At 49.5% G+C, this 70248-nt stretch overlaps 1 protein-coding gene across 3 annotated transcripts; it reads left to right on the top strand.

Moving 5' to 3' along the window:
- Positions 1–23662: 23662 nt before the first annotated feature.
- On the top strand, positions 23663–60929 carry RPS6KA1 (ribosomal protein S6 kinase A1). Of its 3 annotated transcripts, XM_041767836.1 has the most exons (22): positions 23663–23878; positions 30106–30150; positions 38672–38788; positions 39043–39124; positions 39332–39412; positions 39588–39667; positions 40744–40850; positions 41937–41974; positions 42321–42463; positions 42853–42923; positions 43241–43329; positions 44336–44400; positions 44658–44760; positions 46201–46331; positions 47621–47746; positions 47969–48058; positions 48429–48587; positions 57496–57657; positions 57898–57974; positions 58239–58356; positions 59249–59386; positions 59960–60929. In XM_041767836.1, the coding sequence occupies exons 1-22, from the start codon at positions 23816–23818 to the stop codon at positions 60080–60082; spliced, it is 2208 nt and encodes a 735-aa protein (XP_041623770.1). In that variant the 5' UTR covers positions 23663–23815; the 3' UTR covers positions 60083–60929. The 3 variants fall into 3 exon arrangements, with proteins under 3 accessions (XP_041623770.1, XP_041623771.1, XP_041623769.1); XM_041767837.1 differs by lacking the exons at positions 23663–23878; positions 30106–30150 and adding an exon at positions 35905–36027; XM_041767835.1 differs by lacking the exons at positions 23663–23878; positions 30106–30150 and adding an exon at positions 37629–37879.
- Positions 60930–70248: the final 9319 nt, after the last annotated feature.

The raw sequence follows: 70248 nt of genomic DNA, 5'->3' as shown, positions 1-70248 counted from the left end.
CTGAGGGGAAACACTTGCTCCAAGGCTCCCTGCCAGGCTTGCAGGGGAGGGGGGGGGGGCTTTGCTAGGCCTCACTCAACTTCCACTTCTTCCTCTGCCCAACTCTGCTTCCACCCACTTCCTTTGATCCCTAATAAACATCTCTAACTCCCCATCCGCCTCTAGAGTTACCAACCTGAGACACCTGATGTATGGGAACAGTTTGGGAAGACATTTGGATAGCTGGTGGAGAGTGGGATTACATACAAACTAAGCAAGTGACGAAACAGGACAATTATTAACTCTGGGGAAAACAAACAGCTGTATGAGATAGGAAAAGTAGGGGCACGGGGTGGCTCGGCCAGAGGGCCATCTAACTTGTGGTTTCGCCTCAGGTCATGATCTCTGAGTTGTGGACTCCAATTCCCTCCCTGTGTTCCCCCACCCTGGCCCCCACCTCTGGGTCTGGGCTCCAGGCTCAGTGGGAAATCTGCTTGTTTCCCTCTCTCTCCCTCTCCCTCTGCCTCCCCCTACCTGCACCCTCTCTCTCAAATGAATGAATGAATGAATGAAAAATAATCATAACTTACATATAATAGTGTGCACAGTAACTACTGAACCAACCAAAATTGTGTTAGCAGTTTGGAGAGACAGGATTATGTGTATGTGGGGCAGGTGATAGGGAAAGAGTTAAAACTTTATCTTCCTCAGTAGAAAATCAAGAGATAGTGCTTAAAACTGAAACATCAAGAAATGGCAAAACAAGCATGCTACTTAGAGATGATGGAGATAAATGTAAAATACAGTCAGCTGAAAATTGAAAATAGGTGCTTCTGGAAAAGTGGAAATGGGGGGAGTGGGTGATGGACTGCCTCCCGTTTTTTGGTGTTTTTTTTTTTTTTAAGATTTATTTATTTATGATAGACATAGAGAGAAAGAGAGGCAGAGATACAGGAGGAGGGAGAAGCAGGCTCCATGCCGGGAGCCTGACGCGGGACTCGATCCCAGGACTCCAGGATTGCGCCCTGGGCCAAAGGCAGGCGCCAAACCGCTGAGCCACCCAGGGATCCCCTGCCTCCCATTTTTGTAGAAAGCCTTGTAATATTTGTTATTTCTTTAAACCATGTATATGTATAGCTTTCATTTAAAAAAAAGAATCTTGGGACGCCTGGGTGGCTCAGCAGTTGAGCGTCTGCCTTCGGTTCAGGGCGTGATCCTGGAATCCTGGGATCAAGTCCCACATGGGGCTCCCTGCATGGAGCCTGCTTCTCCCTCTGCCTGTGTCTCTGCCTCTCTCTCTCTCTTTCTCTCTCTGTGTGTGTGTGTCTCTCTCTGTGTCTCTCATGAATAAATAAATAAAATATTAAAAAAAAAAAAAAGAATCTTAGGGGCACCTGGCTGGCTCAGTCCATGGAGCGTGCCACTCTTGTCTCAGCATGGTGAGTTTGAACCCTACATTGGGTATAGAGATCACTTAAATAAACTTTAAAAATGGATTAAAAAAATAAAAAATAAAAAAGAATATAAGCTTCCTGATGGCAAGGACCCATGAGAATCTTGTTACTATAAAATCTCGAGCTCAAAAAGTATTTGTTGTTTGAATAATTAGAAGTCATCCCCCTACTTGAGACTCAAAATGACTCCCCATAGGGCACAGCACTGAGAACACAGTGGTCCTGGGGTGGCTGGGGGGGTCCTGGGTGGCTCAGTCGGTGGGGCATCTGACTTCAGCTCAGGTCAGTATCTCGGGGTTCTGGGATCAAGCCCTGTGTCCAGCTCCATGCTCAGTGGGGAGACTGCTTCTCCTTCTCCCCCCATCCCCTCCCCACCTCATGCTATCACTCTGTCTCAGATAAATAAACAAAATCTTAAAAAAAGAAAAAAAAAGATCACAGTGCTTGTGATGCCTCCAGGAACTACAGGCGGGATCTGGCATCTGCACACTCCTCTCCCTGACTCTTCCTCATGGATCTTTCAGATGCTCACATGCACATGTCCCTCCAGCCTCAGGAACTTTGCACATGCTATTCCTCCTACCTGAAAAGCTCTTCACCACCATCACCTAGTTCTTTCCCCACAAACTGGCTCCCACAAATTGGTTAGATTTCACTCCAAATGTCACTTCCTCCAGGAGCTCCTCCCCATCTCCTGTATCCCTGTCTTCATCAGCCTAAGGGGGCCACGGTGGGGCTATCCCAGGATCTGAAAGGACCTTATAGACCATATTAAGGCATTCACCCTTATTTTTTTTTTAGATTTATTTTATTTGAAAGAGAGAAAGAGAGAGCACACATGGGGCAGAGGTGGGGCAGAGAGGGAGGGAGAAAAAATCTCAAGCATACTCTGCACTCAGCATGGAGCCTGGTGTGGGGCTCAAGCTCATGACCCTGAGAACATGACCTGAGCAGAAATCAAGAGTTGATGCTCAACTTAAGGAGCCACCCAGGCACCCCCAAGCATTTACTCTATGCAGAAAAGAATGAGATGCTAGCCAAGAAAGATAAGATCAGATATGCTGTTAGGTCTGAGACTCAGAAAGAATTATGAAAAGCAGCAAGCCCCTTACTTGGGACATGCTGTCCCTTGCTCAACAAAAAATGGCTTCATTCTACTTTCCCCGGGCTCCTCCGGTAATTTCCTGTGGTAGTTCTCCAGAGTTCGGTATGATTACCATTGGGGTTCTAGGGATGACTTTAATGATATGTGGTCAAATTTTTTTTCAGGGACACTTGGGTGGCTCAGACACTCACTTGAGTGTCTGCCTCAGGCTCAGGTCATAATCCCAGGGTCCTAGGATCAAGTCCCGAATTGGGCTCCCCATAGGGAGTCTGCTTCTCCGTCTGCCTGTCTCTCGTGAATAAATAAATAAAATCTTAAAAAAAAATAAAAGTAAAGTCTGGACTTTGTGTGATAATACTAATAGACCAATGTGGGTTCATTAATTTTAACAAATGCATCACTGTGGTGTGGGATGTTGATAGCAGGTATGAATGTGGGGGGTAGTTATGGGGACACTCTGCACCTTTTGCTCAATTTTATGTGAACTAAAATCGTTCTTTAAAAAAGAAAATTAAAAAGCCAAGGCTCAGAAATTCAATCATTAGCTAGCTGTGTGACTTTGGACGAATTACTTGACCTCCCTGAACCTCAAATTCCTCATTTGTTAAATAGGAACATCTGTTGAATAGCCTACCCTTAGAGGGCTGTGGTGCGAATTTAATATGATCTTGCATATAAAAGTACTCTGTGAGTGCATAGCATAGAGTAAACCCTCCTTAAATGTTGCCTGCTATTTTCATGAGCCTGGGAGCCACAGATTTGAAAAGGTTTCTCTTAATTATTCATTAAAAAAAAGATTTTTATTTATTCCTGAGAGATACAGAGAGAGACACAGGCAGAGGGAGAAGCAGGCTCCCTGCGGGGAGCCTAATGCAGGACTCCATCCCAGAACCCAGGATCACCACCTCAGCCAAAGGCAGATTCTCAACCACTGGACCACCCAGCTGCCCCTTAATTATTCATTTTTGTGTCTTTCACACAGCAGGCACTTAGGACAAGCTGGTTGGGTGGCGGTGGCATCTCTGCCTTTGGGAAGGATCGCTCTCATCCACAGGAGCTGGATGCAGGGTGTTCACATCCAAGTCCCACGCAGTCCTGAGCAGGATGCAGTGGCTGAAAGGAGCGCCTGGGCAACCTCAACTCCCTTCCCAGAACCCGGGTCGGGAGGGGCGAGATCTAGAAAGCGGGTCTCCCCGACCGCGGCCGGCCCCTGCGTCGCCAAGGTCTGTTTCCCCAGCTCTGAGTCCCCGGGTGCCAGGCAGGCGCTGCTCCCTGCGGCCACACGGTGGCGGCACAGAGCCGAGCTCCCCATACCTGGGAGGCGCTGGAGAGGCAGCGCCCCATCAGTTGGGCCTCCTGGGCCCCGCTCCCCACCTCTGCCAGCACAGGAGAGCCACTGGGCCCGAGTACACCTCAGTAACTCCCGCTGGGCTCTGGATTCCAGATCGTGGGTCGGACACTCCCAGCTCACTCGCTCCGCCCGGACCGGCGCACCGTGGGCCGCCCATCCCGCGCAGCGCACCTTGCGGGCACCGGGCCAACCCAGGCTCAGGCTCGGGCCGCGAGCCGGCGGGGCCCAACTGCGCGGGCTGGAGGAACGAGGAGGCCGTGGGCTCGACCTCGCGGCCCTCACTGCCTGACCCCGGACCTCTCCATCCTCTGCTTCCGCCTCCGGGCCTGCTGCTTCTCGGAGCTTCTCAGAACGCCCTCGCTGCCCAGCCTCCGGACGAGGGGCCCGGGCACTGACAAGGAGCGGCACAGCCGGCAGGCCCCGGGGAACCGGCGGGAGCACGCGCGGGCACGTGCGGGGGCGGGGCCTCGGCGGGGCGGGGCCTCGGCGGGGGCGGGGCGCGGGCTCAGGTTCCCGCGGGCCGCAGAGTCCGCGAGGCGCGCGCAGGGTGCCGGGAGCGGGAACTGTGCGGAAATGAGGCGCCGGGTCGAGGGGAAGGCGCCGGACCGGGGCGCGGGGCCGGGGTCTCCGGGGGGGATTTGAGGGAGCTCCGGGCCGAGGAAACCTGGGCGCTGGACGGGTCGGCCCCGGCGCTGACTGGGCCTGGGGGGTCCGGGGCGACGAGGGCCGGAGCGGGGCGTGGAGGAGGCAGGAACCGCCCACGTTCCGGGCCGGGTTCTTGGAACCCGCCAGGACATCCTGGGACTTCAATCTAGGGGCTCGATCTGGAGGCGACGGTTTCGCCGAGACCGCTGACCGGGGGCCCCCGGCGTGTCGCCGCACTCGCTTCCCCTGCATTCCGGGAACTGCTCAGGCTGGCCCCCGAGTGTGTGAGGGCTCGGCGGCTCCCTCCCTCCACACGAACCCGCGGACGCCCGCGGTCCCTCCCGAGCCCTCCCTCTCCTCCTGCGGGAGGACGGGGCCTCGGGCCGCGGGAAGCTCGGCAGGCGCCGGGGCCTTCGCGCTCCCCTCGGCGGAGGTTTCGTGCGATCCCCGTCGGCAGGCAGGCGGCAGCTACCCCTCCAGCTCCTTTCCGTTGCAGCCTTCGCGAAGGAGGACTTCGAGGGCTGAAGACACGGTGCGGCTGTCCACAGGACTGTGGTGCGGGGTCCTGGAGTCCTCGGCTTCCGGCCATGCTTGGGCCTGAGAAACACGCCGGGAAACCCTGCCCATTTGCCCCCCCCCGAAATGTTTTATATAAAAGTAATTCATGCGTCTTATTAAAAAATTAAACCTTACAAAAATATAGATTTAAGAAAATAAAAAGCCCTCATCTCCACTGCTGGGATGTTGGGTATCCTTACACCTTTTCTGTTTATTTACATCCTTAACGTATAAAAATATACATAAAGGGCTCATGCTGCCCATACAGTTTTGCAACTTGCTCTTCTATGGACATTTTTTTTCCCATGTCATTATACGGACATTTTTAATGAGTTCATAGTATTTCAGAATATGGGTATCCCATAATTCAGTTAGCCCTCTAATGATAAACATTCAGTTTATGCCTATTTTTAGAATAATCTTTGTGTGTTTTCAAATTACAAATATTTGCTCCTTGTAAAAACTTTTATTTAAAAACATTTTTAGGGCAGCCGGGGTGGCTCAGCAGTTTAGTGTTCGGGCTCCTTACATGGAGCCTGCTTTGCCCTCTGCCTGTGTCTCTGCCTCCCTCTCTCTGTGTCTCTGAATAAATAAATAAAATCTTAAAAAAAAAAAAACAAATTATTTCTTTATTTGAGGGGGTGTGTCCATTTGCGCAAGCAGGGGGAGGGGCAGAGGGAGAGAGAGAATCCCTACTGACTCCCTGCTGAGTGGGGAAGCAGGAGGCAGGTCTTAATCTCAGGACCCTGAGATCATAACCTGAGCTGAAATCAAGAGTTGACCTGCTAAACCCACCGAGCCTCCCAGGCAACCTTAAATGTAAAAATTTTTAAATAAAATATTGGTAAAGGCCAAAAATAGTAATAAAGACAAAATGAGGTTCACCGTATTCCTACCGGGTAGCAAACTCCTTAATTTGTAAGTTACACTTTACAGAAAAGTTACTATATGCCAGATATATGCTAAGTTATTCATGGAACAGCAATCTAAGGGTTGGAGAAATATCTCCTGTGAGGTTTGCCCAAGATCACACAACTAGAAAGTTCCAAGCCAGGACCTGAGCCCAACTTTACCTGATTCCAAGGCTCTGCTGGTCTCTTACTAGTAACATTTGGGTGTATTTCCTTCCAATATTTTTTTCTATGCAACAGGACAAAAATACTCACATGTAATTATTTATGGCTTTTCCTCTCTCCCAGACTTAGTTCTAAGGAGTCTTTGTAAGGAGGGCAGGGAGGAACAGATCTCAGTAGAGGAGTGGAGCGACCTGGAGAAATTTCCTCCTAGTCACACTCTGGAAAAGCTGCAACTAAGAGATGGGAGGGCATTGAGCTGGCAAAATTTGGGTGGCCAGGAATTTGGGGGAAAAAAGGAGAGGTTTGGGGGGCTACTCTGATAGCATGGAACTTTGAGGAAGAGAGATGTTGGAGATTTTGAGATGTACTGTGTAATCCCTTTGAAGTGTCCTCCTTTGGTAAAGACTTTTGTTTTCTGGGGTGCCTGGGTGGCTCAATCAGTTAAGCAGATGACTCAGTTTCAGCTCAGGTCATGATCTCAGGGTCTTGGGATCAAGCCCCACTTCAGGCTCCCCACTCAGCAGGGAGTCTGCTTGAGATTCCCTCACTCTCTGCCACCCCCTCCCCCCTGCCACCCCCTCCCCCCAATCTTGCAGATACTTGCTCTCTCTCTCTCTCTCAAATAAATAAGTAAAATCTTAAAAAAAAAAAAAAAGACTTGTTTTCTGACAGTGCTTTTTGGAGTTTGATCAATTTCTTTTGGATGAGGAGGGAACAAAAAAGCCCAGCTTTATTTTGGTTCACATACAGTTTGTATGATATATGTATATATTTTATTTACATGAACAGGATAGCTTTCCTGCCCTTGCCCTTCATTTGGGATGTCCTGCCTCTCCCCTGTCTTTCTCTATTTCCCTCATCCTCTAAGGCCCACTTCTTTGCAAATCCCTCACTATAGACCAGGTAAGGACAAGTGACTGGCGCCCTTACTGGTGACTTGGTAGTTCATCTTTTTAAAATATTTTATTGGTTTATCTGAGGGAGAGCATGAGTGGGGCCAGGCAGAGTGGAGGGACAAGCAGACTCCCTGCTGAGCAGGGAGCCCAACATGGGGCTCCATCCTAGGACCCCAAGATCATAACCAGAGCTAAGTGAGCTGCTTAACCAACTAAGCCACCCAGATACCCCGACCTGGTAATTCATATTAAGTGACAATTTTGCCACCAGCGGAATCTCTTTGATTAAAAGAAACGGTGTGATCCAGCAATTGTACTACTTGTTATTTACCCAAAGGATAAAAAATACAGATTCAAGGCGTACATGCATCCCAGTGTTTACAGCAGCATTATCAACAATAGTCAAACTATGGGAGAGCCCAAATGTCCACCGGCTGATGAATGGATAAAGGAGAGGTGGTATACACACACATATACATGCACAAACACACATACACACAATGGATTATGACTCAACCATCAAAAAGAATGAAATCTTGCCATTTGCAATAACATGGATGGAGTATATTATCTTAAGTGAAATAAATCAGTCAGAGATAGACAAGTACCATATGATCTTATTCATTTGTGGAATTTAAGAAGGAAAACAGATGAACATATGGGAAGGGGGGAAAAAGAGAGAGGGAAACAAACCATAACAGACTCTTAATGATAGAGAACAAATTGAGGGTTGATGAAGGGATGTGGGTGGGGCATAGGCTAGATGTGTGATGGATATTAAGGAGGGCACTTGTGATGAGCACTGGGTATTGAATATAAGTGATGAATCACTGAATTCTACTCTAGAAACCATAGTGCACTATATATTAACTAACAAAATTTAAATTAAAAAAATAAGAAACTGTGTGGGTTTGGTGGTTTTCTATATCTCCTGGTGTCAAGCAAAGTACCGTACACCAGTTATCAATCCCAAGAGAGTAGAGTACTGTGCACCTGTTACAAATCCCAGGGGAGAACTCTAAACCTTTCTAACCCATCTCGTCTTGGTATTTGAGCCGCCAAAGAAAACACATGCAGTCAAGCATTGAATGGAACAATGCTTTGCTCACATAGAGAGAAGAGTGAGATCACCTTCAGTCTTGGGCACTGGTCTCCCATGGCCAGCGGATCTCTCGCAGTTGTGGATACAGGGCAATTTGCCTACATGTTCACTCTTCTTGTTCTGTGGTGGAAGGACCTCATCGCCTTCCAGAGAACTGCTAGAGCAATGGAGTTGGCCAGATGCTATATGATGCACACACTCTAAGAAGAAACAAAAGAATACTCACTGCACTTAAGACAAGGAAAGATAATACCACACAAGGTGATATACCCAGCACAAGCTGTATGGGCTCTTTGTCTCTTCGTTAGGAAGTGTTCCAGGCCTAGAGTGCATTCTTATGCAGCTGAGTGGGGATCAAAAGACTACAAGCATGATATTGCCTTTCTCAACACTTGGCTAGCATGACTCTTATTTCCCTCTTTGCTTTTGCTGCTAAGAAGCTCAGAACTTTTCTATTTCTTCATCTATATTTTCTCTTTGCCCCAATTTTCTTAACTATTTATTTTTAGTCTTTAAAAAAAACCCAAAAACCTCTTTATTAGGGCACCTAGGTGGCTTAGTTGGTTAAGCATCTGCCTTGGGCTCAGGTCATGATCTCAGGGTTCTGGGATTAAGTTCCACCTGGAGTTCCCTGCTCAATGGGGAGTCTGCTTCTCCCTCTGCCTTGCCCCCACCCCCTGCTTGTGCTCTTTGTCTATCAAATAAATAAATAAAATCTTTTAAAAATATTTTATTTATTTATTTATTTATTTATTTATTTATTTATTTATTCATGAGAGACACAGAGAGAGAGGCAGAGACATAGGCAGAGGGAGAATCAGGCTTCATGTAGGGAAGCCTGATCTGGGACTCAATCCTGGGACGTCAGGATCACGCCCTGAGCCAAAAGCAGACGCTGAACCACTGAGCCACCCAGGCATCCCAATAAATAAAATCTTAAAAAAACAAAACAAAACAAAACAAAAAAACCTTTCTAATACAGAATAATTCAAACATGCATAAAAGTAGAGAGAATATAATAAATTATCCCCTGTCTTCAATAATTATCACTGTTTTGCCAGCCTTGTTTTAATTACCTCTCCACTTTTCCCTCTCTCTGGAGTATTGTAAAGCAAATCCCAGACATCATATCATTTCGCCCAAATTATTTCAGCATATATCTTTAACAGATAGGGCTTTTTCAAACATAACTATCATACCTAACAAAACTAATATAGATTCCCCCAAATCACTTAATGCCTATTTCCTGTTCAAATTTCTTTAATAGTTGGGCAGCCTGGGTGGCTTAGTGGTTTAGCCCCCCCTTCTGATCCTGGAGGCCCCGGATCGAATTCCACGTTGGGCTCCCTGCATAGAGCCTGCTCCTCCTTCTGCCTGTCTCTGCCTCTCTCTCTCTCTCTCTCTCTCTCTCTCTCTCTCTGTGTGTCTCTCATGAACAAGTAAATAAAATCTTTAAAAAAAAGATTTCTTTAATAGTTGATTTGTTCCAATCAGGATTCAAATAAGGTTCACACATTTCATTTTTCTCTTAAGTAATTTTTATTTTTTAAAATATTTTATTTATCTATTCATGAGAGACACACACAGAGAGAGGCAGAGACATAGGCAGAGGGAGAAGCAGGCTCCATGCAGGGAGCCTGATGTGGGACTCGATCCCCAGGACCCCAGGATCACCCCCTGGGCCAAAGGCAGGCGCTAAACCACGGAGCCACCCAGGGATCCCCCTCCTTTTTATTTTCCATGCTATTTATTTGTAAAAGGAATCAGAGCATTTGTCCTGTAAAGTCTCCCAAGTCACAGAAGTTTTCGCTGATTGCTTCCTTAATAGTGTAGTTTAACTTGTTCTTCTGTCACTTGTATTTCAGTAAACTGAAAGTTAGATCTAGCAGCTTGATTAGATTAGGTTTAATGATTTTGGCAAGAATAACTTACTGGCAATGGTGCTGTGTACTTATTAGGTCACATCTGGAGGCATATAATATTTAGTTGAAACATTTTTATTGATTGAACTGTCAGTCAGGCACTTGGCCTGCTGCCTTGATTATAAAATTCCCCGTCATGGGATGCCTGGGTGGCTCAGCGGTTGAGAGCCTGCCTTTGGCCCAGGGCATGATCCTGGAGTCCCGGGATCAAGTCCCACATCAGGCTCTTTGCGTGGAGCCTGCTTCTCCCTCTGTCTGTGTCTCTGCCTCTCTCTCTCTCTTTCTCTCTGTCATGAATAAAAAAATAAAATATTAAAAAAATAAAATAAAATTCCCCATCAACATTTTATCTATTAGTTTTAGCGTCTACATATGATCCATCATTTCATTAGATGTTACAAAAAGGTAATTTTCCTTTTAAAAAATATTTTATTTAGGGACATCTGGGTGGCTCAGCGGTTGAGCATCTGCCTTCAGCTCAGGGTGTGATTCCGGAGTCCCAGGATCAAGTCCCACATCAGGCTTCCTGAATGGAGCCTGCTTCTCCCTCTGCCTATGTCTCTGCCTCTCTCTGTGACTCTCATGAATAAATAAAATCTTTAAAATAAATAAATAAAATATTTTATTTACTTAAAAAGATTTATTCACCTTTGAGAAATAGGGAGGGACAAGAGGGAGAGGGAGAATCTTAAGCAGACTCCCCACTGAGCGGGATGCTGGGTGAATCTCATTCTTGGAGGTCATGACCTGAGCCCAAACAAAGAATCAGATGCCCAACCAACTATACCAGCCAGACACTGTAAGTATATTTATTTTTTAATTAATTAATTAATTAATTTTTAAAAGATTTTATTTATTTATTCATGACAGACACGGAGAGCCAGAGGGAGAAGCAGGCTCCATGCAGGGAGCCTGATGTGGGACTGGATCCCGAGTCTCCAGGATCACACCCCGGGCTGAAGGTGGCACTAAACCACTAAGCCACCAGGGCTGCCCTATTTATTTTTTTAATAGATTTTATTTATTTATTCTTGAGAGACACAGAGAGAGGCAGAGACATAGGAAGAGGGAAAAGCAGGCTCCCTGCGAGGAGCTCAATGTGAGACTTGATCCCACCCTGGGATCATGACCTGAGCCAAAGGTAGATGCTCAACCAATGAGCTACCCAGGGCGCCATTTAAATAATCTCTATACCTAAAGTGGGGCTCAAATTCATGACCCGGAGATCAAGAGTCACTCTGTGGACTGAGCCAGCCAGGTGCCCCAAAAGGTTATTTCTAACTCTGTCGTTCTTTTTTTGCATTCAATAGTTGAAATTCTTCCATAATTTTTGTCATTCATTATTTAATGTTTCTGAAATACAATGCATATAAGAAAGACAGGATAAATGCTCAATTTCTCTTATGTATGTTTATAATTTGCCTGAACTCCTTTGTGGAACAAGATGTAAAGAAAAGGCAGGCAGAACAGTGTGTGGAAAGAGCACAGGCCATGGACTCAGCATCCTGACTCCATCATTTATTACCTGTATGACCTGGGGCAATCCCTCTGAGTTTCAGTTTCCTTACTTGCAAATTGGGGATACTAATCTCCAACTTCCCCAAATCTTCAGTAGAATAATTTCCAGGTTGAGATCATGCAAGTCCTTATACCCAAAATATAATGTATTCATTCTGGAAAATTTAGAGGATGCAGATAAACACAAAGAAGGGACTACGAGCCTTGTGAAAAGCATCTACCACATGCCTGGCATACAGCAGGTATTTTTATTAAATATTTTATTTAAAAAACATTTTTTAAGTAAACTCTATGCCCAAGGTGAGGCTTGAATCCACAACCCCAAGATCAAGAGTTGTATGCTCGACCTATTGAACCAGGCACCCCCATATAGCAGGGTTTATTTTTTTAAGATTTGTTTATTTATTTATTATTTTTTAAAGATTTTATTTATTTATTGGAGAGAGAGTGAGAGCTGGGAGGGGGTGGGTAGAGAGGAAAGGAGAGGCATAAGCAGACTCTGGCTGAGCACAGAGCCTAACAAGGGGGCCCAATCCCAGGACCCTGAGATCATGACCTGAACCAAAGTCAAACACTTAACTGACTGAGCCACCCAGGTGCCCCAAGATTTATTTATTTTTTAGAGAGCATGAGAGAGAATGAGCATGAATCAGGAGGAGCAGGGGGAGAGGGAGAGGGAGAGAAACTCAAGCAGATTCCCTGCTGAGCACAGAGCCTGACACAAGCTCCATCTCACGACCCTCAGATCACCTGAATGGAAACCAAGAGTCAGACACAAATGACTGAGCCATCAAGGTGCCCCTAGCAGGTAGTTCTGATAATTCAGTTTTGCTTCTCTGTGTCAATATCTTCCTAGAATAGAGTAAATTCTTTTTTTTTTTTTTTAAGATTTTATTTATTCATGAGAGACAGAGAGAGAGAGGCAGAGACACAGGCAGAAAGAGAAACAAGCCCCATGCAGGGAGCCCTACATGGGACTCGATCCCAGTTCTCCAGGATCAAGCCATGGGCTGAAGGCAGCACTAAACTGCTGAGCCATTGGGCTGCCCAGAGAGTAAATTAAATCGGGGGTGCCTACAGCCTTAGCCCAAGAAAATCTCAGCAAGAGCAAGGGAGGGGGTTGCAGGGAGGGAGAAGGGACCAGATTCCTCTGGTCTTAGGTCAAGAGCTAGTGAACTAAAGCTAAGCAGATCTACCACAAATTTGCAGTAAGATCCTGGGAACATCATTCGACCTCCCCGTATATAGTTTGTCACCTGTAAGATAGAAGTTGTTGACCTTAAGAGTTGCTGGGAGTTGTTTGTGTGGATGTGGGCATGCCCATCTCAGTGCCAGCCATGGGGAGGTGCTCAGGGAATGAGTGTTAGCTGGATCTGAGTCTAGGAGTTCCCTTTCCGGGCTTCCCTTATAAGTAAAGTCACTCACAATGGCTCTGTGGGGTCTGGCTTGGAGCCCAGCTTTGTCATAAAAGTGCTATGTGAGTTGGGTAAGCCACCTCATTTTTGGAGCCTAGATTCCTCCACTTGTGAAATGGCCAGCTTAGAGGTCCAAATCCAGATGCCCCCAGGAGCAGGCAGGTAACAAGACAGTGAAGTAGGTGAAGAGTTGATACAATAGGGGGTGGTAGGGGCTGTGGCTACCTAATGAGCCTTCCTAATTTAAGAAGGGCTGCCACTCATCCTGCTCATGGTTACAAATCAGGAATGTGAGCCCAGGTTACCAGACTTTTAAAGAAGCTGGTGGGGTTCCTGTTGGCTAAGTTGGTTAGGTGTCTGACTCTTGAGCTCAGGGTTGTACGCTGGGTGTGAAGTCAAAGAAAGAGAGAGAGAGAAGGAGAGGAAGGAAGGAAGGAAGGAAGGAAGGAAGGAAGGAAGGAAGAAAAAGGAAAGAAAAGAAAAGTAAGCAAGCTGGAAAGCTGTATTTTTAATTTAAATTAAAGCAATGGCAAGTTATCGGAGTTATTTAGCAACCTGTGTGGACCAAACAAATATAAAGCGAGGTTAAGAGAATGGACTCTAAAGTAAGAGACATTTGTGTGCCAACTTTACCACTTAATAACTGTGTGTCCTTGAACAAATAATTTAGCCTGTCTGTGCCTCACTTTTCTTATCTGTAAAATGAGGATAATTATTGCACTTGCTTCACATGCTGTGAGGGTTAGATAAGCAAAGATGGGACTAGGGTGAGGTTAAAGAGCCATAAACTTGGGTGTAAGATTTAAGGGGTAACCAAAAAACACGGCAATAAAGATAACCAATGTTTTCATGTAATATTTTAAAAAGTAGGGCTGCCTGGGTGGCTCAGTTGGTTAAGCATCTGACTTCGGCTCAGGTCATGATCTCAGAGTCCCGGGATGGAGCCCCAAGTTGGGCTCCACTCTCAGAAGGCAGCTTGCTTCTCCCTCTCCCTCTGCCACTCCCCCTGTTTATGCTTTCTTTCAAATAAATAAAATCTTAAAAAAATAAAAATAAAAAAATTTAAAAATAAAGTCAAAAGTAGGGGGGCCTGGGTGGCTCCGTTAGTTAGGTTCCAACTCTTGGTTTTGGCTCAGGTCATGATCTCATGGGTCATAGGATAGAGCCCCAGGTCAGGCTCTGCACTTAGTGGGAGTCTACGTGGGGATTCTCTCCCTCTACCTATTCTCTCTCTCCCTTTCAAATAAATAAATCCTCTAAAAAAAGTCAAAAGTAATTCAAGAAATATTATGATGAACAAAATATTGATATTTTAAATAAAGACAGGATCTGAACTTGTACCTGCATGACTGGGCCTCACTCACTTTACCCTAATACCAGCCCTATGGGAGCCTGTCTTCATTTTTATTTTTTTTAATTTTTAATTTAAAAAAATTTTTAAATGTATTTTATTTTTTTCTGTCTTCATTTTTAAAGTGAGATGACACACAAGGAAACACTTCCAGGCCCAGTGTTTCAAGGGTAAGAGAGAGAGAGCTTTGGACTTTGTTCACTGCCATGCTCCCAGCACCCATAATAGTGCTCACCCAGGGTAGGGTATTAATAAATATTTGTTGAATGTCAGAGACAGAGAGAGAAATAAAACATGTCTAACCTCAGAACAAGGCCTGGCACCAAGGAGGTGCTCAATAAAATAATAATGATGATGATAATTGAGAAGATAATGCCATTGGGTTTTAATCTGTCTTCAGGTCAATGGTGAACCTAGTGTATTTTATACTCAGAATGGATCATCTTTTTAACCACAACATGACAGAATTATCTTCAATAATAATTGTGAAATAAAACTAATAATGGCCAGAAAAGAAACACAGGAAAAATGTCCTTGTATTGACTTCATATACACACTCAGACCAACCAAAATTAAAAAAAAAAAAAAAAATTACAACACAAAAGGGAAAAAAAGTAACGGACCAATATATTTTAGTTACTATTTATTTATTTATTTATTTATTTATTTATTTTACAAAAAGGAACACGTACACACATACACAAGAAAAAGTGTCTCCAAAAGAGGCAGCAGGGCAGGGTTCAGAGAATGATTTGCACAAAGAATGAGAGAATTGCTAGAACTCAAGTTCTGTTCCTTCATTTTTTTTTTACAATCACTGTACTATCGTTGTTGATTTCAAATCTGCTTAAATGCGGGGATATGGGGACCTGAACGCCCCAAAGTGAGCTCCAATAATCCTGACCTGCTGTGAACTCTCAGATTGAAGGCATATGTTGGGGATCAATTGTGTAGTTGGGAGTTCCCCAAATTAGCCTCCATGTGGCATATGTTATTTATCAAAGGCTAGGTAATATATTTTGAATCTTTTTTTTTTTTATTTATTATAGTCACACAGAGAGAGAGAGAGAGAGAGAGGCAGAGACATAGGCAGAGGGAGAAGCAGGCTCCATGTACCGGGAGCCCGACGTGGGATTCGATCCCGGGTCTCCAGGATCGCGCCCTGGGCCAAAGGCAGGCGCTAAACCGCTGTGCCACCCAGGGATCCCCAAGGTTAGGTAATATAAATGCACCAATTTGAAGCCTACATATATATTCTTAAAATTCGTAATAATCACAGCAATTATTTAGAACTTAGACCAACAGAGAAAGATCTCTTGAGGAGGGAGGATTTTATCACTGACATTGTTTAGAATTGCCAGGGCATGGTGATAATAAAAAGCAGACCTGCCCAGTTTCATTAATGTTTTTAAATTCTCCACAGACAATGCACGCCTTATTTCTTGCACACAGAGGATTTGCCACCACCCTTACCTGATTCACCTCAGCCCCAGGCTACTACTTCTCGATGGCTAGCTAAAACAATCCCAAAGGCCCTTTCAAAGCTGACACTCCACTACTTTCTAATTCTGGATCTGCAAGCTGTTTCAAGCCGTGTGACCCTGGGTAATTCAGGTAATTTCTCTAAGTCTCAATTTCCCCGTCTGTGAAATGGGAACAATAACCCCAGCTCATGCCTTATCCCTGTAAGGGCTCCATGAGGTAGTGTGGGATAAGACTTTTTATAAAGAGGGAGGCACTGCATGTAGGTGGCAGTTACACATGCGGCAGGCCTTGATGACAAAGGTGATGTCCCTCTGAAGTCATATAGAAGTTGTTCTTGTGGGGCATTTGGTGGTTCAGGGGTTTGAGTGTCCAACTCTTGGTTTCAGCTAAGGTCATGATCTCAGGGTTGTGGATCAGCATGGAGTCTGCTTGAGATTCTCCCCCTCTGCCCCTCCCCCTACTCATAATCTCTCTCTCTCTCTCTCAAATAAATAAAATCTTTTTTTAAAAACAATTTTATTTATTTATTTGAGAGAGAGAGAGAGAGAGAGAGAGAGAGAGAGAGCATGAGGGAGGCTGGAGCAGGGCAGAGGGAGAGCCAGACTTCCCACTGAGCAGGAGCCGGATTCGCGACTTGATCCCAGGACACTGGTAGCATGACCCGAGCAGAAGGCAGACGACTAACCGACTGAGCCACCCAGGCATCCCCAAATAAATAAAATCTTAAAAAAGAAGAAGAAGAAGAAGAAGAAGAAGAAGAAGAAGAAGAAGAAGAAGAAGAAAGAAGAAAGAAGAAAGAAGAAAGAAGAAAGAAGAAAGAAGAAAGAAGAAAGAAGAAAGAAGAAAGAAGAAAGAAGAAAGAAGAAAGAAGGAGAAGTTGTTCTTGAATTGAGGATCCGGGATAGGGAAAGGGGATCCAGTGGGTGCTGGACTTTGCAAATCACTGAGCGTGACTATTTCCTTTCAGGAAATGGCTAGCTCCTCTTGGCCCAGAGGCAGGGAACTGATGGCAATGACCCCAGCTTCTCGGCTGCTGTGATGGAGCCCAGCTGGATGAAGCATTTCCCTTCCAGGGGTAGATGGCAGAGGCAGAAGCTGGGTATGAGGAAAATGCTGATGCCAATTGGCTCCTGTCTTTAGAAGTATCTTGAAATTAGCTTACCTGCTTGTTTAACTGTCTCTCCAAAGAGAATGGAAGTTCCTAGAGCAGGGGTTGACAAACTTTTTTTCTCAAGAGCCATCTAGTAAACATTTCAGGCTTTCCAGACCATATGGTTTGTGTTGCAACTACTCAACTCTGTTGTTGTAGCGCAAAGCAGCCCTAGACTATACGTAAACGGAGCATGGCTGTGTGCCAATAAAACTTTATTTGTGGATACTGAAATTTGAATTTCATATATTTTTCACATGTCATAAATATTCTTCTTTTGATGTTCTCAATCTTTTAAAGATGTAAAAACCATTCTTAGCTCACAGGCGTACAAAAATAGTAGGTCAGATTTGGCTCATGGGCCATAATTCACCCACCCCTATCCTACAAGGTAGCAACCCTCTCGGTCTACTCCTTTACTGCATCCCCAGAGGCCGCAACAGGGCCCAGCACATAGCTGGTACCTGATAAATATCTACTGATGACCAACTGCTTTCTCTTTTGTCCCTTGACCTTCGATTCCTTCTCCATCCTCTCTAATTAATAGCAGCAAGCTTCTGCCTCACCCCCAAGCTCCAGGGCAGGGGAGGAGCCCCCTGACCAATTTTCCAGCAGTCTGGGGACTGTCCCACCTGCACGCTCCTGTTCCTCTTCTTCCTTTCTGACAACCCCATCTCTGGCCTCATTCTTTACCAGCCTTATGATCACAGTCATGGGAGTGCCTTTAAACCAAAGCCTCTTTTCACATCTTCATGTCACACCAATGGAGAACCCATGTAGTGACTCTCCAAGTCCCAGCCTCCTGCCCTCTCCTCCTGTGCAGGGGGAAGAATTAGGAGGGAAGGGAAATGGGCTATGATTGTTACTTGCCATTTCTCTTGAGCACTTATCATGTGCCAGGCACCACACAGATATTTTATTGCCTGGTCTAACTTGATAAGCCACCCCTTGTTTACAGATGCAGAAACTGAGGCTTCCTGGGGTTAACTAAATGCTCGGAGTCACATAGCTAGGAAGTGGCAGAGTCGGGATTAGAGCCCAGGTTGGTGTGGCTCCATTCAAAAGTATGTTTTGAGGGCTTGCCATATGCCAGAGGTATCCAGGGATACAGCAGTAAACAAAACAGACAAGTCCTGCCTCATCAAACTTTATTCTACTGGGAGAAATAAATAAGAGCAAACAGGTAAATAGGCAGTATGATTGCTGGTAGGGAGGCAATCCCAGGAGTATGATAACATAGGTAGGTGATGCCATTGATGGGGCGCTATTTTAGATAGGGCCAGTTCTCTCTGAAGAGGTGACATTTGAGCAGAGGTGTGAATGAAGTAAGGGAGTGAACTCTGAGAGCCAGAAAAAGAACATTCCACGGGAAGGGGACAGCAGGAGCAAAAGCCTGAGGTGGGAGCTACCTAGCATGTCAGAGAGCAGTAAGGATGCCTGGTGGCAGAAAGGCAGTGAGTGAATGGTAGGAGAGACATCCTGGGGAGCAGGGAGCGGGCTCCCATGGGGCTTTGCAGCCCAGCAAAATCTACAGATTTTATTTGAAATGTGATAGAGAAGCCACAGGAGTTCAAGCAGGGGAGTGATGCCACCCCCAACCCCTAGGCCTCGATGAAGTTGACTAGAGACTGCACCCCCTTCCTCATCTATTCACCACTACCCACTGTCTGCACTCTGTGAACCCCTGTGCCCCCTTCTGGGCTTACAGTGTAGTGAAGTGATTAAGAGCACTGGCTTGGAGTCCTAGAGATCTGGATTCTCAGCCCAGCCTGCAATGCTTACCAGCTAGCTGTATGACCACAGGCAATCCTGCCCCTTGATAAGCCTCAGTTTTCTCATCTGAAAAATGGGGACAATGATTTTTATCTCATGGTGGTGTTGGGATGATTTGATGAGCTCTTGTTTATAAAACAACTCCAAGCAGGCCAGATTGTACTCTCTCAATAAGCCCTCATAGTTGGTGATTATTATTTAAATACTTAGCCAAGCTATGGCATTTTGTAATTGCTTGTTATAGATGACAGCCGTTATGATTATCCCTCTCATCGTGTTCTACCTGTTGCCAGGAAACACGTGTGCCAAGACCCTCCTCTACTGAAAGGCTAAGAAAGAATGATGGCAGATCCTCTCCAGAGGCAATGTCCTGTGCTCTTGAACATTTATAGCAAGCACATGCCCAGGCTGCATTAGAGAGACCCAAAACTTAGCCCTTGGCCCCTGTCAGTTCAGCCCCACGCCAGAAAATCTCTTTAACAGGATACAAAATAATAACTTCACTTGTGTCCAGCAAAGCCCTTTCATGAGTCATTCATTTAACAAACACCTCAAGTGACCGCCCAGAACAGCCTGTTCTAACCCCATCATTATTATTATTATTATATTATTAATAACTAGCATTTATCCGCTACTCATGGGGTTAGATTGCCTGAGTCTGAGTCCCAGAGTTACCATTTCATACCTAGATGATGTTGGAATATCACTTAGCCTCTTTGATCAGGCAGTGTGCCAGGCAGTGTGTCAGGTGCCAGGAAGACAACAAAGAACCAAGGTGGGACTCCTGCCCTCTCAGAGCTTACTGTGCAATTGAAGAGCCAGATTTTTTTTTTAAGATTTTATTTATTCATGAGAGACACACAGAGAGAGAGGCAGAGACATAGGCAGAGGGAGAAGCAGGCTCAATGCAGGGAGCCCGATGTGGGACTCGATCCTGGGACTCCAGGATCACGCCCTGGGCCAAAGGGAGGTGCTCAACTGCTGAGCCACCCAGGCATCCCAAAGAGCCAGGTGTTAATCAAATAATCACAGAAACACAGGTAAAGGTACAATCTTGGGAATTATCCATTGCTAGGAGAGTGTATAACAGAGAGATAAAGGAAGTTGTCCTGGAGGAAGTGAATGTGGAAATAAGCTGGTTTGAGGAAGAGGGAAGACAGTTTCAAGTACAAGGAGCAGTTCAAAGGCCCTGTGGCAGGAGAACTGAAGGAAAGTCAGTGTGGCTGGAGCCTAGAGGGAAATGGGGGAAACTGTGAGCTGATGCTATATCAGGATCACTGCCTTATAGGTGATTTTTGGTCTCCATAGCTCTCTGCTGAGCGGCTGCTACCACTACAGCACAGACAAGCCAGCTGACCTGCTCAAGCTGCACAGGCAGGGTCCAGGTGTCCTCTGGGCTCCCATTTCCCAGCATGACCCACCACTGCCTTTCCAATACCCTCGGGAGAGAGGACATAGGAAGTGAAACTTATTCATAGGAACGCACAGTCACTACTCAGTCCTTGAGATGATGTACTTGATAGGGAACCCTTTCTTGTGATAAGGGAAAGGAAGAAGGCCAGGAGCCCCAGGAAAGGGGGCAGATGGATTGTGCCTGCTTTCCCCTCAGTTCCTCTACTCCTGCTCATCTCCCCCATCTCCTTCTCCCAGTCTTTTGCCCTATGCTCATCTCCCCCATCTCCTTCTCCCAGTCTTTTGCCCTAATGCTCTGGAGTCTCTTCCTGTCTCACTTCAAGCCGGCTTGCAGCCAGATATTTGGCACCTGTGTGATATCTGTTCCATACCCCAGGTAGGATCACTAGATTTTAGCAAAATACAGGATGCCCAGTTAAATTTGAATTTCAGATAAACAGCAATAGTTCCTTAGTCTAAGTAAGTCCACATATTACAATGCTAGCCCTGAGGAACAGGGGTCGGGGCATTGCAAACTGGTTCCAGGCAACCAAGTTGGCTGATACTAACACTGATGTCAATAATGGTTGCCGCCTCTGGTCCAAGCTGGTTTAGCTCCCACCTTTTCTCATCAGGAGGCAGAGAGGGAGTGAACAAGAGAACAAAGTTTGGGCTCACATTGCCAGGGTTGTCTCTCAGCTCTGCCATTTCCCAGCTGTGTAACCTCAGAAAATGGGATGCTTAATTTCTCTGTCCTCAGTTTCCTCGTCTGTGCACTGGAGACAGTAACAGCGCCTACCTCATAATGTTGTAAGGATTCAATGAGTTTATACAGGTTAAGTGCTTAGAACAGTGCCTGGTCCCTAGTAAGTACTGGGTGTGTGTTGGCTGTAATTCTTTATGTAATCACATCAGACTGAATGTAAACTCCATGAGAGCAGGGGCTGTTTTGTTTATTGTTCTATCCTCAGCATCTAGAAGCAGTCCAGGTACACAATATATCCTCAGGAAGAGGGTCTGGCATGTAATATGTAGGGATAAATGTTTACTGAATTAAAATGAATGTAGAGGTGCCTGGGTGGCTCAGTACATTGGACAACTGATTCTTGATTTTGGCTCAGGTCATGGTCTTGGGGTCCTAGATTGAGCTCTGTGTCAGGCTCTGTGCTCAGTGGGGAGTCCACTTGGGGATTCTCTCCCTCTTCTTCTGCCCCTCTCCCTGCTTACATGCACTTTGGCTCTCAAATAAGTCTTTTAAAAAACGGGGTACCTGGGTGACTCAGTCAGTTAAGCATTTGCCTTCAGCTCAGGTCATGATGCCAGGGTCCTGGGAGCTAGCCCACAAGGGGCTCCCTGCTCAGTGGGGAGTCCACCTCTCCCTCTCCCTACCCCCCACTCATGCTCTCTCTTTCTCTCTCACTCACTTACTTTCCCTCTTAAATGAATAAATACAATCTTTTTAAAATAAAATAAAATATAAAAATAAAATAAAATAAAATAAAATAAAAGTAGTGCTCGGGATAGACCCAAAAGATTTGGATTATAATTCTTTCACAGATAAGGAAACTGGTTTAGAGATATACAATGAGTTAGGTTCCCAATGTTGAGGAGGTAGTAGAGCTAGGATTCAAATAAAGTTTTGTTGGGTTTTTGGGGGAATCCCTGGGTGGCTCAGCAGTTTAGCACCTGCCTTCAGCCCAGGGTGTGATCCTGGAGTCCTGGGATTGAGTCCCACATCGGGCTCCCTACATTGAGCCTGCTTCTCTCTCTCTCTCTCTCTCTCTGTCTCTTATGAATGAATAAATATTAAAAAAAAAAGATTTGTCGGGTTCTGGATCACCTGGCTGGCTCAGTCCACACAGCATGTGAGACTTGATCTCAGGGTTGTGAGTTCAATTCCCATGCTGGGCATAGAGCCTATTTCAAAAAAAAATTTTGGCGGGGGGACGCCTGGGTGGCTCAATGGGTTAAGCATCAGACTCTTGATTTGGCTCAGGTCATGATCTAAGGGTTGTGGGATTCAGCCCCAAATACGGCTCTGTGATAAGCAGGGTGTCTGTACCCCTCTCATAAATAAATAAATAAATAAATAAATAAAATCTGTTAAAATTTTTTTGTTGGGTTCCAGTCTTTTCCACTGAAAACTCAATTCACTTGCTACTCTGGGAAAGTCGTGGAATAAAGGGAGCATCTGGATTTAGGAGAAAGCCTCACACACTTTGATTTCTTAAAAGTCCCAATCTGCACTTGACCAGCTGGGTGACCTTGGGTAAATCACCTCATCCTTGGGAGGCTGTTTTATGATTGTAAACTAGGTGGTGGGAATTTAAAGAAATCACAGGTTGATGGAACTGGTTCACAGAAGATTGTTTTTGATAATCCTTTCCATCCCCCTGCCTTAAGATTTATTTATTTATTTACTTATTTATTTGAGTGGGGGAGGGGCAGTGGGGAGAGAGTCTTACCAGAGGCAGGGCTCAATCCCACTGCCCTGAGATCACCACCTGAGCCAAAACCAAGAGTCCCACACTTAATCGATTGTGCCACTTAGGCGCCCCAACCATCCCCCTGCCCTTGGAACAGCTCTGCAGATAACTGGCCATTCTGCGCCACCCATGAACCCTGCAAGCCCATCCCCCCACTACCCCACCTGTGAATAAGTCTCACCACACCTGGAGCCCTAATACCTCTTTAGGTGGAGGCTGAATCTCTCCAAGCGGAATCTTTCTCCCTGGCCTTTAACTCCAAGTGGAGCCCAAGTGTCCCTCAACCCTGGGAGTCTGGTCCCTGCCCTCCTCAGAGGGGGCACAAACACAAATCAACCCAGAGCTGGGCCTGAAGTTGCAGAGATTGTGGGGAGACCTGGGTGGAAAACGGCCCGCTCTAGGACAGATGACCAAAAAATGTGTATTAAGAAATCACTCTGGGGGCGCTGTGGGTCCCGATGGTGGCAACAGAAGAATGAGTAGGAACCTACCTGGAGCTGTGGCGCTAACATCCTCAGGGATCTCTAGGGCCTCTGAGGGGAGGGCCCGAGGGCGGGGGCGGGGGGGGCTAAGTTCCTTTCCAGCCGCTGCCTGGGTCGGGCCGGGGCCTTGGGTGTGAGTGCGCGCGTGGGGAGGGGAAGGAGGGAGGCGGGAGGAAGGCGCTAAAGGAACTGGGGGCTTCCCTCCCAGAGGAGGAAGAAGGAATAGCTGGGGCGTGATTCCTAACGAGCAGATGAGGGGAAAGCGACGACCCCGGCGCGGTCCGCACGGGGAGGTCCCGCACGGGGAGGGAGGAGCCGGGAAGGCCTCTTCCCCGGCGGGCAGAGCCCGGCCAGGGGCTCGCGGCGGAGGCGGGGCCTGCCGTCCGCGCGCCGGGGGCGGGGGTCCGCTCCGGGAAAGCCGCGCCGCGGGGGCTGGGGCGGGGCCTCGGCGGTCCCGCCCCCCGCGCAGGTAGCCAATGGGCGCGGCGGCGCCGGGTGACGGAGGGAGCCGAAGTGCGAGTGCCGCGGCGGCAGCGGCGGCGGACGGCCCGGCCCGAGCGCGGGGGTCTCGCGGAGGGCGCGGGGTCGCGGGGGCGCAGAGCCGGGGACCCCGGGACCCGGGAGGCGGCGCGGCCCGGGCCGGCGGAGGAGCGCAGGCGGCCCGGCGGCGGCGCGATGCCGCTCGCCCAGCTCAAGGAGCCCTGGCCGCTCATGGAGCTGGTGCCGCTGGACCCGGAGGTGAGTGAGCGGGGCGGGGGACGGGCGCCGGCGGCCGGCGAGCCTGGGTCCCCACGGGGGCGGGGCGGCTCGCGGCGCCGCTGCAGCCTGGCGGGCGCCCTCGAGGGCGCGAGTGCACTCCGATCTCTTGCCCTTCCTCGGCTCCACCCCCCATGCCCCGGGTGTGAGTGTGTGTGTGAGGGACAGTTCCGCCAAGCGCCCAGAACCCCCTTAGCTCGGAGAGGGGGATCCCGCGGGGCCCTGGGATCTGGCCGGTCTCGCCCCACACACCTACGACCTGTACCGGGAGCTGTCGGAGCGTCCTCTGTCAGCGCAGATGGGCAGGGCTGCGGTGCCAGATGTCTGGGATTCTACGGGAGACAAGGGTCATGGGAACCCCACGTCTCCTTGACGTCTCCCAGCGCCTTACCCCGAGAGCTCCCCGCTTCTCTGTTGCTGACCCTAGCAGGATTACCCCTCTCGGCCCTTGGCAGTTGTGGAATATGGGGTGACACCACCCGTCTAGGGCTGACACTCTTGGTTTTCCTTGCCCCAGGGCTAGGGCCAGAGGATACCTGTGTCCCCTACCCTAGGCTGTGGAGAAGAGACAGGGGAAGAGCCCTTAGACCTTGTGAAGATCATCCCTGGAGACAGAGAGGACCTTGGTGCCTGCCTCCTTTCTTGTGAGCCCTCCCATAGGAAGGGTTGGGCCCCTGGGGCATTTGGCCTCTGCCACCTTGCCTCTCCCAGAAGCAGCTTCTGCCCTCTTCTGAGGATTCTGTGGTGCCAGGCCCTAGGATGCAGAAGGCCAGCTCTTCCTGTGCCCATTGACCCCCAGGGTCAAGGTCAAGAACCTGAACCAGCAGATTAGGAAAAGTTTCCCCTCAGCCTCATGCTGGGAAGGAGGCAGATGAAACTCCAATTCTACAGGGGTGTGGGGGGGTATAGTGGGAGGGTGTGAAGACCTCAGTGAGCCCGGGAGCCAAGGTGGTTTTTCTCCTGGCTTGGTCCCTAGGCCCTGCCTACCTCCCCTCCTCTGCCTTCTCTTACCTGAGGCAACCACCAAGTCCCCTGCCTCTCAGGGCCATAGGTTGGGATCAGAGGACCCCGGATCCCCAGCACCCAGGGTGTGCTACCCCTTTAAAGGGATGGTCATGGCTGACACTGGCTATTGGAGGGTGGGCGCGGCAGGATTAGGTAACCAACCTGAAGGTGCAATTTGGAGTAAATTGCTCTGGGATCCCTGCCATGGGGTTTTTACAGGCCCTGCACGACTCTCGGAGGTTCTCTCGCTGACTCACCCTCTGAGGTGAGGAACACTGCCCTCTGCAGTAACCCCCCCTCCCGCCACCGCCCGGCAGGCCTGGGGCGTAAGGGCCTGGTTGGAGGGGCGCTCCGAGGTGGATTCCTTTGCCCTGGCATGCCCTTGTGACTTAGGCCTCCCTAGAGGAAGGTAGGCTGGAAGGACTTAACCCAAGGACTTACCTTGGGTTATACTGGTAGGAAGGGCAGACACCCTGGAGCTTGATTCCCAGCACAGGGCACTACTTCCTGCTTCCCTTTGGGGAGTCCTGGGGCAGGGGACCAGGTTTCAACAGGAAACTCAACTCAGTTTTGAATACTATTGCACCTGAATTCTGTGAGAGGAGAAGGCTAGTCCATTTCCTTGCATTGGGGGCGTTGTGATTTCTCAGAGCTTCACCTTGGAAACGCTGTGTGACCCTCAGCTGGTCCTTAGCCTCTCTGCATCTCTGTTCCTCCAATGGCCAGTGCTGGGTTCTAGCTTCATGCTTCCTGGGCCTGAGAGGTGCAGAGCCCTGGGTACTGCTGCCTCTTCCCCCCTCCTCCACTCCATGGAAGTGCCAGCCGACTGGGTGTTATTGTTTGGGTAATAGGAGCCACGGGGCAGCCGGGGCGCTGGTTGGGCTGTTCTCACCGGAGAACAGGGCCTCGCTGTTCTTAGCCCGGCCGATATGTAAGCGATACAGTAGCCTGACCCGCCGGTACGGGCGCTGCCACCGGCTCCTGGCCGGGGAGGAGGCAGGCAAGGGGCTGCTGGGGGCATTTGGCAGAGGCTTGGGATCTGGACTGCCCTGCCCTCCTCATGACGCTGCTGAAAATGGGCTGCTGGGAGGCAGGGCCTGGCCCAGGTGGAAGTGTGGGTGAGGACTCTGTCCGGGCCTTCCCTGGCCCTGCTGAAAGCAGTCACCTTCTCCTTAGCTCAGCCCTGCCATGTATAGAACTTTCCTATGTGCCACCTACCCTGCCTCACCTGTGTTACCTTATTAAAATAATTCTCAAAACAACTTCTCAAAGTAGGGATTATTGGGGTGCCTGGCTGGCTCAGTCAGTAAAGCATGCGACCCTTGATCTAAAGGTATTGAGTTCAACCCCCATGTTAGGTAAGGAGCCTCTTTAAAAAAAAAAGATTATTGGGGTGCCCGGGTGGCTCAATTGGTTAAGCATATGCTCCGCCTCATGTCAGGATCTCAGGGTCCTGGGATGGAGTCCCACATTGGGCTCCCTGCTCACGGAGGATTCTCCTCCTCCTCTGCGCCTCCCCCCACTCGTGCTCTTCATCTCTCTCTCTCTGAAATAAAATCTTTTTTAAAAAGGGATTATTACCCCCATTTCGTATGGAACAGCTGAACTCAGGAGAACTGGCCTTTGAATTAACGTCAGAGACAGGGTAGGAGTCCAGATCTCACGCTGTCTTCTACTGAGTTGGGGGGGGGGGGGCTCAAGGATGGGCAAAGGCTGGGATCAAACTGGCCCAGGTGGAAGGTACTCCAGGAGAGGCGCCGGATGTTGGCAGACTCTCCTTGTCTTGCAGGGCCTCTGTCCAGCCTTTTCGGAGGGCTGGTGATGCCAGCCAGCCCTGGCACCTGGCCCCCAGCCTCCAGCAGTGTGCAGGGCTGCCAGTGCTGGGCTCTGACCCCAGCTCCTGGGGCTGCTTCCTGCCCGTGAGGCACGTGCTGCCTTTGTCCATCTGCTGCCTGGCTTCTCCAGACGCTGCCCTGAGCCTCTCTTCTCAAGACAGAGCTACTTGGGTGGGAAGGAAGAATGCCTTTTGGAATCCATCTCTGACCTCTGAGTAGGGGGCAGGTGGTCTGGGGCCCCTAGGCAGCTGTCCTATGAGCAGTGCTCTCTGAGGAAGAGCGAGAAGAGTGGGAGAGGCCAGAGGGCCCTTCCTATACCAGCCTTTTTAGACAAGGTCTTTCACTCAGTATTCTGTAAGGTCAGCATCATTGTCCCCTTACATTCATTCATTTATTCATTCATTCAGCAAATATTTATTGAGTACTTATCATGTGACAAGTACTATGCCAAGCAGCAGTGTAGCTGTAAACAAGACAGACCCAGCTTCATGGTACAGATGAGAAAACTGAGGGTCAGAGACATGATGGGATAGACCGAAGGTCAGAGTGCGTGGCCGGCAGAGCTGGGATTAGCAGCCATGTCTGTGGCTGCAGAACTGTGTTCTTTCGACCTCCCTGTCCAACAGTCAGGCCAGAGGGCACGTGGACCCTGCCTTCCCAGGACCCTCGCTCTGAGGGGATGCTCACCTATGGTCTCTTTACACTGGCAGTCCTTTCTTCAGGGTTGTGCCTCCCTTTCTAGAAACTTGTTGTACATCAGCTCTTACAGGCATGCAGTTCCATGAGGATGGCGCCCAGGCCAGAGACCCTGGGACTGGAGGCAGCCAAACAGGGCCTGTGGGGTCCCCACACCTCTGGGTGCATCCAAGGCCTCCTCCCCTCCCTCACTGAGGACTTAGGCTTGCAGCCATATGACTTTGGGCTGTGGCCCCGTGTCCCATCACCTGCTAGCTGAGGGACCTCAGGTAAGTCCCTTAGCTCTGAGCCTCATCTGAAAAATAGAAGTACTGAACCTCCTCTGGTCTTGCTCTCTTTGCTGAGCTGGGCTTTTGTGTGATAGTCTGTGTGCTGGACCATGAGCTGGGCGCTAGGGAAATGATGATGGACAAGCTAAAGCTTCTTTCTGAGTTAACCTGTGGTTTGGTCGGTGCTGTCAGGGCCCAGAGAAGGGAGGAGAAAACTTATGCTTTGTGAACAGAGGAGAAGATGTTGGAAGTGAGTCCTGAAAGAAGGCCAGAAGTTTGCCAAAGTGACAAGGCAGGAGGGGGGTTCTTGGTAGAAGGAGACACCATATAGATGCTTGGGGATATGAAACAAGCTGGTCTGTTCAGGGTCCCAGGTCATGTGGTTAAGCTCAAGAATAGGACTCAGTATTAATAATAGCTATTGTTTGTGGACCAGTTGTGTGCCAGGTATAGATATTTATCGGTGCTATTTTCTTTGCTTCTTGTAGCCACTCAATGAGATACATTACTTTTATCTCCATTTCACTGATGAGGAAACTGGAGCCCTCCAGGAATGAAGTAACCCCAGGGTCATGCAGTGGTAGAAGCCAAAACTTGAACCCAGAAGGTCAGGTTCTAGAACCCACACCTTAATCACCTGTGTTGGGTAGTTGGGGGTGATGGCCTTAGATGCCAAAGCAAGGAGCTGGGACTTTATTCTGAGGCAGTGGGATGCCATGGTAGGGTCTGGAGCCTAGTGCGTGGAAGATTCTCAGTAACAAGTGAGTGAGCGAGAGAGTTGATTACTCAATGCAAGAATCACGCAATTCTCAATGCAAGAATCACTCAATGCAAGTTGAGTTTTAGGAAGGATGCGGGCTTGGGGTGGGAAGGGGTGCTAGTATGCATGTAGGCTGTTGTGACCATCTGTAGGAATTATAGCAAGAGTCTAGAATGCTGGGTGAACTCTATATATAAATGCATCATGTTCCCTATTGCCTGCTCCCCGGTCCTGATCAACCCAGCCCTCTCCGTAGGTTGCTGGGAGATGACAGCATGTATATGTATGTGTGTGTGGAGGGGCCTGCAGAACAATGGCCTCTGGGGAGGATTAGGGGCATTAAAGGGGCTCAGGGGGCAGGATGTGCTGCAAGCAGTAGGGAGGAGCTGCTCCAGGGGCAGGGAGATTATGTAATGGGCAGAGCACAGCTGTGCTTGCTTCTGCCAAGCAAAGCCACAGCTGCCCTGTGGACCCGGCCCCTGGCTCCAAAGTCCTGACCTGCCCTAGGCTGGGTCTTGCTAACTGTAGGAGCCTCTCTCTGCCTCACCACTCTTGCTGTGCTAGGAGGGGTGGGGACAGCTCCTTCCTTGCTTCCCAAGGCCTGGTTACTCACCTCATATCACATAGGAAAGGGATGGGCTGGGTTTGGTATACCCTTGAGGGCAAAGTGTAGGGGCTGGAAAAAGTAGGACTGCCTAGCAATGGGCCCCAGTGGCTGCCTCTCTACAGGTAGTTCCCCTGCTGAGGTGTGGGCTGCTCTTCCTCAGACCTTTTTATTGATTGATTGATTGACTGCCTCCTGGGTATCAGAGACCAGATATTGAATATCCACTTGCCAGTTGAATGACCTTAGGTGCCATCACTATGCCTCTCTGAGCCTCAGTCTCTTCTTCTGCCAAATGGGAACAGGGCCTACCTCTCAGGTCAGGAGGATTTAATGGTGCCACAGGTGTGAGGCACCGAGCCCAGTGCCTGGCATGTGGCAGGGGCTCAGAAGAGAGCAGCTGTTAGCACCAAGTCCTAATCTCTGTCCTCCCCCTTTATTAGAAAGGGCAGGCCTCTGTGTCCCTGGGTGTGACCAGTGGCACGGTGAAGGAATGCAGGGGCACCGTGTGGCAGCAGCGGTTCTGCCTGGCAGGGGTAGGGGAGGAGTCCCAGAATAGAGCAAGGATAGGGCAGCCGCTATCTCCAGGCTGGACACTTGCCCAGACTTGGTCTCCTTACATCCCTGCACCAATTCTGGGAAGTGGGTGTAACTCTCCTCACATTACAGATTGGGAGACTGAGACTTCTTGCAGTTGATTAGTTGGCCCAGTTTGTGTCCAACAGAGCTGGGAGCCACATATGCCCTTTCCTTCTCACTGGGAAGAGGGGGCATTTGAGCTCAATCTTCAAAGACGAGGGGTTTGCTAGGCAGAGAGCTTGAGGGAGGGAAGATTGGGACATGCTGGTGAGGGGCTGTTGCAGGAGGGCTTGAGACCTGCGCTCCCAGAGTGAAAGTGGAGGTGGAGGGCCCTGACCTATGTGGCCTCCCTAGCCATGACACAGGGTGAAGGTGGGGGGCATTCTGGCAGGGTCTGTTTTTGCTCTGTCCCACCCTCCTAAGATCTGATAATGTCCCCCAATCTCCTTTCTCTTTTCCAGAATGGACAGGCCCCAGGGGAAGAAGCTGGATTGCAGCCATCTAAGGTGAGGACCAAAGCAGGCATCCTGAGCAAGGGACCATTTGCATGGCTGTGAAGGGGGAGGAGGGAGGCACCCAGCTCAGCCTTCCTCTCTGCTCCCACCAAATCCTCACGGTGACCCTGTGCACAGAGACCACTTGTTCCAGTTTTCCTATTTTTTTCTTTCTTTTTAAAAGATCTTATTTATTTACTTTTTAAAGGTTTTATTTATTTATTGGAGAGAGTGTGCACAAACAGGGGGAGGGGCAGAGAGAGAGGGAGAAGCAGACTCCCCACTGAGCGCAGAGCCCACCGACATGGAATCCATGCCTGGCAGAGATCACAACCTGAGCTGAAGTCAGCTGCTTAACTGACTGAGCCACCCAGGTCCCCCTACAGATTTTATTTTTTTAAGTAATCTAAACACCGATTGTGAGGCTCCAACTTACATCCCCGGCATTGAGAGTTGCAGGCTCTACCGACTCAGCCAGCCAGGCGCCTCTCGACCTTCTTATTAGGCAAGGGGACTGTAGCCCGACAGGGTCAGGAGCAGAATCCAGGCTAGAACTCTGCTCATCACCCAGGCACTTCCTCGGTTTATTTCCTCATGGCAGCTGGACTGGCTGTAGGGAAAGTGCCGAAGGGGTGATGGGAGAGGGGGAGAGGCTCAGGTCAGCTGGGCTTGACGAGGCCCTGGAATCTTCTGGGTCTAACCAGGGCCCAGTGCCTGGCATGTGGCACTCTGGCCTATTCTCAGGGTTCCCACCTCCTAGCCCTAGACTGGTCCCTTAGCCCTACCGTCTTTGCTTTCCCTGGGTGCCTCCCTTGAGCCCTTCTCAGGCCCTGTTGTTGGTTTTGTGTGTTGACAAGAGCACCAGGGGCTGGGTGACAGTCAGGTGACCTTGGGTGGGTCTTTTGTTCCTTCTGGGCCTGGGCTTTCTCATCTCTCCCTTGGGAAAGGCCATACCCAGTTTTCAGAATCTTTGAGGTCCCAGAGCTGCTGACCGCAGGGTGGGGGGCTCGGGAAGCTGCCTAGGAAGGACAGGATGGGGGTTCTTGGGTTCTGGCTGTAGAGCCGACCTGCATTCGAGTCCTGGCTCCATCCTCACTATTTGGCCAGAGGTGTTCTCCCTTCTGAGTCTCAGCTTCTTCATCTCTAAAAGGAGGATGACAATGCCTACGTCACAGGAGTGATGCAAAGGACAGACGAGGTAGTCACTGCCTGGCACTCGGTACGTCAGCACCAGCAATATGAAGACCCTGGTGTGTTGCTCTGCTTCAGTTCATTCCACAGCCATACCTGCTAGACCTGGGTCAGCCTGGGCACTGGACTTGCCATAAACTTGACCTTTGAAATAGACCCAGGGCTGGTCCTGATGTTTGCCTTGTCTCTGCTCCCTAAGATAAGGGAGCTAAGTTGGCTGGGCAGGGCAAGGTGAGATAAGTAGGCTCCTACCCCTCTTCTGATGGTTACTGTGGCCACCTTGGCCAACGAGGCCAGACCAGGTGGTAGAGGTTGGGTCCCTTGGTTTGTCTGGGCCCCTTGTCTGGAGAATCTCCTTTCACAAAGTAGCTGCCTCTAGTTGCCTAGTAACAAAATGAAGGGACTCAAGGAAAAGCCAGGATGTTCACATCTTGGGGTTCAAGTTCTGGGGGTTGCAGAGGAACTTACAGCTTTGAGAGAGCAGGTGATAAGTATAGCTTCTCACCTCGGGGGCTGCCTCACCACGGGGGCTAGAGAGGATTGCTGGGAAAGGGCAGGAGCTTACTCAGGCAGTAAGATCAAACCTACATTTGATCTCAAGCCTATGACCCCTGCTCTTGAGCAGAAGACCCTGGGATGGGAAGGGAGACAAGGCTGGAGATCGATGGGCTAGGAGAGCCTTGAATGCCACATTAAGGAAGAGAAAGAGCTTAACCCATACCGGGGACCACACCAGGAGCTTTGCGTTTAGTTTTCACAACACTGCTGATGTAGAGATTGTTACTATTCCTATTTTACAGATGAGATCATTGAGGTCCAAGGTCACATAGCTGGTGAGCAATGGAGTCAAGTCTTGCTTGACCACAGACACATACTTCTCCCAGACTAGAGAACACTGTGCTGCAGGGGGGGAGTATTGGGTCCCTGTGACCCCAGGTTGCACCATTTCTAGACACCTGTTTATCTATCTTTTCTGTTGACCCCAGAACCTCACAGTATCCCCGGTGCCTATTTCAGGACTCAGCACACCAGGGGGCGCTCAGCCTGTGTCAGGACCTCATCGCTTTGTACAGTGGAATGAGCCTGGGGGCAAGGCCAGTTTATCCTTTGCTTCATCGGACTTTTGGTGTACCTTTCTATGGCACTGGGGGATCCTAAAATGAAGTCAGTACCCCCAGCCTCAGGTCACTCTCAGGCTTGAGGAGAGGGTGGAGGCAGGAAAGCTGTGTGGTGGGTGCTGTGATGGAGGAGAACATGACTATGGGCACAGAGAATCTCCATTCTGTGCCAGACCCCATATTGGGCAGAGAAGTATATCACTTCCCAGGTGCCCCCTGTTTCTCCCGGTGACATGATAGGATGAGCATGTCCGGGGGAACTCAGCCAGGGGCATCTGTGCTCAAGGCTGAGCATGGACCAGATGGATGGTTACTGCTCTGTGTGGCAGAGGAGGAAGCATTGTGGTGTGCTATAGGGCACCAGGCCACCTTCCCTACAGAAGTGGCATTTGGCTAGGCCTCAAAAGGCAGGATTTGGCAGCCCCAGAGAGAAGTGGGCCTTCCAGGTGGAGAAGAGACAGGGAGGGGCACTTGGGAGTCAGGCATTATAAATGAGTTCAGAATCCCGCCCCATTCATTCTCATTTGCTGTAGAACCTTGGGTAGGTGCTTTGCTCCTCAGGTTCAGATGCTTTTCCTGTAAAAGAAGACTAGGGTCTGCCCCTCAGGGCCACCCGGAGGAAGGAATGTGATATGTATAAATTAAACAGTCCCACAAAGTTTGGTGTTTTTTTTTTTTTTTTTTAATTTTATGTTTAAGTAATCTCTATATCCAATGTGGAGCTCAAACTCACAATCCTGAAACCAAGAGTTGTCTGCTCCACTGACTGAGCCAGCCAGGCATATTACCCAAGTTTGGTGTTTAATGCTTGCCTATTTTATTCATTTTAGGCAGAAAGGAGCATTTGGGTTTTAGCAGCCATAGTATAGGCTGCGGTCTAGGGCAGGAGCTCCCCAGATACCTTCAGCACCCTAGCACACCTGGTGTCCTCAGGCATCCTGGGGTTCCACTCACCCCCCTCCCTCCATGAGGATAGACCAGGCACCCCAGGCCCCATCCCCCGGCTATCTCCGGAGCTGGACCCCTTTGAAGCGCCTGCAGGTCTATTTTGAGAGCTGAGCGTCTCCCCCCTCCCCTCCTCTCTTCCTGTTTATGAAACCGTGATCCATCCCGGATCCCTCATACTCCCCTGGCTGAAGCACAAGCAGGATGTGACTATGGACTTCGGGGAGCCTTGGAAGCCTCAGGTGTTGGGGGGAACTTCCCTTGGACTGGCCAGGGTAGGCTGGTCCACCCTCCCCAGCCTTGGGGCCATGTGGCTGGGCCGTGTCCCCTCAGCCTGTCCAGAGGAGACTCAGCAGCAATAAGGTTGCCCATCCAATCCAGGGAGAAGTCCTGTTTACAATATCCCATTGTCTCTGTGGCCCATTTTTCTTGTAGCAACAACTTTCCGAGGGTAGAATATTTAGTTTTAACCTCTGTTTTACAGACTGGGAAATTGAGGCTCAGGCAGGGAAGGAAGTTTGCCTGGGAGCACTCAGCTAGTGAATGGACACTTCTTAACTTCCTATCCTGCACTCCTGGCCTCAGCCTCTTCTTCATGCTGGTTTCTCTCTCCATAAATTGTTTTTTTTCCCCCTCCTTTCTTCCTGGCCAACTCCTGTCCATCCTCAGGGTTCAGCTGGACTGTCCTCTTTCTGGAAGCTACTGCCTCTGGGCGCCCATAGCTCCGTCACAGCCACTTGTGTTTTGTTATCATGTGTTTTCAGGAGCTGCCTGAGAGGAAGGGCCTGAGTCTTAACCTGTGCGCCTCCTAGTGTTGGCTCCTTCTGGCTTGGGGACAGAGCAGGGGCCAGTTAGCTGTGGGGGATGTCCAAAGGGGAACAGGTTCTCCTGGAGGGCGGAAGGTGGTAATGAAGCACTGGCGTGTAGGCTTTGGAAGCAAACACTCCTTGATTTTGCTTTAGATGTCCCCTTTTCTAGCCACGTGGCCTTGAGCAAGTCACTTTATCTCCGAGTCTGGTTTTCCTGTCTCTGAAATGGGATGACAGTGTCTCGAAGCTAAGTCACAGGGCCTGCCAGAACTCACGCCAGTTGAAGTTGAAGGAAAGAATGGCCTTGCGCAATACATGCTTGATTTATAAGGGGCACAGTTCTCATGGTCACTCGTGCCAATCCTGGCTGAGGGCAGCAGGGATGCCCGGGACCCACGGGCCTCTGCTCACCTGCCCAGGGGCACACTAGGAGACATCTCAGGGGCAACCTATCCCACCAGAGGGGGCAGGCCTGGGAGGCCCTGCATATACTGCCAGCTGGGGAAGGGGCTGTTGGTGTCCGTTACAGCCGAGACTGGCAGCTGGGCTTGGGCTGCAGCTGGTAGAGGGAGGGCCAGGGTGGGGGGACCCTAGGGACCAGGGATCAGGCTGGGGGGCTCTGGGCTTCTCTCCCAGCTGCCTTGTGGGAGGAAGTAAATAAGAGGAAGTATCTATAAGGGAGAATAGGGCAGGACCAAGGGATGTGGTCTGGTGCCTGTCCTCCCCCACTCTTGCCACCAGAGGCCTCACAGCCCCAGCACATACCCTCGGTGAAGGCAGTTCTGAGCCCATTTCCTTCCTGTTGCCCCTTCCTGTACCCTGCTAGCTGCAGAGTCTTCCTTTGCTTCTGAGGGATTTGAGGATTTGTGGGGGGCCCAGCTGGCTCTGGACCAGAGAGCTTTAGGAACCCCCAAGCCCTCCTGCCTGCAGGAGCCAGGTACGGTGAGTGGTCTGTCGAAGGTGGTGTTTTCACAATCACCAGCAGGCCATCGTCAGACTATCGCTGCAGGCCCTTTGAGGACTGGAAGGGGAAGTCTGTGTGGACGTGGGGGCGTGTGTTTCCACATGTCTGTGGAAATGGTTTCCGATCATCAGCCTGTGTGTATTTGTGGGCGTGCCAGTTCCTGTGGGTGTACAGGTGTGACTGGTGCGGCGAGGCCACGTGGAAAGGGGCTGGGCCTGGTCAACTCCTGCCCCACCACTACCTGCTTCTCTCAGACTTCTGTGAGGTCCTTGCTAGGCCCTTTGGCCCCCTTCCCATCGCGGGGCCCATGACTGGCAGGCTTCCACAGGGCAGGGCCGGTGTCATGGTGCCTGCTCTGTGGGCTGCCCTTTGGGGTTTGCATAGCCAAAGGAAGGTCACGATGGGGGGAAGGAGCTTCTGAACTCTGGGGCTGGGACGCTCAGAGACTGTGGCCTGGCTGACTTCTACCCCACATTTTCTCAAGGGGATGTTTGCAGGTGCTGGGATGCCCAGTGTGTCACCACCTCGTTATCTTGTGACTTTCATCCGTGTTCTAGTCTCCCCTCCTTAGGATCAGGGGAGGTGAGGAAGGCTCTCTCCTTGGGGTCCCCCTGGGGTCATGGGCTTGGGTCTATAATGTCCCCTCCTCAGCAGGGGAGCCTGACCCATCTTCTGTCCCTCCTCTCTGCAGAGGGGAAGTGAGAAGGAGGGGGTCAGGGACCCTGCCTTCTGGGCCAGGAAGGCTGAAAAAGCAGAAGTAGAGGAATAACGGGGCCCTTTGGCCACCGGCTTGAGCCCCACCATGCAGACCCCGGCAGATTTCCCCAGGGGTGAGAGAGACACACTCCCCTGTCCCAGAAAGGTGAGCAGAGGGTTGGTCTGCCTCCAGCAATGTCTTGTCACCATGGCCTTGGGCAAGGAATGGGTTTGGGAGTGGCTCTGTCCCCTGGGGTTTCCGGGTGACTGCTTCTGTCCCCAGGGAGTGTTCTCAGACGCAGGCAAACAGAGGCTCAAACCTCAGGGCGGGGTGGGCAAGGGTTGCTGTGTGGCCTTGGCTCACCTCAATCCCTATGTCCCACCCAGGGTTATGCTCAGGGGCCTGAAGAGCCTGTAGCTTCTTATGACTGCAGCTTTTGTGGCTCTCTGAGGTCCCCTGAAGATGGGGCCGTGTCTGTCGGGTCCTAGACCTAGAATGGGAAGTCCCTGGACTGATCCCGGTACTGAGGGAGGGTATGGGCTTGGATGGGCAGGGCAGGGCTCTCGCTGACTTACCTGCTCACCCTTTCCTGGCACTTGAGGCCTGCTGACCCCATGCCAGGCAGTAACTAGAGGAAGGGTTTGAGTGTCACTGGCTCTGTCACTGGTCCATTCTCAGGCTGGGTGAGTCACGGTCCTCTGGCCCTTGGTTTCCTGTATCTGAAATGGGGATAACAGATTTGGGAAATCTGGATCAGAGTCAAAGCCATCAGACTGCATTCTCAGCCCACTGTGTTAGTCCTGGGGCCTCTCCAGGCCCTGGCATGGGATGAAACCTCAGATGTGTGTCTGCCATGAATACTGGGCTGCTCTCTAAGATGCAGGATGTTTGCAGGTGATATCCCCTCACCTCTCCCCCCACCCCACCTCACAGAAGACTAGCAAGAACCAGAGCTCTGCCATTGAGTTCCCGGCCTGACTTTCTGTGCACTGGCCTGGGTATCTGTCAGTCTACTTGGGCCTTGCTGACTGGCTTTCTCTTTCTGTGGCCCACCTGCCTCTGTTGTCGGGTTCCTGTCTCTTGCCACTTGATGAGTGCCTGTCTTCACCTGTTGGGTACATGTCACGTGTTGGGTGCCTGTTGGGTGGTGTCCCCTTCTGTCTCTGCCTGTTGAGTACATGTCCCCATCTGTCTCCACTTGTTGGATGCAAACCCCCATCTGCCTCTGCCTGTTGGGTCCCCATCTGTCTCTGCCTGTTGAGTTCACGTCCCCTTCTGTCTCTGCCTGTTGGATATATGCCCCGTGGACCTCTACCTGTCAGGTATGAGTTCCCTCCTGCCTCTGTTTCGGTGGGTACATGTCCCCATCTGTCTCTGATCGTTGGGTAAGTGTTCTTCCTACCTCCCTTTGCTGGGTATGTGTCCCTATCCATCCTTGCCTGGTGGCCATGTATACCCTCCCACCTCTGCCTGTTGGATGCCTACCTTGGTCTGTCTTTACCTGTTGATGCCTGCCTCTATCTGTTGGGTGTCCCTCTTTATCTGCCTCTGCATGTTAGATGCCAGTCTTTGCCTGTTGGGTACCTGTCTCCCCCTCAGCAGCTGGAGTGGCATGGGGCTCTCCCTTTGTAGGCCCACAGGGAGGATGGGGGGGGGGCGGAGGGCAGCACTCAGGCAACGGGGAGGGGGGCAAAAGAGAGGAAGGGAACGTGGTAAGATTGTAGGCCTGGAGCAGGGAAACCACAGGCCCTAAGTGATTGGCGGTGCTGAGCTGGGCCCAGCCCCCGCCCTCACCCTGCACATCCGCCTTGGGCCCGGCCACCTCGGAGGCAGCCCCGGACGCTGCCTGCTCCTGCCATGGTGCCTTGGCCCTGCCGGGCGAATGGAGCAGGATCCCAAGCCGCCCCGCCTGCGGCTCTGGGCCCTGCTCCCCTGGCTGCCCAGGAAGCAGCGGCCCAGGACCAGCCAGACCTCTTTGCCTGCCCCTGGCCCTGGCTCTGGCCCCAGGCGGGACTTGGTGAGTGTGCCCAGATGTGTGGTCCTTGGAGCAGGTGCCTGGGCAGCTAGTTTGGCCTTAGTTGGCTTCCGGCTCTCCTAGCCCAGGCCTGGCCCTACTGGACAACTGGACCCTGCCCAGACTTGCTTCCTGGGGAAGTGAGGAAGCACTTCAGGGCTCCAGGGCAATCCCGGCAGATTGGAGGGAGGGCAGAAGGATCCTAGAACAACTAGGACCAGCAACGGATTTTTAGAAGACTCCTATGAAGGAAGTTTCAAAGAGTGGATCATGGAGTCTCGGCCTTAGCTCCTGTCCACCCCTGACTGGCACTTACTGGGTTGGTGGGGGTGGTCTCTAGTGACTCTTGGGTGTCTGTGCATCTGAGCACTGTCCTTCTGGCCAAGGATCCTCTCATCCATTCTGACCCGGAACAAAAGCCTGGCTCTACCTCCCCGGTATGAGAATACACACTACTTCCTATTGTGGCAAAACTAACACCTTTGCAGCGGGGGGAGGGGAGTCCCACAGGCAGGACCTGGGCTGTGCCTGGGCATCCCTTTGGGTCTCACCAGGTCAGAGCAGCAGGGGCAATAGGAGCAGTGCCTCCCCTGACTCAGCACCTTGGTAGTTTGACCATCCCGGGCCCTTGAGGCCCTTTTGGTATTGATGAACCAGGAGGCTGGCGCCATCAGTACGGCCATCTGGTATGGCTAACAGGGCCCTGCCTCCAGGAGGAGTAGGCTAGGATGGGGACCATATTCCCTGCTCACCCGGATGGGACAACCATACTCACCAGCTCTGTTCCTCCATCAGGATGAGGGCGTCCTCAAGGAGATCTCCATCACGCACCATGTCAAGGCTGGCTCTGAGAAGGCTGACCCATCCCATTTTGAGCTGCTCAAGGTTCTGGGCCAGGGATCCTTTGGCAAAGTGAGTCCTGAGCCCAAACTGGGAGGGCAACTCATGTCAGAGGTGGGGGTTAGGGGTCACTTTGGGGTTCAGGATCAGAGGGAAAGGGTTGATGGGTCTGAGGGGAGGGCAGGAGGTCACTCTGGTACCCAGGGAGGCCCGAAGGTCAACCTAGGACTCTGGAAAATTAGAGGTCAGCCTAGGACCCAGAGGATAGGAGCTGATAGGCTTAGTCCCCTCCCCAACTTCTCTGCTTTTTCCCATTACCTTCTCAGGTCTTCCTAGTGCGGAAAATCACCCGACCTGATAGTGGGCACCTGTATGCCATGAAGGTACTAAAGAAGGCAACGCTGAAAGGTGAGTGAAGGTCACCTCCCCATGCAGAGCCCGAACTGGGCACAGGAGATGGGACTAGTGGGATGGGCAGGGTGCCAAGGATTCCACCCTGGGCACTGCCGTGAGATGGGAGGGACACATGAGAGAGAGAGCCCTTCTTGGCCAGGGCTTGGGGATGACTGTTTTGAGGGGCTAGATTATCTGTGACTGTGTTTCTCTTTTGGCCAGTACGTGACCGCGTTCGGACCAAGATGGAGAGAGACATCCTAGCGGATGTGAACCACCCATTTGTGGTGAAGCTGCACTATGGTGAGATCACAGACCCTACTTGAACTCCCACCCGACCTACCAGCCTTTGCCCTTGCCTGTGGGCTGCTACCTTTCCCGTAGGTCACCCCTACCCCAGCAGACAAAGGGAGCTTAGGGTAGAGGGGCAGGGCCCAGGGCCCAGCTGTCTCCACCATTGCCTTTTCCCTCTCCCCAGCCTTCCAGACGGAGGGAAAGCTCTATCTTATCCTGGACTTCCTGCGTGGTGGAGACCTCTTTACCCGGCTTTCTAAAGAGGTAAGCTGACACTAGACTGCCATTGGGCCCCAGGTTGGAGCTGGAGGGACAACGAGACCTCTTGTCCCAGGGCTCAGTGAAGAACATGTCCAGTGTGGTTTGGACTTGGGACCACCCAGGCTTGCCCCGCAGACCCGACCGAGGAACCCACTCTGGGACAGGGCATACACCCTGGCAAAGCCTCAGAGTTTCTCCCAGGATGGAGGAGGAGGATCAGGCCATGGTTCTGATGCCACTCTGATTCCCAGGAGCTGAGGGTTCTTTCACCTCTGTATCTCCATTCTTCCGAGGTTGCCCTAGGCAGGGCTGTGAGGATGGGAAGAAATCCAAATCTGCCCAGAAATTTAGATATTTTAACATTATGTCCCATGTGTTAACCAAAAGGATTTTAACTGACATAAAAGAATTTGAGCCAGATATTAAAATGGAACCATTAATATAAGTCAAACTTGAGAAGAGAAACACACTTTTAAAAAAAATTTAAATGTTATTTTAATGTTTGAATAGGTAACACGTTTACATGATTGAAAATAAAAATATTGAGAAGTCTTCCTCCCACCCCATCCCTCTACGCCCCCATAGGTAAACATTTTTATTGATTTCTTGGTTAAGTGCCCCAGGTTTCTTTAGTAATACAAACCATTCTGATACATGTTCTGAATTCCAACCCCCATTTCCTTACAAAAAGTACTACCCTGTATATACTGTTCTGCATCTTGCCTTGTTCGAGATGATGTATCTTAGAGATCAATCCATATCAGAACATGGAGAGACTCCTTGTCCTAGTTTATGGCTGCATAGCACTCCATCATGCACGGGAGAGACAATATATTCTAGTCTTCTGCTCAACTGTTGGGCTCTTTCCAACCCTTTTGCTGTTTCTAAGCAATGTCACAGTGAGTGACTCGTATATTAGTCATTTCATACTCACATGCCTTCATAAAGAGAAGAGTGTATGGCACTGGGGTGTCTAAGGGTCTTCCCCAAGGAAGGACCAGGAAACTGCTGACTGCCCACTCCCCTGGCTCCTGAGCAAGAGGCACTCCCAGCTGATGCCAACCTCTTGCCTGTCATAGGTTATGTTCACAGAGGAGGATGTGAAGTTTTACCTGGCTGAGCTGGCTTTGGGCCTGGACCACCTGCACAGCTTGGGCATCATTTATAGAGACCTCAAGCCTGAAAAGTGAGTAAGGCCCAGGCCCCATACCAGCCTTCCTAGGGAGTACAGAGTCAGGCCCTGGGGTCTCTCCTGACAGGGGTAGGTGTACCTCTCTCCAACAAAGTCTCCCTCTCTGTGGCTTCCCCATGATATATGGGTGGAGCAGGGTGGTAGTGGCAGCAGGCTCCCCTTGGGGGGCTGCCTAATTACCAGTGTTGCCATTGACCAGGCCTAGATATCTCCATGCAGGTTTTTTGCTATTCCAGTGTGATGTCTGAGATGCCACCACTAAAGGTCTTTCCTTGATATGGTCCTCTTTAGAATTTTCCTTAATATCTAAATATCCTCTGGACACCTGGGTGGCTCAGTTGGTTAAGCAGCTGCCTTCAGGGGATCCCTGAAGCAGTGTGATCCTGGAGACCCGGGATCGAGTTCTGCATCAGGCTCCCTGCATGGAGCCTGCTTCTCCCTCTGCCTATGTCTCTGCTTCTCTCTCGCTCTCTGTATGTGTGTGTCTCACATGAATAAATAAATAAAATCTTTAAAAAAAAAAAAAAAGCGGCTGCCTTCAGCTCAGGTCATGATCTCAGGGTCCTGGGATGGAGCCCTGCATCTCACTCCCTGCCTAGAGGAGAATCTGCTTCTCCCTCTGCCTCTCCCTCATGCTCTCTCTCTCTCTGAAGTAAATAAATAAAATCTTTTTAAAAAATCTAAATATACTCAAATGATAACTTGAGGGGGAGCCAGGGGCAGGTGCTGGGCTGGCTTGAGATCTAGCTTTAGAGTTAGGCAGATCTGAATTCAAATCTTGTCTCTACCACCTATTTCCTCTGTAACCGTGTGGAGTAATTTAACTTCCCAGAGCTTTAGTTTCCCCATTGTTAAAATAGAGCCATAATAATCCCTACCTCATCCAGTTGTCCTAAGGATTAACAAACATGTCTGCATGGCCCTACATGGTACCACCACCCTGCTCCACCTGCCTCTCATCAGATGGATCTGGGTGGACTACTTTCTCTGGGCTAGGCCCAACCCGCCCAGCCCCTATGGTGTCACCAGAACACAAGGGGCCACCGCTGAAGGGCCCTGACTCCCATCTCTCCATTACAGCATCCTTCTGGATGAGGAGGGCCACATAAAACTCACTGGTGAGTAGAGGGCCCCTGCCCTTCCAGTCCTAGGGGAGGGTAAGATGGGCTCTTGATAGGCCTGGGCTGATGCTAGGAGATCCATTTTTCCTGAGAGGCTATGCCAGGCGCTTGGAAGTGGTCAAAAGCCCAGACGCTATACCTGGGACAGCCTGGGTGTGAACCCTAGCTCCCCATTGTGTAAACTTGAACAAGTCACCTAACCTCTCTGGGCCTTAGCTTCCTCCTGAGTGTCATGGGGTGCTGCCCTCAGGCCTGTGGCCAGGAGGGTTGGGTGTACAGGGGTTGGCAGCAAGGAAGGCCAGGGAGTTCCTACAGATGTGTTTTCTCATCCTCCTTGCCACAGACTTTGGCCTGAGCAAGGAGGCCATCGACCATGAGAAAAAAGCCTATTCCTTCTGTGGGACGGTGGAGTACATGGCCCCCGAGGTCGTCAACCGCCAGGGCCACACCCACAGTGCAGACTGGTGGTCCTATGGGGTGTTGATGGTGAGTGCCCGGATAGGGGTAAAGCATTCAGCCCATGCCTTGGGCCCCGGTTTTCTCATCTGTATAGTGAGGGGGGTGATAATCATTAAGACTTCCTCCTGTCTTCTCCCAGCCATGCTGCCCCACCCTCAGCCCAGCTGTAGTTTCCTTCCTTAGGAGGATTCTAGGCTGGGCCCCACGTGGACTGCCCCCAACCTGGGATCTGGCCTCTCCTCAACCTCAGAACTCTAGTCCTGCTTTTGGTGTTCTGCTTGACACAATTCTTGAACCAGGTGGACCTGCTATGGTCCAGCAAGAATCCTGGGAGTGGAGCTGAGTGGCCTGAGTGGGAAGAGGTGGGGGACATGGGAGACAGAAACCAGAGCCTAATAGACCCTTGTCCTTTGCAGTTTGAGATGCTGACAGGCTCCCTGCCCTTCCAGGGAAAGGACCGGAAGGAGACCATGACACTGATTCTGAAGTAAGCACCAGCCCTGTCCTGACACTTCAGGGTGTCCCCTGGTGCCTGGTCTCAGATTGAGGGCTAAAATAATACTCTGTACCTGCCTCTGATTTCCCCATTAATGAGATCTTCCTCTGGATTAAGCGTTATGCTTTCCAGAGCCCCCTTTTCATCCACCAGGGCCTGTGGGTGGGGAATCCCTGAAGTCTTTGGGAGGTGAGTTAGTGGATGGTTTGTCTGAATTGAGCTGGAAACTAGACCTGGACAGAAGTGGGGAGGGGAGACAAGGCCTTTGGGGAGGGCTCAGCCCTGATGAGACCTGGGGGCTATTTTAGGGCGAAGCTAGGCATGCCCCAGTTTCTGAGCACAGAAGCCCAGAGCCTCCTGCGGGCCCTGTTCAAGCGGAATCCTGCCAACCGGCTTGGTAAGCAGCCCCAGCCTGGGAGGGGAGCGGGGTACAGCTGCAGTCAAGGCCACAGAGCCACATCTGGGGCTGAAAGGGGCTGAAAGGGGCCGTTGTCCTTTGTGTGGTCAGACAATGCTGTGGGCCACCCTGCTTTCTGGCTCCATGTGTGGTGTTTGGGGCAGGGGGTGACCTGTGTGTAGGGGGAAGGCAGGAACTGAGTCATCCCCACTCCTCCTGGGGACAAGGACAGAGGCCCCCACACAGCTCCTTCGCCAAGGCTGCTGGCACAAGAGAAAGAGCATGAACTCAGGAGTCAGAAGGCTCAGGTCCCAATCTTGGCCCCATGTCAAGTCCTCACTGCCCTGCATACAGCAGTCCTGCCATAAATATTTGTTGAACGAATGCCATTTATGAGCTAAGTGACCCAAGGCAGTTGACTTCACCTCCCAGAGCCCCAGGTCCTCGTCTCCATGGGAGATGATACTTCATTTAGTCGAATCTGTTGACTAAATGAAGTTGCATGAACGTGCCTGGTGTGTAGTAGATGTCCAGTATGTCTTGTCCAGTATGGCTCCTTGGCTCCTAGGTTCCTCAGGACCATGACCAGCTTTGTAAGGTCCAGTCCTGGTCCCTAGGGTTGAGTGAGAGTGTGCCTGGTGGCTGACAAGGACATGGGATAAGAACAATAGAAAGGATAAGAACAATAGAAAGGAAGCCTGGGCTGGGAGGGGGATGGGGGCCTCTGCAGATCTTAGAACAAGGCCAGTTTCTGTTCTTGGACAAATTGCCTGACCTCTCTGGGCCTTTCTTTCTTCTATTAGCACATTGGAGCTTGATCATAAAGGTCTCTGAAAGTGAAAAATGCTGAGTGGACAGGAGGCCTTTGGGGTGATGGCTGGGTGGATTTGGGGCAGTAGACTGCTGCAGCCACTAGTCCCAGACCACAGTGAGGTCACACAGCAGACAGAATGGGTATGTGGGGGTGGACCATCCAGGGGCAAACCCCTCATCTGGGCTCTTTCAGGCTCCGGCCCTGATGGGGCAGAAGAAATCAAGAGGCATGCCTTCTACTCTACCATTGATTGGAATGTGAGTGTGTCTATCCACCCTAGTCACCCAGTTAGGATTTTGCCTGTGGTGGGAGGAGGCTTGTACCAACAAGGGCTCCAGATGTGGAACAGAGGCTGACGGCATGGCCTTAGAGGCAGGGCTGGCCTCCCAAGGGCCAGTAATTATGCCTCTACCTGCATGGCCTGTGCTCCAGGCCAGTGACCTTCTCCTGTGTGAGGCCCCTAGTGGGCTGTCAGGGGTGCCATGCTGACTGGAGTGCCCACCCCACCTTGCAGAAGCTATACCGTCGTGAGATCAAGCCACCCTTCAAGCCGGCTGTGGCACAACCTGATGACACCTTCTACTTTGACACTGAGTTCACATCCCGCACACCCAAGGGTGCGTCTGTTGTCTGGTTTGTGCTTGGGCTGGCACAGGAGGGAAGGAGGGAGTCAGAGGCTCCCTGGGATGTAGGGGTGGGTGATCAGGGACTCTAGTCGGCCCAGGTATGTGGGCAGACTGGAGTGTAGGTCTCTGACTCTTTGTCCCCATCTCAGTCTGCCTGACTCTCCCACTCCAGGGCTCTATGGGTCTCTTTGTATCTGGGTGAGGGGGTGGGGGAGTGGGTGGTTAAGGCCACAATAGAAAAGTCAGGCCCCCTGCCCCGGGCATCTTCCAGCCCACTGGGAAGACCAAACACATCAGGCTCACATTCACGTCAGGGCTAAAGAATCTGGCCCAGCAAAAACATGAGGTGGAGACAGTCTGGCAGAGTAGAGGTGACAGCACCCACAGGTCAGAGGCCAGTGTGAGAATTGCCTTTGGCTGCTCTGATCACTGGACCTCCGTGTACTCATCTAGAACATGGGCTCAGCCACAGACTCCCTTAGGCCCTGGGGTTACTGCAAGAAGCCAAAGAGGGGGCTTCTGGGAGTTTGATAATCCCAATATTTTGGTCAGATATTGTAGGGTAGTGTTAGCTCTGAAAGAATTCCCAGATGGATGGATTTTAGCAGAGGGGGTGCTCTTCTCACTGTGGCTTGCATGTCTCTGATGACAAGGAGCTTAGCACTTCTCCAACAGTTTGTCCCATCTTGATTAACTTATCTGACAAGTATGTACCAGGTTCCTACTGTGTGCCAGTGGTCGGCCGGGGGATGAGGAGGGCCCTGCCTTCATATGGCTCAGACTGTAGCTGGGGTGGAGACATGAAAACTACTGGGCATTGTGACAAACACAGCTTCATAGAAATGAGCTGGAGGAGCAGCCTCAGGCAGAGTTTCTCAGAGCTGAGTGTGACAGCTGAGCCTTGAAGGAGGGGTGAGCAGTGGAGTACCTGGTTAGAGGGAACAGCATGTGCTGGGGAGCAGGGGCTCCTTTAAGGACCTGGGAAGTCCAGCGAAGCTGAGCTATAGAGTGGGGACAGAGAAAGTTGAGATCACAAGGACCTCGGTTTGCCAGGCTGAGGAGTTGGGCTTTTTTCTGAGGGCAGAGGGGAGCACTTGAAGGCTTTGGGCTGGGGGTAGATTTGCAGTTGGGATCATCCTTCCTGCTGTTGTGCAGAAGATGGACCCGAAGGGGCAGACCTGAAAGGGGCACCCCAGAAAGGGATGAGGTGTCTTGGCCTGGGTCAGACGCCCAGTGTGTGTGGGATCTTTTCTGTTTCTTATGTGTCAGGGCTGGGCTGGTCTAAATACACATGAACGGATGGGCTTAACTGAAGCCCTCTCCACAACTAGCTGCTGAGGCAGGCCTGGAAGCACCATGGTCTCCTTTTGCTGGGCTGCCTCGGGGTCAAGGGCACCTTCTCAGAGTTGCATCCCTCTCCTGTCCCTGCAGACTCCCCAGGCATCCCCCCCAGTGCTGGTGCCCATCAGCTGTTCCGTGGCTTCAGCTTCGTGGCCACTGGCCTGATGGAGGACGACGGCAAGCCTCGGGCCCCACAGGCACCACTGCATTCAGTGGTACAGGTGAGGGGGCAGGAGACTGCCACTTAGTTGTCTTTCCTACCTAGAAGCCACAAAGGCAGAACGGCTGACAATACAAGGCTCCGGAGTTCAACCCCTGACTGTCACTGTGTGGTCCATTGGACCTCCCAACCTCTGAGGGCCCCAGTTCCTCTGTTTGTAAAACAGGGATGACAACATGGATATGCATTTCCCAGCACAGAGCCAGGGACCTTGTAGAGCCTAGATAAATACATGCAAGGGGGTGCCCTTGCTGTGATGCTGTGGGTGGCTGTCAGGTCCCTGACAAGGATGGGCTGGGAAGAAGGCTCATGTTTCCTCCCATTTGTCCCCCATTAGTACACTTTCCCAGCCCTGTGAGAAATTTAGAATTGAGAGGCATGAGCTCACTGCCGGGGTTCAGAGCTTCCGAGGTAAGGAACTTTGGATGAGACAGTTACCTTCGCAGTGCTCTATTTCCTCAGCTGTAAATGGGGGTGATGATAGAACATTTCTCCATAGATGGTTTGTATGTGTAAAGTTAAGGTGACTAATATATTATACCATAGGGAGGTCTTTGTCCAGGACGAAGTTTTTTTTTAAAGATTTTATTTATTTATTCATGAGAAGCACAGAGAGAGGCAGAGACACAGGCAGAGGGAGAAGGAGGCTCCATGCAGGGACCGCCCCATGTGGGACTCGATCCCGGGACTCCAGGATCACACCCTGAGCTGAAGGCAGATGCTCAACCGCTGAGCCACCTAGGCGTCCCCAGGACAAATATTAAACCAGACTGGATACAAGGACAATAAGCCTGAACCAGGGGACATGTGGTCACCTGCTGAAAAGTGCTGTGAATAGTGCCACACACTAGGCACCACAGAAGCATTTGCTATTATGAATGGCTCAGAACTGTAAGACACCTCATGAGGTGGGCTATGACACCCCAGAAGGGGGAGGCAACTCACACAAGTTCACAGAAGGTGGCAGAGTTGGGACCCAGCTCAGGGCTCCTGCGTCCCTCAGGCCTGCCTTGCTTCCTCAGAGCCACAGATCTCTCGATGAGTGTGTTGTGGCTCTGTTGCCTGCCCCCCTCACCCCTGTCTAACCACAGCTTGGAGCCATTGCAGGTGCCCATATAGAGTAGAAAACTGAGGCCCAAAGGGCCAGATTCTTGCTCAAGGTTACGGGACCAAGATTCTGCCCCAGGCTCTTGCCTGGTGCCACCTCCACTGAGCCAAGGCCTTGGATGCTGAGGGATGACCCCCACATTCTAGAGTAGAGGATCAGCCCCACCTGTTGCTCTCCTACAGCAACTCCACGGGAAAAACCTGGTTTTTAGCGATGGCTACGTTGTAAAGGAGACGATTGGTGTGGGCTCCTACTCCGTGTGCAAGCGCTGTGTACATAAGGCCACTAATACGGAGTATGCTGTCAAGGTGAGCCTCTTGAGCGTGTCTCAGCCAAGGCTGCTGGGCTGTGGGGGGAGGCCAATGTAGTCTTGGCCCTTTGGCGGGGGAGGGTTGGTTCCTTAGGCTCTGTGGGTGAGTGAAAGTTATGTGGCTGAGACCGTCCCCTAAGGCCTACAGGGTGGGCTCCATGGCAAGGAGGGACTCTGGAGACTGTCCCCCTGATATTACCCATGTACTCTCTTTCCTCAGGTCATCGACAAGAGCAAGCGGGATCCCTCAGAAGAGATTGAGATTCTTCTGCGGTATGGGCAGCACCCTAACATCATCACTCTGAAAGATGTAAGTGGGGTCCTTGAGACTGGGATGGGGCTGGGGCACTCAACTCTGGGATTTGTCTCAGGACTACCATTCCTTTGATTTCTAATTTTCCTCTGCTCATGGGAGGAAAAGATCCTTGCTTCCCAAGTCCCTCCACTTCAGGGTCAGGCATTCTCAGGCATTCACTGCCCCTTGGTGGACCGGTGCCAACATCCTCCTGTCTAGGGAGGACAGGGCCCCAGATAAGTGAAGGCCCTGCGAGGGCCACTGAAGCACAGAGCAGAACACATGTCCAAGGCTCATGTCATTCTTTCCTGGCCTAGTGACCGGGTAACCAGGGGGCTCAGGCCTGGCATGGAGAGGAGGGACCTGATGATGAGGTCTCTGACAGGTGTACGATGATGGCAAACACGTGTATCTGGTGACAGAGCTGATGCGGGGTGGGGAACTGCTAGACAAGATCTTGCGGCAGAAGTTCTTCTCCGAGCGGGAGGCCAGCTTTGTCCTGCACACCATCAGCAAAACCGTGGAGTATCTGCACTCCCAGGGGGTAAGTCTGGGGTAGGGGGCACCCAGTGGGGATGATGGGCTGCCGAGGGTCATACCATCACTACAGTGCATGAGCCATGGCCTGGCCCAGGCAGTAGTAGTCTTCAGCCAGCCAGACAGAGGGGAACTAGGGATGGTGGGTGGGTAAGTAGATGCATGTAAGGAAGGGAAGAAGGGAGAGATGAGGCCAGATTGTGAAATGGACTGTTTACACAGTACTTACTGTGTGCCAGGCACCATGCTAAGTTCTTTCCTTACATTATCTCAATTGATTTTCACAACAATGCAATGAGGCAAGTGCTATTATTGGCCCCATTTTACAGGTAAGAAGACCAAGGCTCAGAGACGTGAGATCACTTGCCCAAGGGCACACAGCCAGGGAAAATAGAGCCAGAATGTCTGACTGAGGCCTGTGGTTGAAGAGCTACAGATAGGGCTGTGAGTTGGGAAGCAGCAGGGCCAGCAGGGAGTTGAATCTGGTTGTGGGTTTGGCTGCTGGGACAGAGGAAGTGGATGCAGGAAGAAATGCTGCTGGAAAGATAGCAGGTGCTAGAGAAGAGGTATTTGTCTGAGCCATACGACTTGGCCTTTATCATCGCATGGGATGGTGGTAGAAAATTTACTGTGGTGTGTATAGAAGCTGAAAGCAGAGTTAGCATGAGTTTCTCCCTGGACGAGATGATGTTTTGGGGTGCTTCCAAGTCAGACAGCGTGGGTTCTGGGATCCAACAATTAGCTGTGTCCAAGTCCAGTGTGTATGGTTGGGAAGGCCTCTCACCTCTCAGCCGCTTCCTTATCTGCAGACTCAGGATAGTGGGAGCTGCCACCTTGCTGCACTGGGGAGGAATAGGGCCAGATCATTGCTGTGCCTTTTTTTTTTTTTTAAGTTAACTTTTTATTAGCAACAATTTTAAACATATACAAAACTATGATAAGAGTATAATGACCCTCCCGATACCCATCACCCAGATTAAAGAATTGTTGAGATTTTTATCTCCCTTCTTCCCTTTCTCCCTTCTTCTCTTTCTTTTCTTTTTTCCTGTTTCTTTCTTCCCTTCCTTCCTTTCTGCTCTCCTTCCTTCTTTCCTTCTTCTGCTTTCTCTCTCTCTCTTTCTTTTTTTGATGTTACTGAAGTATTTCTCCCAACTTTTTATTGAGGAAAACATTCAAAGTTAAAAAGAATCTTATAGGGGTGCCTGGGTGGCTCAGTGGTTTAGTGCCTGCCTTTGGCCCAGAGTGTGATCCTGGAGTCCTGGGATCGAGTCCCATGTCGGGCTCCCTGCATGGAGCCTGCTTCTCCCTCTGCCTCTGTCTCTACCTCTCTCTCTATGTCTCTCATGAATGAATAAATAAATAATTTTTTTTAAATAATCTTATAGTGAAAACCATTTCCCTTCTAGGTTCACCAAATCTTAACAATCTGCCACATTTTCTTGATCTTTGTTTCTCTCTTAGTCTCTACTTCTCTATCTTTATCTCTACATATAAATATATATTTTTTATAGTTGCATTTGAAAGGAAGTTGCAGATGCTATGACACTTGGCTCATAAATACCTATAATTAAAGTATTTTATTTTATTTTATTTTTTAAGATTTATTTATTTATTCATGAGAGAGACAGACTGAGAGAGAGAGGCAGAGACATAGGCAGAGGAAGAAGCAGACTCCTTGCAGGGAACCTGACGTAGGCCTCGATCCCGGATCCCAGGATCACGACCTGAACTGAAGGCAGGCGTCCAACCACTGAGCCACCCAGGCATCCCTAATTAAAGTATTTTAAAACATATCTTAGACCTTTCATAATCTTAGTTGTAGATCCATAACTCTAAAAAAGACATTTTTTTTTCATAACAACTCTCAAAATTAACAATTACTGTGTTCACGTAGTAGTCAATAGATGCACTTCCCTATTGACCTTTCAAAAAATCTTTTTTGCCATTAGCATGTTGGAATCACGGTCTCTGCAAGATTTACATCTTTTATTCACTTGTTACTCCCTTAAGTCTCTTTAAAAGCTGGGATAAAATTTGCATACAGTAGATATTAAGTGTATAACCTGATGAGTTTAGTTAAATGTGTAACCTCCATAGTAAAACTTCCCTTTTTTATGCTACTGACTAGTTGAAGAGATCAAATCTGTGGAATGTCCTATATTCTGAATGTGTCTATTTGCTTCCTTATGGCATCATTTTAATTGTTTCTGTATTGCCTATATTTCTGAAGTCTTAATTATATTCTGCATCAACTTCTTTTCAGAAGCAAGGAGTTAAAAAACACTTCATGGGGGCACCTGGGTGACTCAGCCAGTTAGGCGCCTGCCTTTAGCTTGGGTCATGGTCCTGGGGTCCTGGGATTGAGCCCCGAGTCAGGATCCCTGCTCAGCGAGAAGCCTTCTTCTTCTCCTCCCTGCTTGTGCTCTCTCTCACTGTCTCTCTCTCAAATGGATCAATAAAATATTTTTTTTAAAGATTTTATTTATTTATGAGAGACAGAGAGAAAGAGAGAGAGGCAGAGACAGAGGCAGAGGCAGAAGCAGGCCCCATGCAGGGAGCCCAATGTGGGACTCAATCCCGGGTCTCCAGGATCACGCCCTAGACCCAAGGCAGCGCTAAACTGCTGAGCCACCTGAGCTGCCCTAATAAAATCTTTAAAAAAACAACAACACACACTTCATAGGAGGTGCAGTGTACTTCATATGGCATCACATCCCCAAGCACAGTGTAACTTGGCCCCCATTAGTCATTGGTACTCTCAGGTAGTCACAGTCTAGGGATGAGTGAATGGGTGGCAAGTGGTGAGTGAGTCTGATGGTGTCTCATAAAGACTTGCACCAGCCTTTCATGGTTTCATCCTTTCAGGATCTTCGCCTGAATTAATCATTTCATTAGATTTTGCAAAAATGGCAATGTCTGATTCTGTCTAATTTATTAGGGAAGATTCTTCTGTAAAAAAAAAATAATCAGAGCTTCAATTTGGTTACCACATGTACTGCTTTAATGGTCATGTTTGAAGAAGTTTTGGCTTTTGAGATGGTCAGTGCAAATAGGCTAATATTTAAATATATCAGGTCAGATAGTAAATGCTTCCTTTTCCTGTTTTGTTCTCAAGTGGGTGAGTACTAGGTAAAGTTACCCCAGGAAGGTTTAGAAGACAGAGCCAAAACAGTGAGTTTCCAGTGGGTCACCTAAAGCTCAAAGCAAGGACAGACTTTCTAGAGTAAGAGCTGCTTCCAAAAAAAAAAAAAAAAAAAGCTGCTTCCTCTACTAGGGATATATAAACTCTAAATACAGACAGCCACTTGGTGGGAGTGTTATGGGGAAAAGTTGTCTCTTTCCCCATTCCATGAGTCTGTGGGTCTCTAAATTTTCTGGCCCTTTCCAAATACCAGGGGAGATGATGAGGAAATGGGAAATTCTCATTGAGGGATTAGAAGGGAGATTCTTTGAGCTGATTATGAAGCTGATTCTTTGGCAGTATCTGTAGTCTAGAAGCTGGGAATCTCCTAAGAGGGATGGGAAGGGAATGACCAGGAACAGGGCCCACTGGCACCTTCTCTTTGATTTAATGTTATCTTTTTATTGAAGTATTACATAAACATGAATCATAATGTACAAGTCAGTAAATTTTCATAAAGTGAATAAACACATAACCAGCACCCAGATTGAGAATCAGAGCTTTTCTAGTTTCCCCAAATTCCCTCATATCCCTTCCAGGCCCTGCACCCTTCCCAAGGATAACCATTCTACGCTAACTGCTAATAGCTTAGATTAGTTTTCCCTGTCTTTGAATTTTACATACACATACTCTGTTGTATCTGGCTTCCACCACACCACATGCTCTCTGGGATTCCTCTACCCTGTTGCCCTGTGACTGTAGCTTCCTCATCCTCATTTCTGTGTAACTTCTGCTGTATGAACAGACAATGCTTTGATTGTCCATTCTACTGTTAATGGACATTGAGTTGTTACCAACTTTTGACTATGACAAGTAAATAATGTTGCTGTAAGATTCTAGCACTGTCTTTTGGTGACTACACATGTGTGGATTTTTTTGTTTTTTTGTTTTTTTGGTTTTTTTAAGATTTTATTTATTAGAGAGAGAGAGAGAGGGAGGGAGAGACCATGAGCAGGGGGAGGGGCAGAGAGAGAGGGAGAAGCAAACTCCCCATCCAGTAGGGAGCCCGATGTGGGACTCGATCCTTGGACCCCAGGATGATGACCTGAACCAAAAGCAGATGCCCAACTGACTGAGCCACCCAGGAGCCCCACACATGTGGGTTTTAATGCTGTGTACAGACCTAGCAGTGGACCCTCCAGGTTGCAGTGCGTGTGTGTGTGTGTGTGTGTGTGTGTGTTCATCTTTAGTAGGTGATTCCAAACAGTTCTCCAAAGCTGTTTTGCCAGCTTACAGCCCCTCCAGAGTGTGTGGGAGTTCTGGTGCTTGCCAACACTTGGGCTTTTGCATCATTTTAATCCTAGCCATTCTGGTAGACATGGAGCGCTTTCTCATAGCGGTTTTCATTTGCATTTCCCTGATGACCAGTGAAATTGAGCACCTCTTTGTGTGTTTATTGCCTTCTTTCATAAAATGCATGTTCAAGGCCTATGTTTATTTTCAAAAATTGGGTTGTCTGCCTGTTTCATCTTATTTTGCAAGAGTTCTTTAACACATGGAGCCCTGGGATCCCTGGGTGGTGCAGCGGTTTAGCGCCTGCCTTTGGCCCAGGGTGCGATCCTGGAGACCCGGGATCAAATCCCACGTCCGGCTCCCGGTGCATGGAGCCTGCTTCTCCCTCTGCCTGTGTCTCTGCCTCTCTCTCTCTCTCTGTGTGACTATCATAAATAAATAAAAATTTAAAAAATAAAAAATAAATGGGATCCCTGGGTGGCGCAGTGGTTTAGCGCCTGCCTTTGGCCCAGGGCGCGATCCTGGAGACCCGGGATCGAATCCCACGTCGGGCTCCCGGTGCATGGAGCCTGCTTATCCCTCTGCCTATGTCTCTGCCTCTCTCTCTCTGTGTGTGTGTGTGACTATCATAAATTTAAAAAATAAATAAATAAATAAATAAATAAAAAATAAAAAATAAATAAAAAACACATGGAGCCCTTTTAAGCCTAGCTTCCCTCATGTTGTTTCCAGAAGGACCCCCACTGTGCCCAGGATGGCCTGTTTGAGAACTCAGTAGAGAGTCACACTTTGGCTTCTCTGCTTAACCAGATGATTTCCACAGAAGAACTTCACTCTCTGTGTGTGTGTGTGTGTGTGTGTGTGTGTGTGTGTGTGGCTGGTCTCAGGCGCCTAAATGCATATCCTTTAGTGATGGAGATAATGACAAAGGTGTGGCTGCTCACGGTAGCTGGCATTACACAGCAGTTCCCACAGGCCAGAGTCCTAAGCACTTCACATATCAACTCACTTAATTGTCTCAACAAACAATTGGAAGTGGGTATTGTCATTATGCCCATTTTATAAGTGAGAGAGCTGAGGCTCTGAGAGTAAGTAAAAGTCTCCTTGCTAATCTGGCTTCCCAGTCCTCTAGTTTTCTGATCCTTGTTGTCCTATAGTCTCTAAGAGCTTTTTTTTTTTTTTAAGCTTTTATTTATTTATTCATGAGGGATACAGAGAGATAGGCAGAGACATAGACAAAGGGAGAAACAGGCTCCTCACAGGGAACCTGATGCGGGACTCGATCCCTGGACCTGGGATCATGCCCTGAGCTGAAGGCAAACGCTCAACCTCTGAGCTACCCAGGTATCTCTCTTTAAGAGCTTCTTAACAAGCACTCACTGTATCTTAACATCCAGTCTGATGTTAAGGGTTCAGCCCAGAGAGTACTGGAGTTACTATGACCTGGTATACTGTCATAGTACTGTTACTATGACAGAGTAGCTGTCATTTCCCATGCCCTGTGCTAAATATTCCTGGTACAGAACTTATATGCTCCTTCCTGACTCAGCACAGTCACCAGCCCCATTTTCCGGGTGAGAAAACAGGGCTAGAGTGATTAAGTGACATACCCAAGATCACGATACAGGCTATTAAAGCCAGGATTCACACCCTGGCCTGACTGTATCACCAGCCTGCCAGAGACCACAGCCTACTAATCAGTGGCTGCATTTGACCTGCACACATATTTTGTTTGGCCTGCGAGATGTAGGGTGGTTTTTGTTTTGCTTTTGGTTTGGTTGAGTTGGGGAACGTGGCCACTTTTGAAACCTGGGTCTAAGCGGCTATGTGGTGACTGTCAGCTGGAGTAGGTTAGGTAGCAGCTGCCCCTTTAGACTGGTTTGCATGGCTCCCTCTCAGCCTGGCTTCCCTCATTGCTTGCACAGCCTGTTGTGCTTTTCAGAGCATACCCTACCCTTTCCCTCACACCTCACACCTCACACATACACCTAGAGGACAGGTATCAGAATCACTGCTGGGGCTACCTGCCATAGTGAGCCACAGTTACCTGTAGGAGTTTGTTGTTTCTCTGTGTTGTGTTAGGGCAGGATAAAGATCGAGAACTTTCATATCCTCATTTCCTGAAAGTGTCATCTGTGTCATGCTAAACTAAAAAGACTGTGGAATTAAGGTCAGAGCTGGGTTCAAGTCTCACCTCTGCTTCTTACTTATATGAGCAAGTCCATTCTCTTCTCATGGCCTCTGTTTCCTTCTCCGTAAAATAGAGCCGGCAGCCCCTGCCCTGCCCACTGACCTAGGTATAACTGGCAGCCCCCAGGAGATCATGGTCAGGAGAGTACTCTGTAAACCAGGAAGATCACCCATACAGGGTAGTTGGTGTCCTCAGCTAAGCATCCCTGACTCTGGGAAGCTTGGCTGGGCCCTTCCCAGGGAAGAGAATCTACATTCTTAGGGTATGGCCTTCTCTTTGGGGCCATATGATTGCATTAGGAAGGACAGAGCCCAAGGAATTGATCGGGTACTGTCCAGGAGGAGGCTTCCCAAGGGTTTGGGTATAGTTCACAGTGTGTCGCCAAGACCACTTTGCCAGTGTAGCCCTCTCCTCCTCATCTGGCACTGTTCCCTCTGTGGAGGCGGACTGTCCTGGGCTGTATCTACTCTCCAACCTTCCTGTCCCACACGTACCTGCTAGAGGACTTTGGGGCTCGACTGGGACTGTGAAGGAATCATCTCATAAAGCCAACTAATCTGTGAGAATCAACTAACCTCACCTGCAAGATCTCTCCATGTTTCAGAGGTAGATTTGTTCCTTCATTGCACAGAGTTCACTTAGCACTTGCTCTGTGCTTGGTGCTAGAGGTAAGCAGGCATTCTGCAGACAGATATGGTTATTTATGGTTGAAGGAGCCTTCATTGGCCTGAGCTCAGGACACTTGAGAGAATGTGGTAGACAATGAAGCTGGAATGGATAGCTGAGCCTCCCACACCAAGATATGGACTTTGAGCTTTATTTTGCAGGTAGTAGGGAGCCATTGAAGGTTTTTGACACCACCCTGTTAGCTCATGGGAGGAGGAGCAAGAGGGTAAGACCAAATTTAGTCTGAGATGTGTTGGGTTTGTGGAACATTCAGTGGTTGTTATCTGGTAAGCAGCTATATGATCCTGGACTCAGGAAAGTTCTGGGCTAGGGTTGGCGATCTGAGAGTGGTCAATAATTAGGTAATGGAGGAGTAGCTATATATATATATAACCCTACAAAGGGAGGGGGGAGGATGGAAAGTGGAGTGGTACGTGCCCCTCCGATTACATAGGAGCAGGCCAGAGGAGTCATTTGCTTCAGGGCTCAGTAGTGTCATTCAGGCATTCAGTAGATGCTCATTGAATACCTACTGTGTGCCTGGAACTATTCTAAATGTTGAGATAGAGCAGAGAACAAAATACCCATGGAAGTACATTGCAGTGGGTAAATTAAAAAAAAACAATTATTTAAATATTATATCAAATGGTGGTAAAATGCTATAGATAAAAATAAAGCAGGATAAGGAAACTAAGGAGTACTAGTTGGTGATTGCTATTTTATATGGAATGATCCAGGGAAGTCCTCACTGAAAAGGTAATATTTGAGCTGAGACCTGAAAGAAACAAGAGAATGAACCAAGCAGATGCTTAGGGGAAGAATGTTCCTAAAATAGGAACAATAAGTGCAAAGGCCCTGAGGCAGGAGTGTGCTTGGCATGTTGAAGGAAGTGCAAAGAGGCTGGTGTGGCTGAAGCTAATTGAGCAAGGAGGAAGGTGCTAGAGGACATAGAGTGCAAGAGATGTGGTTGAGAGGGAGGGGAGAGATCAAGTGGGGCCACGTAAGCCTTTTTAAAGGACTTTACCTCTTAAGAGGAAAAGCCTTGGAGGGGTTCCAGCCAGGATAACATGATCTGACTTATGTTTAACAGGATCACTCTGGCTGCTGTATTTAGAACAGACTGTAGGAAGCAGGGTAGAAGCAGGGAGACCAGCTAGGAGGTGGTTGCCATAATACAGGGGCAGATGATAGGGTTCCTGGTTGGGATCAGTGCTGCCAGTAGCGGGGTTGGAAACTGATTGGGCTCTGGATATATTTCAGTAGTAAAGACAGCAGAGTTTGCTGATGCCATGATTGAGGAATGTAAGAAAAAAAGAATTGAGAAGGACTCTTTGGATTTTGACCCAAGCAATGGGAAGCATTGATGGAGTTGTCTTTAGGAAAAACTGTGATGAGCAGACTTGAGGGGAGAAATAAGTAGAGTTTGGACTGGTGTAATTAGGGCTGCCTCGCAGATATCCACACAAAATTCCAGTTGGTAGTTCCAGCAACACTAAGAGCCCCATTTCAGCCCCTTCCCTTCCTTTCAGATTCTGGGTACTTCTGTCCCTCTCCTGGCCTTCTTCCTAACTGTCTCATCCCTGGCAGTTGACCTGGGCCTCTAGCAGCCTGCCCACAGCAACTGACTGGACCCTCTGCTCCTAGGTTGTTCATAGGGACCTCAAGCCCAGCAATATCCTGTACGTGGACGAGTCTGGGAACCCTGAGTGCCTACGCATTTGTGATTTTGGCTTTGCCAAGCAGCTACGGGCAGAAAATGGGCTCCTCATGACACCTTGCTACACTGCCAACTTTGTGGCACCTGAGGTGAGTGTTCCAGCCTCCTTACCTGCAAGAGTAAGGGGTCTGGCATAGGAGACCTCATGCCCTTTTACAGAGGCCCCACACTGTCCAGGATTCCAGTCTGTATGGTCTCAGCTTAGGTACCAATCCCAGCCCGTGGTTGGGATCCTTGTCCTATGCTTTGGGGAGTAGCATACTAATATATGCGGCCGCTTGCTGCTGCTCTCTAGACTAAGCACCCTCCCCTGCCTTCCTTCCTGCCAGGTGCTGAAACGCCAGGGCTACGATGAAGGCTGTGACATCTGGAGCCTGGGCATTCTGCTGTACACCATGCTGGCGGGGTGAGCGACCCCTCCCCCCTGCCCCTTCTTCCAGCCCTGGTACACAGGTAGGAGGGGTGCTTGTCTGATGCCAGAGACTCAGGCCTGCCTCAGGAAGGTCTGAAGATAGGGACGTGGCCCTGCCTTTGGGAGCCCCACATGGAAGGGGAAGATACTGCCCTGAGGAGTACCCAGTCTGAAGGGAGAAACACAGCTCCCCACACCCACACCCACCCCAGGATGGAGGCCAGAGGCTATACCCAGACTGGGTGGACTTTTCTCCAGATACACTCCATTTGCCAACGGACCCAGTGACACACCAGAGGAAATCCTGACCCGGATCGGCAGTGGGAAGTTCACCCTGAGTGGGGGAAATTGGAACACAGTTTCAGAGACAGCCAAGGTGAGTCTGTGAGGCCCTGTTCATTTGGGGTGGCGAAGCAGGGTCCTATCCCAGGGCTTTTTAGCAATTCATAAATAGGTGACCTGCAACCTCGTTTCTGCAAGTGGAATGTTTCACAAATCCCTGATGCTATATTTCCCCAAGTGGAAGATTCCCAGGCAGACTACCCTCCTACCTTGTTTGGACCACTTGGTGATCATTCATGGCTCTTCCCATGTTCTGAGCCCTGTGGGGGACAGAACTGCCATAATCACAGCCCCTGCCTTGTGGGAACTTGGTGTGAGGAGACATACAGGCTTGCCTACAAGGAACAGAGATGCCAGGCAACAGAGAAAGGCAGGTCCTCCTCCAGGGCTGCAGGTGTTGGAGGTGAGGGGCAGATACTGACTACGTCAAGCAGAGGCCTTCTCAGAGGAGGGGACATTTGAGCTCTCACTGTTAGCAAACTTCCTGTTATGGGAGCCTCTGTGCCAGACAACGGGTTGAGCCCGTGATAAATAGTCCCTTACATCTGCCTTATGAGGCAGATACTGTTGTTCTCTCTCTTTCTCTGAGGGGAAACTGGGGCTCAGAGAGCTGAAGTAATTTGCCCAGGATACTTAGCTAATAAGCAGAAGAATCAAGTTTTGAATCTGAGTCTCTGCCTCTTCTCAATCTTAGTTTCTCCCCACCTTCCTGCATGGCTTCTAGAAGGTGAAAGAGAAAGGAAAGGACTTTCCAGGAAGAAGTCCCAAAGAAGGGCATGTGCTTGGGGAGGCCTTGGAGTGATGTGGAGAATGGATGACAGAGTCTCTTGAAAGGGTTCAGGCTGGAGATGGTGGGAGATAGTAGACTTAGCTGTGTGCTCCCCTGCCAGCTCCTCCCACCGACCCTCTTATTGCTGTGCCCCCAGGACCTGGTGTCCAAGATGCTGCATGTGGACCCCCACCAGCGCCTCACAGCTAAGCAGGTCCTGCAGCACCCATGGATCACCCAAAAAGACAAGCTCCCTCAGAGCCAGCTGTCCCACCAAGACCTGCAACTTGTGAAGGTATGGCCACTCTGGGCTGCTGGGCATCTGGTAGCCCAGGCCAGGGTTCCATGGGCAAGAACTTGAGTGGCATAGCCTGGAGATGCCATATCTGTCTGTCCTCAGGGAGCCTCAGTCTAATACACAAGGGTGTCAACAGTCCTCTAGGAGACACAGGCTCTGAGCTCTGAAGCTTCTAGTCTGAGGAGGAGGCAGGACTAATGAGCATGAAGGACCACCAAGGCTAGATTAACAGGGTGCTGGGGATCTCTGGGTGGCTCAGTGGTTTGGCACCTGCCTTTGGCCCAGGGTGTGATCCTGGAGTCCTGGGATCAAGTCCCACATCAGGCTCCCTGCATGGAGCCTGCTTCTCCCTCTGCCTATGTCTCTCTCTCTCTCTCTCTCTCTCTCTCTGTGTATCTCATGAATAAATAAATAAAATCTTTATTTATTTATTTATTTAATAAATAAAATCTTAAAAAAAAAAAACGGGGCTGGGTGGTGTAGAGCATTGAGAGAGGCTGGGGAGCACATGTCCCTGCTCCCACTTGTACCTCCGACCATTATGATCTGACCTCTCACCTTCTTTCCCAGGGAGCCATGGCAGCTACATACTCTGCACTCAACAGCTCCAAGCCCACCCCTCAGCTGAAGCCCATCGAGTCATCTATCCTAGCCCAGCGGCGGGTGAGGAAGCTGCCCTCCACCACCCTGTGAGAGGCAAAGGCATCCAGGCCGCATGGCGGTGCTAGCTTGATGGAGGCAGCATACTTCCCCGAGGGAGCAGGCCTGAATCACAGGGCCAGAGGGAGCAGAGCCCCAAGGAGCCCAGGAAGCAGCCAGCCCAAATCACCCCTGCTGAGGGTGTGAGAAGTGCCTTCTCCTTCCCCAGGATGGACTCTTCTCAGCTCATGTTCTGCTGGTTGAAATCAATTCACTGTACAAACTCTCATCTTTTTTTAAGAAAAAACTGGCATCAACTGCCATGGATTTTTATAAGATCCATTTGCCTTTCTGGGAGCAGAAAGAGCCAATGCAGCCCCAGGAGGAGCACTGAGTCACACCAGGGCTCTCTGTGGCTGAGAATCCGTAGAGCTTTGGCATCCTACCCTGGGGAACCCCACGACCGGCCATCTGTAGCCATCTGCACATACCTCCAAGGCAGTCCAGCACCACCTTCCAGAGCCCTTGGCTGTTTAGCAGAACTTGCTCTATCCACGGTCAGCTCCTTTTCCGTTCTGTTTTGCTGGGGGTCGGGTGGGGGTGTCTAAACCTCTTCCTGACAGAAGAGAGGACCAAGACCCCAGAGCCTCCAGCTCAGGCACCAGCATCTACACCGGCTCCGCTGTGGGTTCCCTGCAATGAGATTGGCAGCAGCCCCAGGAGGAAGATCCAGAAAGCACTTTTTGGCTGACTTGTGTTGGAGTCTGCTATAGGACAGAGTTCACAGGAGGCCTGTGGGGTGGACCAAGAGGGGCAGGGGCTCTTTTTCATTTCTTCCTCAGCTGGTTACTCAGGGTTCATCTGTCCATGGCCTTTCTAATAAACTTGCAGTTGAGTTGAAGCATGCTTGCCTCCACTTTTCATCCCTGAATTTCCCCTCTCTGCTGTTGGGTATTGAGGACTTTGGCAGCAACAAGAAATGGACCAGGGCCAATGAGCCCAGCTGCTTGGAACTCAGGTCATTTGGGGAGCATGTGGGAGTACCACCAGCCCTTCCTACACATTCCTGCCAGGGGATTCCATTCCATGGTATTAATAATAGTAACAGTATTATTAGCCACCAGCGATCAAGTGCCAGACACTGTACCTGAGCCTTACATGTATATCTCACTTAACCTTAACAACACTGTGATGTAAATGCTATTCAGTTATCAATTCTGTTTATAGATGGGGAAATAGAGGCTCAGAGAGGGAATGACATTTTCTCCACAGTATTTTCTTACCCACCTTGGCCCTGCTCCAGATACTGGTGAAGCAAGTAGAAAACAAGGTCATTGTTTTCATGGGTCTTTCCTCCTACTAGGGGAAATGGACAATTAACAAACTGAAGTCAGCTATGAACAAGACATATGCAGGATTAAATTGGGGTATGAGCTGGCATGATGTGGAAAGCCTCTCTGAGGAGGTGACCCAGAAGTTGAGATTGAATGATAAGGGGCTATCCAATACTGGGAGGCAGGGCAGAACCTGGATAAAGCCCCCAAGCGGGGAACAGCCTGGGCATGCCCAGGGAGGAACCAAAGAAGCCAATCAGGGCCAGGGATTTGCATGAGATGAGGTTGGAAAGGAAGGTGGGGCTGGTCATACTGGGCTTTGTGGCCCAAGATAAGGAATTTGGGTTTAATTCCAAGTAAAATGTAAGCTTCTAGGAGAAGTTAAGCAGAAGAATGACATGATTTGGTTTATATTTTCAAAAGATGACTCTGACTAATGTGTTGAGAATTAGTGGGGGTGGGGTGGCAGCAAGCAGGAAGCTGAGTGACCAGGTTAGAGGCTACTGCAGTGGCTCAGATGAAAGATGAAGTTGCCTGGACTAGGACAGTGGGAGAGGAGATGGGGAGGGAGTGAACAGGTAGGATATGCTTTATAGATAGACAGCATTTGCTGGCAGTTTGGACATAGACGTTAAAAGAAAAAGATTTACAATATCTTCCAGATTTTTGACTTGAGCAGCGGAACCTGAGGGAAATGTGGAGGAAGAGGTTTGAGAATTCTATGGGAGATACCTTTTAAATACCCAAACAGAGGGCAGCCCCAGTGGCTTGGCGGTTTAGTGCCGCCTGCAGCCTGGGGTGTGATCCTGGGGACCCTGGATCGAGTCCCACTACAGGCTCCCTGCATGGAGCCTGCTTCTCCCTCTGCCTCTGCCTCTCTCTGTCTCTATGAATAAATAAATAAAGTATTTTTAAATAAATAAATACCCAAACAGAGGGATCCCTGGGTGGCTCAGCGGGTTTAGTGCCGCCTTCAGCCTAGGGTGTGATCCTTAGAGACCCAGGATCAAGTCCTATGTCGGGCTCCCTGCATGGAGCCTGCTTCTCTCTCTGCCTGTGTCTCTGCCTCTGTGTGTGTGTGTGTGTCTCTCATGAATAAATAAATAAAATCTTTAAATTAATTAATTAATTAATTAATACCCAAATAGAGATGTCAGCTAAGAGTTGTAACTGGAAGTTGGAGTTCTGGAGAGAGGTCTGGATTGGAAGTATAAATCTGGGAGTCATTAGCTTAGAGGAAGTTTATAGAGCCAAGAGGCTGGGCTTTTGCAACTGTGGTCCACAGACCAGCAGCAACAGCAGTGTCTGGGAACTTGTTAGAAATTCGGAATCTGGGTCCCATCCCCAGACCTACTCAGATTCTATATTTTAACAAGATCTACATATGGTTTGTGTGCATGCTAAAATTTGAGAAGTGCTGTTCTAGGGACTCAGCAGAGAAGAAAAGGGGCTGGAGCATGCTAGCACTTCAAGGTGGCACAGAGGAGAGAGAGCCAGCAGAGGAGAGAGCCAGTGAGCAAGGCCTGCCAGTCTGGCAAGATTTGGGGATCCTTGGGTGGTGCAGCGGTTTAGCGCCTGCCTTCAGCCCAGGGCGCGATCCTGGAGACCCGGGATCCAATCCCACGTCGGGCTCTCCGTGCATGGAGCCTGCTTCTCCCTCTGCCTATGTCTCTGCCTCTCTCTCTCTCTCTCTCTGTGACTATCATAAATACATAAATAAAAATCTTTTTAAAAAATCTTTTTAAAAAAAAGATTTGAAGCCTTATGAACCAGGGCTTTGGCTCCTGTTATTTCTCAGCCTCTCCACTTTGTAGGTTAGAATGCCAAGGCCTCAGAGGTAAATAAATCCTGTTAGGATGGAAGGATTTTTTTTTTTTTTAAGATTTTATTTATTTATTCATGAGAAACAGAGAGAGAGAGGCAGAGACAAGCAGAGGGAGAAGCAGTCTCCCTCCAGGGAGCCCGATTGGGAGACTTGATCTCAGGACCCCGGGATCACAACCTGAGCCAAAGGCAGACACTCAACCACTAAGTCACCCAGGTGCCCCAGGATGGAAGGAATTTCTGACAGGAGCAGCTCAGCTTCAGAATTGGCCTAAGCATGCAGGTTCTGAGCTAGCAGCCTCACCGTGGGAGCAGGGAAGGCAAGGGCTAAGGGCTGTGAAGTCCCAACGGCTAAGGAGGCCTCCCGAACACCCACTGACACACAGTGCTGACCCCTTGAGACTCAATTTCTCCATCTGTGCAGTGAAACCAACATGTTCTGTCCTGCCCACCACACAAGGTTGTCCTCTCTTGGCCTCTTCACACCAACTGGAATCCTGAGCATCATCCCTGACTCCTTCTCCTACTTCCCACATCCACTCTGCATCCTAGCCCCATCAATTCCATCTCCTAAATGTTTGGGGGATTTATACCTTCCATCCTCCCTGTCCTCATATTTTTGTTCTTTGCCACAGCCTACTAATTCCCTCCAGTCTTATGTGTCCCCATCATCCTCCATTTAGAATTACAAATCCGACCCAACATCTGCCCTAGAGTGGCTCCTCATAGTCCACAAGATAGAGTTCAGTCTGACAGTGTCCTGTGTGATCTCGCCCCTGCTGAACATCAGCTCTTATAACTTGTCCTCATACTGCTCACAAAACCCAAACTTGCCATGCTTCTGCCTCCCCTGGATTCTGTCTATGTGTTTTGGTTGACTTCTAATCACTTTTTAGGAAAAATTGACACTTCCAAGAAACCAACTAGCATACACCACGCAAACTTTAGCAGTCCTCCTTTGGGATCCCCAGATACCTTCGTGCTCCATTTCTTTGTACATCACACTGTTTGGAAACAGCTGATGATGTCTTCCCCTCCTTCCCTACCAGACTTTGAACTTGAAGATGTAGACGGTGTTTTGTTCATTTATGTACCCCAAGCACCTACCACCAGGCCTGGAACACAATATTTTGGTCCTTAGCTAGTGTTTGTTGAATGCATGAGCACAAGAGAAAGCAGGAACAGACTAGACTAGACTTGGTGGTGAGTGGTACTGGAGGAAGGGTAGATACTACATCATCAGAGTTGCAGAAGCCTGGAAAGGCATCCAGGGAGGAGGAAGAGAAGCTGGTGCTCTGAGGCCCATGGCAGTTCATGTCTTGTCCCAGGCACCAAAGGGAAGATTCAAGAACCAGGAATTGGTGATGGGTGGGGTGGGAGCCCATAAATGTTTTCTTAGCAGCTAAACTCTAAAGCATGAAATGCTTCACCTCTCTGAGCCTTGGTTTCCCCACTTGCTAAATGGGATCATAATTCATGTCCATCTCACAGCACCACCTGAAGATCAACAAGCAAGTGAATATGAATATTTTTAGGAAGTTAAAAGTACAGCTTGTACCATTAGGCTTGTTCTGACTTTCACAAAGTCAAGACAGCTCCCCAAGAACTTAGTGGACTCTAGAAACAGTTCCCAGCTGCCAGCATCTCAGCCAGGAACTTCCTTCTTTGAGTGTTGACTCCCTGGGCAAAACCCACTAATAGAAATAACCTGGCTTGGGGGAACAAATTGTCAGTCCATATGTCCCTAAATTCTAGAGTCATTCTCCCTTTTAATGCTCAGTAACAATCCCTGAGCTCCCACTCTGTAGGACACCTCTTCCCATGAGATATTGGCTCATTAAACAAATGAGATATTGAGCATTAAACAAATACTAGAGGTGCCTGAGCGACTCAGTCACTTAAGGGTCCAACTCTTGATTTTGGCTCAGGTCATGATCTCAGGGTTGTGTGAGTATAGAGCCTGCTTAAGATTCTGTCTCTCCTGGGGTGCCTGGGTGGCTCAGTTGGTTGGGCATCCAACTTTTTGTTTCAGCTCAGGTTGTGGTCTCATGGGTCATGGGGTTGAGCTTCTAGGATCCCTGGGTGGCTTAGTGAGTCAAGTGTCTCCCTTCAGCTCAGGTCATGATCCCAGGATTCTGGAATCAAGACCTGGGAGCTCTGGGTTGGGCTCCCTGCTCAACAGGGAGTCTGTTCCTCTGCCCCTCCCCCCTCTTGTGCTTTCTCTCTTGCTCTCTCTCTCTCGAATAAATGAAAAATAAAATCTTAAAAAAGAAAGATTCTCCCTCTCCCTCTGCCCCTCTTTCCCTCTCTAAAAAATGAATGAATTAATGAATACTAAGTGGAGGTGTTGGACACCAAATGTTTTCCATGCTTTACTTCATTTGATTCTCATGTGAAGGAGATACGATTAATTCCACTTCATACATGAGAAAATTGAGGCTTGGAGGTTGACTTGCCCAAGGACACAGGTGAGTGGCAGAGCAGAACTCAAAACGAAGCCTGTGTGATTCTGAAACTCACTCAGTGAGTGTGCTGTCCCACCTCTCTGCTTCTGAGAAAGCCCAAAATCGACTTAAATGTTCCACAGATTCATCTGGTTATCACTCTTCCCCTCAGGCATGTGGTCATAAACGTTCCTATAATGTTGGGGTTGGGGTCTCAATTAGAGGATGTAGCTGTTACACAGTTACATTTCCCAGCTGGCAAACACCAGAGAACATGCTGGGAAATGCAGGGAGTTTCCTATGCAGTCTTAAAAGGTAGTGAGTTCCCCATCACCTGGGCTGCACACACACAGAACTAATGAGCCTTATCAGGATCTTAGAAGAGTTTCTTGTTCCCTGCTGGGGACTGTTTAGATGGTCTTACATGTCCCCTCTGAGTCAGAGACTCAGATTCTCAATTGTCGGCACAGGCATTTCTTATATTTTACCCACTATGTACCGTGTTCTCCGCGATTGTTTCTAGGATAGCCATCCTCAGAAAAAAAGGCTAGTTTCCTACATATGATATCCAAACATTTGGTACTTTGGTTAACACTTAGATTTTTCTCACCCAACTCTATAATAAAAGGCTACCAAAAGATCCACCAATCTGTGATTTGGCCATTCATTTAATGGCCATAATAATTAGCAACATGATTTGTTGAGTTCTTTCTTTAGACTGAGCACAATATACATGTCATCCCTAATGCAATTATCCCCCATTTTTCAAAAGTTCACGATAGGCCACTTTGCTTTTTTACGAAAGACCTACATTAGTATCTGGTTTTGCTAACTGAAAAAAATTTGAAGAGGATTTTCACTTATGCAAAAAAGGCAAAAAGTAAAAACAAAAAGCCTTCAGCATTTGTTTTATAGTGAACTCTTATAGAGGCAATGCTCACCCCAAGCAGCTCCACCAAGCTACTCCTGGGGGAACTTCACTCAGCATCAAGCTGCCATAGCAGGCTTACTTCCTTGCTTGCTTGCTTGCTTTTTAAAGATTTTATTTATTTATTTGACACAGAGAGAGCTCCAGAGAACCCAAGTGGAGGCAATGGCAGAGGCAGAGGCAGAGGCAGAGGCAGAGGGAGAAACAGGCTCCTCGCTGAGCAGGGAGCCCGATGTAGGGCTTTTCCCAGGACCCTGGGATCAGGACCTGAGCCGAAGGCAGACACACAACTGACTAAGCCACCCAGGCACCTCCTTTCTTTCTTTTTTTTTTTTTAAGTAAGCTCTACACTCAATTGGACCTTGAACTCAGGACCCCAAGAACAGGAGTCACATGCTCTACCATCTAAGCCATATCTTTGAACTATGTCTGTGAGCATCTGTGCTTTATCTGTTTGTTCTCTGCATCCATTAGCAAAATGATTCTTTTTTTATAAGATTTTTCTTTTTCTTTTTTTTAAAGACTTTATTTATTCATGAGAGACACACAGAGAGAGAGAGAGAGAGAAAGAGGCAGAGACATAGGCAGAGGAAGAAGCAGGTCCCACACAAGGAGCCCTATGTGGGACTCAATCCTGGGACTCCAGGATCGCGCCCTGAGCCAAAGGCAGGCGCTTAACCTCTGAGCCACCCAGCCATCCCTAGAAGGGTTCTAAGGTATCAGAAAAACCTAAGAGAGGTTACTTTTGGGGCCTCAGAAAGCTAACAGTTTTTTTCCATACAAATTAATGTTAATTGCTTCTTCACTTTATGTCATTTTTGCTTATAGTTTTCATAGAAGCACTGTGCTTTAGTGGAGGAAACCTGCACTTAAAGCAATCTCATGAGGTAGGTATTATAATTTCCATCTTATGAGATTTAGAGAGAAAATCTGCCCACAATTCCCCAGCAAGTTGGTAACTGAGTCATGTTTTGAACCCAGGTCTATTTGGCCCCAGAGCTCATAGTATACCACTCTGATGCACAGGCTGGACTTCATCCCACAGTGACTCACAAAATCTCACAGTCAAAAGGGCTCTAAAAGACTGAGACCCAATCTCTACCCACTACAGGAATCTCCCATAGATGGTTATCCAGTTCTGCTCAAATACCGCCAGTGACGGAGACTCCACCACATCACAAGGTAGTCCCTGCACAGTTGGAAACTTCTCCACTTTAAAAAAAAAAAGAAAGTTCTCCACTTTGAGGTCAAGTAGCTTCTATTTCTTGGGGGATTCCCACTAACTCCAAGAGACTCAAGGGAGAGATGACTCAACAGTAGTAGGAGAGAAATCGAAATAAGCACCCCCTCACCCGCAGTGAAGGTAGCCACGTCAGCAGGATGCTAAGGCCATGCTGCCATGAGAGGAAGACCCTCTGAGGCAAGCAGGAGGGCCTCTGGCCATCCCCCAACCCCAATTCCTGGGCCCATGCAGGGGGCCCCTACCTGTTCCCTTCTGCCCTGCTCCTCTGTGAAGGCAGCAGCAAGTTAGTAGTGGGAACAGCATTGGACGTGGGGGTCAGACCTGGAATCACACTCCAGCCCCAATGCTGACCTGCTGTGTGACCTTGGACAAGTCATTGCACTGCTCTGAGTTTCCCTTAACTGTCAAACAGGACTATTGTGAGCCTTAAAAGAGAGGGTGTGTGAAGTGCCTACAGAGCAATTCAGTTACAAGCAAACAGCAACCAGGATATAGAAAGCTATCTAGAGTTGTGGTTAAGTGCAGACTCTGAGGTTAGGCTACCCTGGCCTTTTTTAAAAAGATTTTACCCATCCATCTGAGAGAGAGACAGAGAGCGAGAGCATGATCAGGGGTGGGGGGAGGCAGAGAGAGAGGCAGAAGCAGACTCCCCACTGAGCAGGGAGCCCAACACAGGGACTGATCCCAGGACCCTGAGATCACAACCTGAGCCGAAGGTAGACGCCCAACCAGCTGAGCCACTCAGGTGCCCCTAGTCATTTAAAACTTCTTTTTTAGGGGATCCCTGGGTGGCTCAGCGGTTTAGCGCCTGCCTTTGGCCCAGGGCACGATCCTGGAGTCCCGGGATTGAGTCCCGCATCGGGCTCCCGGTGTGGAGCCTGCTTCTCTCTCTGCCTCTCTCTCTGTGTCTATCATGAATAAAATAAATCTTAAAAAAAAAAAAAAAAAAAAAACTTCTTTTTTAATTGGGGGGGAAGGAGAGAGAGAATCCTAAGCAGTCTTCACTCTCAGCCCTGAGTTGGGCAAGTCATTTAACCTCTCTGCTTTGATTTTTTTCTTCTGACACATATGAAGTACTTAATCCACTTAACCTATGTTGACTGCTACCCATCCCCTCCTCCCAGAGCATAGACTCCAACCTCTCAATTCTCTCTCTCACTCTTTCTTTCTCCAACACCCTTTTAAGTAGAGGGAATCACATCCAAAGCCTGGAGAGAAGTCCATCCAGCCAAGCATTTTTGTCCCACAGGGAAAGGATGAAGCCCTCTCTGAAGGACCTTCTCTTTCTTTTCACCTCCTACCCCAGAGCCTCACTCTGAGTTAGTTACACTTCATGTTTATGACTCAGTCTGAAACTTCTTATTATAAATCGTTTCCGCTGTTTCTCTTCCCTTCATTTGCTCCACACCCACTGCCCAGGCTGTGGGCCAAATTGAGAAATTGAGGGGCAGATGACACATATTTGAACTGGACATGAGAGCTGTACTTGTGATGGGCCAAGAGTCACTTACCCATCACAAACTCTTCTGACTAGGGCTGGGTTTGGTCAAAATCATTCCTGCTCTCACGACAGAGCTTTACAGTTATCAGACCCTTTGCACGGACTTCAGAAAGCACCCGAAAGAGCTAAATTCTCACCTGGAGGAATGAGTAGAGGACTGGAATCAGAAGGCACGAGACTGAAGTCAAAACTCAACACCAGCCATGACTAGCTATGTGATTGTGGGCAAGCAGATTGGCCTCTGAGCTCTGAGCCTCATTTTCCTCATCTGCAAACTATCCTCAAAGGGTTATAGGAAGAAAGGCTCCGGCAGAGATTAGGTACAGAGCAAAGGGTAGCCAAGTTGCAAGAATGCTTGACAGAATCTTCAGAGCTAGGTGAGACCCTCTAGAACCAGAGGATCTCAACTCGAGGTCCAAAGGCTTTCCGAAATATGGAAATTATATGTGCAGGTAAAACAGGGTATATATGTGTATTTTTCTGGGAGGAAAGGGCACAGGGATGCCATCAGATTTCAAAAGGGGTTTGTGATCCCCCTAAAATGTTAAGAACTATTGTCTCCAGGAGCGCAGATAACTAGCATTTTTACTTGCTAAGTATGCAGGACAGACTCTCTGTTCCCGCACTGGGCATTCGTTCATTCAGAAGACATGTATGTTCCAGGAACTGAAGATACAAAAATAAATGCTCTTGGCTTATCTGTAGCACTGCAGATCAGAGAGGTTAAGTCATTTAGCCAAGGTCACACACTTCTGAAGGACGCCTACTTAGGATTGTAACCCCAAATCTCTGACTGCAAAGCCAGCCACTGTGTGTCTCAGTGGAGGGGCCTTCTCAGGTCTGTGGCTCGCCAGAGTTCCCTCTGGTCCCAAGACCAGCAGGATCAGCATTCCATAAGAAACGCCCTGGAGTCATCATGAATGAGCCAGATTTCGCCAATGGGCGC

Source organism: Vulpes lagopus, chromosome 8 (assembly GCF_018345385.1).
Source record: "Vulpes lagopus strain Blue_001 chromosome 8, ASM1834538v1, whole genome shotgun sequence".
Classification (NCBI taxonomy): Eukaryota; Metazoa; Chordata; class Mammalia; order Carnivora; family Canidae; genus Vulpes; species Vulpes lagopus.
This window is presented reverse-complemented; position numbering and strand designations above follow the sequence as displayed.

Coding starts and splice junctions, on each gene's coding strand:
- RPS6KA1 (XM_041767835.1), top strand. CDS start 37,745: ATGGAGCAGGATCCCAAGCCGCCCCGCCTGCGGCTCTGGGCCCTGCTC. Junction 38,789..39,042: donor GCCAGGGATCCTTTGGCAAA/GTGAGTCCTGAG, acceptor TTACCTTCTCAG/GTCTTCCTAGTGCGGAAAAT. Junction 39,668..40,743: donor TTACCCGGCTTTCTAAAGAG/GTAAGCTGACAC, acceptor TGCCTGTCATAG/GTTATGTTCACAGAGGAGGA.